This window comes from Carya illinoinensis, chromosome 4, assembly GCF_018687715.1.
Source record: "Carya illinoinensis cultivar Pawnee chromosome 4, C.illinoinensisPawnee_v1, whole genome shotgun sequence".
Taxonomy (NCBI): Eukaryota; Viridiplantae; Streptophyta; class Magnoliopsida; order Fagales; family Juglandaceae; genus Carya; species Carya illinoinensis.
Genome location: NC_056755.1, coordinates 37,899,320 through 37,971,408, shown reverse-complemented (window position 1 = coordinate 37,971,408; position 72,089 = coordinate 37,899,320). Strand labels below are relative to the sequence as shown.

General features: G+C 34.5%; 5 protein-coding genes and 1 long non-coding RNA gene across 10 annotated transcripts in view; 1 reads left to right on the top strand and 5 right to left on the bottom strand.

Moving 5' to 3' along the window:
* The window catches only part of LOC122307949, a 1,404-nt gene extending 469 nt beyond the window's left edge, over positions 1-935 (top strand). Inside the window, exon 2 of the long non-coding RNA XR_006241866.1 lies at positions 1-935. This exon is cut by the window's left edge and continues 92 nt beyond it. This is a non-coding gene — a long non-coding RNA (uncharacterized LOC122307949).
* Positions 936-18,496: 17,561 nt separating this feature from the next.
* On the bottom strand, positions 18,497-19,197 carry LOC122306752 (60S ribosomal protein L32-1-like). Its single transcript, XM_043119266.1, has 2 exons — positions 18,862-19,197; positions 18,497-18,777 (listed from the first exon to the last, which is right to left on the bottom strand). Exons 1-2 carry the CDS (start codon positions 19,131-19,133, stop codon positions 18,660-18,662), a joined length of 390 nt encoding a protein of 129 aa, XP_042975200.1. The 5' UTR covers positions 19,134-19,197; the 3' UTR covers positions 18,497-18,659.
* A 424-nt stretch (positions 19,198-19,621) lies between these two features.
* Positions 19,622-27,817, bottom strand: LOC122306750 (protein RNA-directed DNA methylation 3-like). 4 transcript variants are annotated; one of them, XM_043119264.1, is made up of 8 exons: positions 27,611-27,817; positions 27,024-27,105; positions 25,982-26,125; positions 23,171-23,265; positions 22,883-22,991; positions 21,089-21,148; positions 20,211-20,278; positions 19,622-20,124 (listed from the first exon to the last, which is right to left on the bottom strand). In XM_043119264.1, exons 4-8 carry the CDS (start codon positions 23,197-23,199, stop codon positions 19,974-19,976), a joined length of 417 nt encoding a protein of 138 aa, XP_042975198.1. In that variant the 5' UTR covers positions 23,200-23,265; positions 25,982-26,125; positions 27,024-27,105; positions 27,611-27,817; the 3' UTR covers positions 19,622-19,973. The 4 variants fall into 4 exon arrangements, with proteins under 4 accessions (XP_042975198.1, XP_042975196.1, XP_042975197.1 ...); XM_043119262.1 differs by having other exon boundaries at positions 25,982-26,113; XM_043119263.1 differs by having other exon boundaries at positions 23,171-23,257; positions 25,982-26,113.
* A 2,564-nt stretch (positions 27,818-30,381) lies between these two features.
* LOC122308264 (peroxiredoxin-2) lies at positions 30,382-33,294 on the bottom strand. Its single transcript, XM_043121496.1, has 3 exons — positions 33,048-33,294; positions 32,681-32,760; positions 30,382-30,811 (listed from the first exon to the last, which is right to left on the bottom strand). Exons 1-3 carry the CDS (start codon positions 33,200-33,202, stop codon positions 30,558-30,560), a joined length of 489 nt encoding a protein of 162 aa, XP_042977430.1. The 5' UTR covers positions 33,203-33,294; the 3' UTR covers positions 30,382-30,557.
* A 9,425-nt stretch (positions 33,295-42,719) lies between these two features.
* LOC122308263 (bark storage protein A-like) lies at positions 42,720-46,085 on the bottom strand. The gene is made up of 5 exons (XM_043121495.1): positions 45,739-46,085; positions 44,681-44,748; positions 44,210-44,365; positions 43,460-43,711; positions 42,720-43,208 (listed from the first exon to the last, which is right to left on the bottom strand). The coding sequence occupies exons 1-5, from the start codon at positions 45,986-45,988 to the stop codon at positions 42,870-42,872; spliced, it is 1,065 nt and encodes a 354-aa protein (XP_042977429.1). The 5' UTR covers positions 45,989-46,085; the 3' UTR covers positions 42,720-42,869.
* A 10,924-nt stretch (positions 46,086-57,009) lies between these two features.
* Positions 57,010-60,883, bottom strand: LOC122308262 (transcription factor bHLH68-like). 2 transcript variants are annotated; one of them, XM_043121493.1, is made up of 9 exons: positions 60,438-60,882; positions 59,779-60,109; positions 59,259-59,333; positions 58,859-58,924; positions 58,413-58,478; positions 58,190-58,246; positions 57,943-57,987; positions 57,589-57,639; positions 57,010-57,410 (listed from the first exon to the last, which is right to left on the bottom strand). In XM_043121493.1, exons 1-9 carry the CDS (start codon positions 60,668-60,670, stop codon positions 57,276-57,278), a joined length of 1,059 nt encoding a protein of 352 aa, XP_042977427.1. In that variant the 5' UTR covers positions 60,671-60,882; the 3' UTR covers positions 57,010-57,275. The 2 variants fall into 2 exon arrangements, with proteins under 2 accessions (XP_042977427.1, XP_042977428.1); XM_043121494.1 differs by lacking the exon at positions 59,259-59,333 and having other exon boundaries at positions 60,438-60,883.
* Between the last annotated feature and the right edge of the window lie 11,206 nt (positions 60,884-72,089).

Here is a 72,089-nt window from a genome sequence, read left to right as displayed (position 1 = left end):
ATAAAGAAATCAAAGGATAAGTGGAAGAAGCTTTCATATGTAGATTTGGAGAGAGAAGATGAGTGTGGGATCTGTTTGGAGCCATGCACCAAAATAGTTTTGCCAAACTGCTGTCATGCCATGTGAATCAATTGCTACCATGACTAGTATTCCCCCATCTCATTTTCCTCCTTTGTTTGCCATTATATTTCACAATCAATTTGTAATGATGGTGAGTAGCTGTGATTCTTAAGTTAGAGTCTTTCTTTGCTTTTGTAATTCAAAGGAACGCAAGCTCAGAATCTTGCCCATTTTGCCAAGGAGCTTTAAAGAGAGTGAATTCGGCATACATATGGGAATTACCATGGAAATCCGGGGAGTTTTGGGGGAGGGGGAGTGATAAGAGATGATGTTGGTACTGTGCAGGGAGCTTTCTCAGTTCATTTTGGTCAGGGTAATAATATTGGAGCTGAGTTAAGGGCTATCACAAAGGGGATTGTTTTGTGTAAAGGGCTAATTCTTTTTAATGTGATTATTGAAAGTGACTCTAAGGTGGTAGTGGATTGGCTTCGTGTGGGAAGGTGTACTTTATGGTATTTATGGGACTATTGGGATAATTTACTTACTGCTCTCGAAGGGATTCATTTTATGGTAGTGCATCAATTTCAGGAAGGTAATCAAGCAACGGATTTTCCAGCACGGCAAGGCTAGTTGGGACAAAATTTTACTTACGAAGGACATCAGAATTTGTCATGGATTTTGAGAGGTATTCTTCATCTTGATAAATTGGGATTTCCTAGCCTCAGGATTTAATTTGTTGGGCTTTCGCTATATTGGTTTTGGTTTAAAAAAGTAGACATGTTTAGGTTGGTTTTTATTGCTTTATTTATTTAGTTTATTGTATATATTGTTTTTATTTTACTGGTATTTGATGCCTGTCATGGTTTTTTTTTTAATTTTTGTAAATTCCAAGTGTAATGCTTGTTTCCGTGGTATTCCTATCTAAGTTTTAAATACCGTACTGGTCAAATTTATCAAGCAACAATTAAAAATTTTTGTTTTCCTAATAAAAGCATGACCATTAAGCTTGTAACGCCCTTGGTCCCAAATGGGTCGGAGAGTTACAACTGGTGAATTAAACTCACATTTCAACAATATATATTATAGACTCCAAATTCTCAATGACATAAAAAAAATTATTGTTTCAAACCAACTACCTCAATATAATCAACCTCCCAAAATACCAAGTCATTAGATCATGACAAAATTACTGAATAAAATTCTCCAATAATCATAGAAATCCCTTATGCTTAATCGACAATGATTATATCATCTCACTCATGCTCTCTATTCTTGATCCTCAACTGAAATACTCAAATTATCTAAAAAATATTGTGGAGATAAGGGGTGAGCTATCAACAACTTAGTAAGCAAACAGCATATAATAGTATGTAAATATAAGCATTTGCAGAGTTCAAAATGCAGAACAAAACATTTACTTCCAGAATTCAAAATCAAAATATGTTATTAAAATATCAGAGCGAAACTTTCAGAAATATCCTTGTTCAAAAGTCCTTAACATATCATAATCTGAGACATCATATTCATATCATATTAGAGCATCACATCAGAATATAAGTTATGTTTAACCCCCATGGTAAGGTTGTATACTACCATTATACTCGTGGCAAGGTCGTATACGACTATTATACTCGTGATAAGATCGTATATCACTAATATATCCGTGGCAGGGCTATATACCACTATTATACCTTTGTCAAGGCCAAAACGGAGGAAATTAGAAACTGAATCAAAACTATAACAGAATCAGAAAGTCATGCCAAAAGTTTTCAGATGTCACATCATATCAAAACAAAGTACTGAACAGATTCAAATCATTTTACATATTCAAAAACATATTCAGAACATTTTTACATTACCTGCACAAATTTCCAAATTTCATATTTGTTCTTTTTGCTCAGTTCAGAAACATAATGCCAAAAATTTGGTCATGTCTACACCAGTCATGACAAAAATATTTTTATCTTTCATACAGATTTCATGAGTAATGCTAAATAAATAACTGAGGTTGTTTCAAATTTCTTTTCATAACAAAACATGCACATATTTTCCTATAAAAAAAAAAACATGTACATTTTTCAAAATTAATTTCAGTTCATTTATTTTATGTAAAGTCTAGTATAGGAACTCCGCTTACATAAATGTTTTAATTTCTTTGGATTTTTTTACAGCAATGCCAAGGAAATATCAATCATCACCTATTAAATAATTACGTAAATTGCGTAAATTTTCAATTGAACACACATTTTGTAATTAAAACCTGAAATATAAAATTTATATTTTCCTTAATGTTTGAAAATGCTCGAAATCCTAAAATATCGACTCTCCCCAAAATACTTTGATATTCACATAATTTCTCCAAACAAATACACTGTTAAGTCTATAGATCATATTACTCCATAAATTGGTTTTATAATATTGTCTATGCAAACACAATCTTGACATCAAAATATATACAGTAAACCCATTATATCTAGCAGTGGCCCATAAATTTGTGCATCCCATAATGCAACATAACCCATAAAAACTATCTGCAAGCTCATGGCCCATTTCGATGAGCATGGCCCCATATTCAAAATACATACAAGCCTGTACGTGACAAATATGGAGAAAAGGCGGCCGGGGGGGGGGGGGGGAGAGAGTATGTCTCGAGTAGAGAGAGAAAGAACCTTACCTTGGTAGCTTGCATCATGCGACACGGAGGAACAATGACATTAGTTGGGCGAATGTGGATGAGCCTTACTTTCCAGAGAGTAATAGTGGCCCGAGGCAATGGTGGCAATGGCTGCATGGTGCAATCATCATGGTGGTTGGACAGCTTGCAGAGGAGCCTTACACAGTGAAGGTACTTGCTCTGTTTTCATGTGGTGAAACAAAGGCTCTCGATGGTTTATAGAGGGTGGGTAGTGGTTGTGCATGCAAGGTTGTGGCTAGGTGGTGCAGGGTGGTAGCTGTTGAATAGAGTGAGAGAGAATGATATTTTCTCGTTGTATTGAATGATAACTGCAAAGTCTATATATATATAGACCTTTACAAAGAATAAAAATCAATTGTGTGCCTAACGATTTACAGCAGAGAGTAACAAACTACAGCAGAGAATAACTATAGTACATTCTATAAGGAGAACAAATAAATCTAGTGTTATGAGGCATTGTGCATCTGCTATGAGGATGATCTGAAATCCATAATATTATCATTAAGGATACACCCCCGCGAATCCAATGGGGTATCAACCACATTGAGAGTCATTTTGAAGTGTAGAAATTTGTTTGCAACCAAGGGCTTTGTGAGAATGTCTGTAACTAATCCTTCAAACTGATGAATGATACACGAAATTGTTTAGCAGCAACACAATCTCGAACAAAGTGATAATCTATGTTCATATGTTTGGTCTTTGAATGATAGACGGGTAGGCCTGCACATTGGCCCGCCCAAGCACATTTTTGGCCCGACTTGACTTGGCCCGCACTTAAGGACAAAGAAAGATGACCCGACCTGACCCGTTAAGTTCGGATCGGGTAAAACTATCGGTTTCTTCTTCTTCTTCACGTGAGTACTGCACTTTTTATCATTTTGAAAGCCTTTATGCAGGAAGTACTTTTTTTTCTTTTTGCTGCATAAAGGAATACACATCTAAATTTCTAACATCAACCAGAAAAGTGAAGACTCAGCCTCGCTTCTTTTTTTTACACCAAAAATTGCTATTTAATGGTCTAAATGAAAGATAAATTGAACAGGCTGCATAACATAAAATGCATAAAAGCTTTGAACTTTCTCTCTCTAATCGAGAAATTCCAGAGAAGATACAACGGCAAAATCTCTGAAATAAGAACTGTGTACGCCAAAATTGGAGCAACCAAACCATTATTTGGGGAAGTAAACTACTTCAATCTTCTTCCTCGATGACCTTGGTTCCAAATCCCTGAAATCCTCTGGAGGAGCCTTTGTAACAGTGAATAGTGAATAAAATTCTTCCTTTGCATCTTCTTCGTCATTTCTCTTCCGAGCAACGTGAACACAAACTCTCCTTGGCACACTTCGAATCTCGCAGCTCGAGATATACTTGTTAAGCTTAACATCCACCCTAACATCCGTAGTCCCCATGGTCTTTTGGGAAAACTTTCTGATTTCCTAGGGCCTTCAGAGCCTTCTTTTTAAAAGTGCATCCAAACATACCAATAACTATAAAACTCGTTCATCCAAAAAAAGGAGGAAAGAACAAAAAATATTTGAATGACTTAAACTTCATTAACCCATAAATGGATGCTCTGTTTTTGGGGACGAAATGCATAATGCAATCCTCTTCTGGGTTGGTGATCTGCAGGGCGACCACGCTATCGCTGCCGAGTGCCTTCTGTGAGAGAGAGAGAGAGAGAGAGAGAGAGAGAGAGAGAGAGAGAGAGAAAGACTAGGTTTTTTCTTTTGCTGAATAAGGGAGCGGGTCATCGGGTTGATGAAGTTTTCGCCCGCTAAACAGAATGCATTGACCCGCTTCTGATTTTAACCCAACTTTATCGGGTTGTTCTGATCGGGTCAATCAAATGGGTCGGGTTTTGACATTTCCTGCACAGGCCTATAGACGAGATTAGCTAAAAGGTATGTTGTCCCAAGATTGTCACACCAAAGAATTGGAGATTGGGTAAGAGAAAGACCAAGCTCTTGGATAAGTGTTTGTATCCAGATAATTTCAGCAACAGTGGCAGCAACTGCTTTGTATTCTGCTTCTGTTGAGGATCTAGCCACAGTCTTTTGCTTCTTTGAGCTCCATGAAAGTAAATGCTTGCCAAGATATATGCAGTAGCCTCCTGTTGATCTACGATTGTCTGGACATCCACCCCAATCAGCATCAGAGTATGCTTGAGGGTGAAGATGGACTGAGGTTGAAAGAGTAAGTTGTGGTTGATAGTAGCTTTAAGGTATCGAAGGATTCTCTTGACCGCACTCTAGTGTGCGGCTTTTGGAACATTAAGGAACTGACATACCTTGTTGACAGAGAAAGATATGTCAGGTCGAGTTAATGACAAATACTGTAAAGCACCAACCAAACTTCTATATAATGTGATATCTTCAAAACCAGGAGCATCAAATTTTGATAACTTTAGGGAAGCAGCCATAGGTGACATCATTGGCTTGGCACAAAGCATGTTGCTTTGAGTTAGAACGCTCTTAATGTACTTGCGTTTATCAGCAAAAGTCCTTGCTTAGTGTAATCAACCTCAAGTCCCAGAAAAAATGATAATTTGCCAAGATCATGAATTAGAGTAGTTATAGTTAATGGATGAGAAGCAGTGATAACTATATCATCGACGTAGACCAATAGAAAAATGGTAGTATGACCAATATAAAGAATGCTAAGAACTAATTGATCTGTGTGTCGCTATGAGAGATAGGCAGGATTAGGCTTAGGTGCAGAATTAGTTTCAGTGAGAAACTTAAGAGGTGAGGGAGAGGTGCCATCAACGTAGGAATATAAGTCTTGGCCTCTTAGGTAGGTAGAGGTTTGAACCTTCTACAAAAGGTAATTTTCTCTGGTTAATTTGGTAGAGATAAGATGAGAGACAGAGGATGAAGAAGGGTTGGGTGAAGAAGACGTGGCCATGGATCAATGTGGACACTTTGTCAAATAGCTCTGGATACCATGTTGAACAGAGTGTGAGAGAGAATGATATTTTCTCATTGTATTGAATGATAACTATAGAGTCTATATATATAGACCTTTACAAAGAATAAAAATCAATTGTGTGCCTAACGATTTACAGCAAAAAGTAACAAACTATAGTAGAGAATAACTACAGTACATTCTAGAAGGAGAACAAATAAATCTAGCGTTATGAGGCATCGTGCATCTAATGTGAGGATGTTCTGAAATCCATGATATTATCATTAAGGGTAATAGTGGCGCACGGCTGTGCTTTGGTAAAACTTGAGTAGGCTGAGCAGTGGTTTCTACGGTGGCTTGAGGCAGTGTTTTTGAGTTGGTTTGCTTGAACGTGTAGGGCTTACTAGGCCTGGGGTGCAGGAGTCTGGCAGATGGTGACGTGAAGGGGAGAGGTGGTGATCAGCGTTATCTGCGGCTAAGGAATGAGATGTGGAGGAGCTGCTGGACGTGGGTTGCTCGTTTTTGGTGGTGTAAAAGTAGGGGTATTTTTGTTGACCATTTACGGTGGTTGGAGACGGTGGTTCAAATGGCTAGCGGTTGAGGAAAGTAGAAGAGGAGGAGCAATGGTTGGTGCAGCAACTAAACTCACTGGGATGTGGGCTCCTTTGGCTGTGACACAGTGAGGCTCAACCATGGTGGCTCACAGTTGTATGGATTTTCGTGGGATGAGGTAGTGGCACGAGGAGGAGCATGCAAAACTACGGTGGCTACAGTGTGATGTTCCCCCTGGCTGCAGACACTAGTCTCTATTAGCTCCACAGTGGTGATAAAGAAATAGCCTCGGTGTGGGGGAGCATGCAGTGGATCAGCGTGGATTGTGGCCCTGCGATTGGTGGTGGAGAACAGGGAAAACTAAGTGAAACTCCATGAGACGGCAGACCCAAAACGTATAGAGTAGATACAAGAGAAACTAACAAGTGAGAGGAACTGTTGAGAGGAAGATCTAGGAGTTGGAAAAATAGATTGAAAAAGGCTGAGGAAGGTGGGATGCGCATGCATGAATTTATATAGGTAGCCGAAACCTTAGACAAGGAGAAAAAAAAAATGAAGAAATGTGCATGAGATATTGAATAGTCGTGTTGGGCTTTTAGAATAAAATCTTCAGCCACTATAAAAAAAATATCCACTTGTCTATAAATTATTAAATGGGCTTAACTCAATACGAGCTTCTGGCCCGAAATCATAGAAGTATTATAAAGATATTCATTACCATATCCAAACTCTTGGTTTCTTTGAAAAAAATACACCATTCGCTTCTGGGAATGATATAAATCCAATACCATTCACTTCAGGAAATTATGTGGAACTAGTAGGAATTGGCTAATAATTTCTTAACAAAAACTCATTATTTTACTCAGCCACTAAAAGACAAGATATAAATTTAGAATATATTGTGAACTTTCGTACTCGATATTGCTACTTTAGGAACACATTCGAGGCATTCATTTTAAATAGAGATTTTTTAGTGGCTTTTCTCTACACAATTTCAATTATGTAACTTCAAGTGCATTAATCATAATGAGCTTTTGGGAAGATCCCGATCTTTTGGTACACGTATCAATCCTTTAAACTATCTTACAATATCAATAGATCTTTTATTATAAGGTACTCAATAAAATTATTGGTTTGAGGCGATTCTTCAGGAATATTCCATTTCTATTCCAAGATGAATCTTATCATTAATAAGTTATAACAAGTATAAAAAATATATAGAACTTGTATATAAACTATGTGAATAAAAATTGACCACAAATATAACTGAAATATAAATTATGAAAATTTTAATTCACCATAGATAATATTCCTCACAGATATAACTGAAAAATAAATTATGAGAATATTAATTCACCATAGATATAACTTAAATGTAAATTATGGGAATAAACGTAGAATTTTATCAAGTAATAATAAGTAATATAATCTTTAATATTCATCTTGGGGACTGCAAATAATATATTAAAAAACTTACTTGAAGTAGAAGACCACTAGCTTCAGAATTAATAGGGTCACGTGCTGATAACTTGTTATGAAACTAAAAGAGAAATAATATTGCAAAAGAAAGCGTTGTTATTCAATAATGAAAACCTTTTACTTATACAAGTAAATAATACCCATATATATAGGAATATAAAAGCAGTTTATATATGTAACTTAAGTCATAATTGACGACTAAAGACGGTAATAATTGACAGCTAAGAGTGGTCATAATTGACGGCTAAATATGGTCTTAATTGATGGCTAATTATGATCTTAATTGATGGTTAAAGATGATCATACAAATCGATTTATAACAAGAACTATATAATTATCAGGGAATCAAAATCATACATAGCACTGTAGAAATTAATGTGTGTTGGTTAACAAAAATTAGTTAAATGTTTAATAAAAATGATTTTATTTAATATTATTGAAAGATATAAAAATATAATTAGCCCCACATTAACAAAAATAAGAAAATTTGATTTTTATGATGTTGTTTGTAGTTTTTAAAATAGATGAATAACAAGTATATTTAAATGTATTTTTAAAATTTAGAATAAAAAAAAAACCAAAAGAATGATTTTGGATTGGTACACATGCTCTCCAACTTTACAAATCCTAAAATTGAGAGTTAGTTAAAGAAGCCGCCACTTATCATTTTTATTACCTATAATTTGACTAGGGAACACTTATGAAGAGGTGAATGTAAATGCTCCTAGGTAATGCCACAACCTATATATCAAGCCTAATCTTAGACATCATTGCAACATTTTAAGTACATAAAATTTGACCTAGCATTAATCGGCAATTGCTAGCACTTTGGCTTATTTTTAACATTATTTTTGTTTTAAAATTTCAAAAAAGTAGAATTAATTTTTGTGTTTTGTTTGGAATTTTGAAAAAAAAATGTAATGATTAAATAAAAAAGTTGAAATTTAAAAATTTGAAATTAAAAAATATATATTTAAATAGTGTTTAGATATTGGAATGAATTGAGACTGTCTCAACATTCAAACGAGGGGTCTTACTATCTCTTGCAATGATAGAGCGGCAATATATATGTGACTATGTGAGCCTCAAGTAATATCAGAGCATCCTCAAGTACATTTGGATTAGCAAAAGTCTTAAAAAAATTTTAGCTAAAAATTATATTTTTTTTAAATTTTACTTATCTTTTAAAAACAGTCTACATCTCACTCCTTATTCATTCTCTATTGTATTAAAATGATCTTTCTTTATTATTATTTTTTCTCTCTCACTTCCTTTTACAATTTTAACTACTCACTCTTTTATCTTTTTCATTCATTTTAAAAATTTATACACTAGCAAATATTTTAAACAAAATTTTAAATTTTTTTTGCAAATACAATAATATTTTCAATGTTTTAAAGAATACTATAACTTTTTGTCAAAATTCTCTTTTTCCAATAGTAATATTTTGTAACAGCTAAATTTTAAAAATTAGTTAGAAACTGAAAAATATAATTAAATTTGGAATAAAAAACTAGAATTATATAATTATTACGGAATTAAAATTGTACATAGCACTGTGGAAATTAATGTGTGTTTGTTGATAAAAATTAGTTAAATTTTAATAAAAAATGATTTTATTTAATATTATTGAAAGATATAAAAATATAATCTACCCCACATTAACAAAAATAAGAAATTTTGATTTTTATGATATTGTTTGTAGTTTTGAAAAAAGAGGAATAACAAATATATTTAAATATATTTTTAACTTTGGAATAAAAAGCTCAAAAGAATGATTTTGGATTGGTAAAATTGCTCTCCAACGGTACAAATCCCAAAATTGAGAATTAGTTTTTTTTCTTTTTTTTTTTTATGGTAAATGGCTTTACTATATTGCATCAAGGATTACAAGAAACCTTATCCACCCAGATAACATGGGCGATAGGTTCTGGTACAGATTCCCCCCATACAACCAAGTCATCCACATTCCAAGCCATTCTAGCTAGCTTATGAGCAGCCCTGTTGCCTACACGACTCACATGTTTACATAGACAAACTTCAAAATGAGACATTAATCTTTTGACTTCAGAGGTTAAGTTTCCTAACTGTGAGGCATCCTGTTGAGATTCTTGTTGCAGTATTTCCACTAGCAGCTTACAGTCTGACTCCACCACCAGCTTTGATATACCTGATTGTATGCATAATTGAAGCCCCCTTAAGATTGCCACTAGCTCAATAGTTTCTGGTTCTTCTATGAAGCATTCCATCTTACTAGCTGCAAGTATTACTTCACCCCTTCCATCCCTAAGCACTGCCCCAATTCCTGCTTTCTTTTGATCAAAAAATAGAGCACCATCGATATTGAGCTTCAAAAACCCCTCAGGAGGGGGAGTCCAGAGACCATTTAGTTTGATATGGTCAGGGTTTCTCTGTTGGGAGCAGGAGACAAAGCTAGACTGGACTGAGAGGGCATGGTCCACAACTTGTTTAATAGGTAGAACAACCAAATCGTGTATCTTCCGATTTCTCCTATACCAGAAGCTCCATGCTATCAGACAGAAAAACTGCAACTCCTCAGTAGTACCTTTATTATGCACATGGTTGATTAGATCAATAAAAAGAAGAGGTCTCTGTATATCAAACAGTTTTGGAAGCTGATCTTTCCAAAACTCTATCAGCTGGGGACAGTAAACAATTGCATGGCCCAAATCCTCATTCTGTTCAGCACATAAACAACACTTAGGATCTATATCAACATGTCTCTTAATTAAGTTCAAACTTGTTGGTAAGCAGTCCTTGCATAATTTCCATGCAAAAATCCTTATTTTCAAAGGCAACTTCATCTTCCAAATTGCTTTCCAAAGACTATTCAAGTTACTGCTGTTTGAACTCTGCCCTCCTGCATCATACAAGCCTTTTTGTAACAGCTTATAAGCACTACGAACACTAAACTCCCCACTTCTCTCTTCAGACCACATCCATCTGTCTTCATAGCCCTCTGGACATATTACTATTTTTAGTATCTTCTCTGCTATAATTGGATTGAATAGAGCTCGAACTTTTGAAATATCCCACCATCTGGTTTCCCCATTGATAAGAGTATCCACTGTCTCATTTTTCCTGTCCTGGCTCTCTCCTTCTGAGTAATCATGTAGCAAATTTCTGTGTCCTGGGATCCAGTAATCATGCCAAATCCTGATATTTTTTCCATCCCCTACCCTCCTTTGACAACCCTGCTTTAAGAAGACTCTAGTTTCCCAAATCCCTCTCCATGCATAGGAAGGGTTATGCCCCAGCTTTGAGTCTAAGAACTCCCCTCTTGAGAAATATTTTGCTTTAAACACTTGGTATAACAAGGATTCAGATTGTGTGACCAACCTCCAACCTTGCTTAGCCAGAAGGGCTGTGTTAAACAGCTTTAGTTCTTTAAAACCCAGCCCCCCTTGATACTTGGATTTGCACAAATTCTTCCAACTCACCCAATGAATTCTTTTGTTGTTTTCTGTTCTACCCCACCAGAATCTGGCCATCAAGCTTTCAAGTTCTCTAAACAGGCAATCTGGCAATTTGAAACAACTCATAGCATAGGTAGGAATAGCCAAAGCTACTGCCTTCAGTAGTATTTCCTTTCCTCCTTGAGAAAGTTGTTTTTCTTTCCAACATTGCAACTTCTTCCATACTCTTGACTTGATGTCCGAGAAAGCATTAGCCTTCTTCCTACCTATCATTGGAGGCAAACCCAAGTATTTTTCATACTGTTGAATAGCACTTCCCCCCCACAAGTTCCTTATTTCCTCTTGCATAGGAACACTCACATTGCTGCTGAAAACCATACTGGTCTTATCCATATTCAATTTCTGCCCAGATGCCAGTTCATACCTCTTAAGGATTCTTTGTAGCTCAAGATTTGTTTGGATGTCAGCTTTACAAAAGATAACACTGTCATCAGCAAAGAGTAAGTGGTTAATGGCTGGAGCCCCTCTGCAGATTCGGATACCAGGTATCATTGAGTTCAAGGCTGCTTGCTTCAACATACTGACTAAGCCCTCAGTACATAGGAGAAAGAGGTAAGGGGACAAAGGGTCCCCTTGTCTCAACCCACGAGTAGGTTTAATACAACCTGTTGGTACACCATTCAACATGACAGAGAAAGAAACTGAGGACACACAGTACATAATTAAATTAATCCACCTGGTCTCAAACCCCATATGAACCATAATTCTTTCCAAAAAATCCCACTCAACTCGATCGTATGCTTTGCTCATGTCTAACTTGATGGACATATAGCCTTTCTTTCCCCCTCTTTTGTGTCTTAGAAAATGAACAATTTCATAGGCCACTAACACATTATCAGTAATTAATCTACCTGGTACAAATGCTGACTGAGAGGCAGATATTAACATAGGGAGTAAAGCTTTCAACCTATTCGCTATAGCTTTTGACAAGAGCTTATAAAGAACATTACATAAGCTAATAGGTCTAAAATCAGCTACTTTAGTGGGATTCTGTTTTTTAGGAATTAAACAAATGAAAGAATGGTTTAACTCTTTAGGGAACACACCAGTATTTAAAGACTCTAGCACTGCCTCAGTCACTAAAGAGCCTATTGTACTCCAGTATTTTTGATAAAAGAGAGGGGGCATACCATCAGGTCCAGGGGCCTTTGTTGGATGCATTTGAGAAAGGGCCAAGTTGACTTCTGCTGCAGTAAATGGTTTCTTCAATTCTTCATTCATATGAGATGTGACTTTTCTCTCCACCTTAGCAACAGATTCAGTATGGTCCCTCTCCTCTGAGCTACTGAACAGCTGTTGAAAGTAGTTTACCACTAACTCTTCCATATCTCTTCCTTCTTTCCACTGATTTTGCTCATCTTGTATCCTCTTTATGGTGTTCTTCTTTTTCCTATGTGAGGCTTTAGAGTGAAAGTATCTTGAGTTTTGGTCCGCTGCCTGGATCCACAAAGCCTTAGATCTCTGATGCCACATTTCCTCCTCCCTTCCTAACCATTTATTCACTTCTTCTCTGGCACTCATTTTTTCTTGAGAGTTCAAGCCTACAAGATCCTTTTTTTGTGACTGACATAGATTTTCTTTTGCCTCTGCAAGTTTGACTTTTACATTACCAAAGCTTTTTTTGTTCCACACTTTCAGTTTCTCCCCCACCTTTTGGGTCCATTGCATCAAAGTCTTTATCCCATCTCCTTCGCTCCTTACCCTCCATGCTTCCTTGATTAGTTTAGAACAGCCATCCTCTCCTACCCACATTGATTCGAATCTGAAAGGTCTGTGTCCCCTCCTACTTGTTTGATATCCAGTCGTATCCACCCACAAGGGAGTATGGTCAGAGTAGGCTACTGAACCATGTATCACACTTGCCAAAGGATTGTTTAAGCACCAAACTTCATTAGCTAGGGCCCTGTCAAGTCGAGCACTTATGCACTCGGATTCCTCTCTTCTATTGGACCACGTGTATGGGCAGCCTTGGTACCCCAAGTCCTTGATACCACAATCATCTATAGCATCTCTGAAGTTCTTCATTTGCCATTCTGGTCTGTCCACTCCCCCCCATTTCTCAGCTTGGTGTATAATTTCATTAAAGTCACCAATTAATGACCACCCCAAGTTGTCAACATTTTTCAGTGATCGCATAAGGGCCCATGTCAAGTGTCTGCTAGCCACCTCAGGGAAGCCATAGATGCCTGTTAAAAACCACCTTCTACTCTCTTGTTCTTCTTCAGCAATTATAGCATGTATATGGTTTTCCGAGTATTGTAAAATGGTTAGGTCCACTTCTAACTTCCAGAATAAAGCCAGTCCCCCCCTTCTTCCCTCACAACTCACTGCTAGACAGTTTTCAAAACCCAAACTACGCTTACACCTGTCCATTTCAGAAACTCTTAGTCTAGTTTCCTGAATGAACAAGATGTCGGGATCTTCCTTCCTGACCAGGTCATGAAGGTTTCGAATTCCACGTGGGTTCCCTAGCCCACGGGAATTCCAGCTCAGTGTTTTCATAACACTTGGTGGGACTGACTAGCAGCCTCCACCAATTTTTGTGATATAGCCGTGTTTTCTTGTATGTCACCATTTACTGTTTTCCTAGCTTTAATCAGGAAACATGTGTTTTCTTCACTCACCTCCCCCTTTCTTTTGTTGCTAGATGATCTTCTTGTAACAGGGAAGTCTCCATGCATGGCCCGAGGTCTATGTTTCCACCTACCTCCCACCCCCTTTTCCTTCAGACACAAGGAAAGTGTTGGGGCCTCCACCACTTCTACCTCATGCATGCCTACAAAAGAGCCGGGTATTTGCACACCTAAAGGCCTCTCATCGGTTTCATTCCTCTGTCCTTCCAATCCATCATCTATCAGTCTCTCGGATGCACCAGGCCCACCTTCAGATTCATGTCTTTGTTCTTCAGGTTCTCCAGGCCCATTTGCTGTGGTTTCCCCGTCATGCTTTTGTTTCTGTTGCATCTGTAGAGGGGTCTCCATCACACACTCCTGGTCCCCACTGTCAGATTCCCCCGCGTGGCATTCCTTTTGTTCCGTTAGTACCTTTCCCACTCCCTCTGCTATATCCATTATCTTTTCTGGTGCAGCCTCAAAATCAGTTACAGAGGGTGCACATTGCCTGTACTGCCCTTTGACAGAACCTTGTCCCTGCCACCTACGTGTCCTGTTGCTTCCAGAGGCCTCTGCCTCTCTATCCCCGTCGTCACTTCCCATCTCAGGGCTCTTCTTCCACTCTCCTTTGTCGGAATAACCATTGCTCAACGAGGACCATCGCCGCAGACCAGAGTTCTCAGCTCGAAGCCATGACCCAAACTGCATGCTTTTGGGACCTTCACTCGCGTTATCATCCTTTTTTGCCGCGCATCCATCCTCCCCATGTGTAATCCATCCACATGTGAAGCATATCTTTGGTAACTTCTCATAACAAAAGTTAATCCAAAGTTTCTCCCCCTAGACATTAATGAACCTCCCTCTTGCAATGGCTTTGCACAGCGGCATAGCTACCTTCACTCTCAGGCATTTCCCCCACCCTACTCCGTCACTCTCCACGTCAACTTCCATGCATCTCCCTACTGAGTCACCAATCCGTTTCCCCCATTCCATCGACATACAACCTAGAGGTAGGTTGTGAATCTGTATCCAAAACGTTTCATAGTCGAAAGCAATCCTTCCTGGTTGCATGACCCCATCATAAGGGACTAGAATAAACAATACATTGTCAAACAGCCACGGTTTGCCCTCGAGGACTCTTTCCTTATCAGCGTGTGTGGCAAAGGTTACCACGAATGTGTTTCTCTCAACTTCTTGAAATACAGCCCTTTTACTGATCCTCCAAATCCTAGCCATAGTATTTCCAATAATCTCTTTCCCCACATAACGCTCAGAACATACCTTTCCGATCAGACTCCTCTCACCCTTCCGTTGGATCTCTATTTCGCTACCGTTATCAACCTCAAGTATCACTTCCTCTTCCTCCGTGAGGCTAAGGTGCCCCCACATGTCCTCTAAACCTTCCATTCTCAGCCCTCTGTTCCTTTCCGATCGGCCTTAGGTGGTCTCAACAAGAGACTCACTTTCTTCACCACCTCTGGGTTCGACTAGAGTCTAGACCAAAGAGGAGACTCAAAATAAGTTTTTATTAAAATTGAGAATTAGTTTAAGAAGCCACCACTTGCCATATTTATTCACTATATTTTGACTAAGGAACACTTACGAAGAGGCGAATATAAATGCTCTTAGGCAATGCCACAATCTATATACCAAGCCTGATTTTAGGCATCATTGCAACATTTTAAGTACATAAAAATTTGACTTAGCATTAAACGGCAATTGCTAGAACTTTGGCTTATTTTTTACATTATTTTTGTTTTAGAATTTTAAAAAAGTTGAATTATTTTTTGTGTTTTGCGTGAAAGTTTGAAAACTTTTTAATAATTAGATGAAAAAATTAAAATTTAAAAATTTAAAATTTAAAAATATTTATATTTAAATGGTGTTTAAATATTGAGAGGATGTGAGACCGTCTTTACATCCAAACGAAGGGCCTTACTTTCCCTTGGAATGACAATCGACAATATATTATATATATATGTGTGTGTGTGTGACTATGTGAGCCTTAAGTAATATTAGAGTATAATCAAGTTCATTCAGATTAGCAAAAGTTTTCCTAAACTTTTTACTCATCTTTTAAAAATAACTTACATCCCACTCCTTATTCTTTCTCTATTATACTAAAATGATATTTCTTTATTATTATTTTTTCTCTTACTTCACTTTACAATATTAACTATTCACTCTTTTATCGTTTAGATTTTTTTTAAAAAAATTTACGCTAGCAAATATTTTAAACAAAATTTTAAATTATTTTTTACGGATATGATAATATTTTCAATTCTTTTAAGAATAGTATAACTTTTTGTCAAAATTCTTTTTTCCCAATGGTAATATTTTGTAACAGTTAAATTTTAAAAATTAGTAAGAAACTGAAATATATAATTAAATTTGGAATAAAAAAACTAGAATTATATAATTATTAGGGAATAAAAATTGTACATAGCATTGTTGAAATTAATGTATATTTGTTAATAAAAATTAGTTAAATGTTTAATAAAAATGATTTAGTTAATATTATTGAAAGATATAAAAATATAATCTGCCCCACATTAACAGAAATAAGAAAATTTGATTTTTTTTGTTATTGTTTGTAGTTTTGAAAAATGAGGAAAAACAAATATATTTAAATACATTTATTAATTTAGAATAAAAAACCCAAAAGAATGATTTAGGATTGGTACACTTACTCTCCAACTGTACAAATCCCAAAATTGAGAGTTAGTTTAAGAAGCCGCCACTTATCATATTTGTTTCCCTATAATTTGAGTAAGGAATATTTATGAAGAGGCGAATGTAAATGCTCTTAGACAATGCCACAACCTATATATCAAGTCTAATCTTAGACATCATTGCAAGATTTTAAGTACATAGTATTTCAAAAAGTTGAATTATTATTATTATTTTTGTTTTAAATTTAAAAAAATTTTAATGATTGAATGAAAAATTGAAATATAAAAATTTAAAATTAAAAAATATTTATATTTAAATAATTTTAGATATTGATAAGAGTTGAGACCGTTTCAACATCCAAACAATGGGCCTTACGGTCCATTGGAAGGATAGAGAGGCAATATATATGTGACTATATGAGCCTCAAGTAATATTAGAGCATCATCAAGTACATTTAGATTAGCGAAAGTTTTCCTAAATTTTAGCTAAAATTCATATTTTCCTAAATTTTTTACTCATCTTTCAAAAACAACCTACATCACACTCCTTATTTTTTCTCTACTTAATTAAAATGAACTTTCTTGTAAAAGGAAAGAATGACATATGTAGAGATCATAGTGCTAATTATTTGTAAAATTTTTACATGTAGTCACTTTTACGTACTTATTTCTCACTCCACTAATGTCATTTGTTGCTTCATTTTTTTAATATCAAATAATTGATTTGACTACTCACATCAGTGACTGTATGTAACATTAGTGACTAATCAAAAGTACACAAAAGTAATTGTATGTAACATATTTCATATATATATATATATATATATATATGTATACTAGCAATAGTTCAATGTGCATATGTGCAAGGCACATTTCTCTAGTTGAAAGAATATAAAATTTGTGAAAATAATGTGTCCTAACAGTAAACAAATTGTGACTCCTTGCATGTGGCACAACATTGTGTAATTCAGTTAGTTGTTAGTTCACAATCAACAAGGACTTGAAATTGTACATAATTAAGATCTATTAGTAAATAGCCCAATGAACAGGGGCTTGAAACATAATATCAGCAAGCATTATGAAAATTGCTCAAATTGTAAACCAAAACAAACAAGATCATACAGTTCAAAGTTATAATTATTATTATTATTATATAGAAGTAAACAAAATATATAAATTAAAGAATAAGCAAAGCCATGTTCAGTACAGAAAATGCCCTAACTACGGAGCAATGATACAAGGAAATCATGAAAATCTTAGATATTAAAATTAACGGCAATGGCCCAAGTACAAAGAGCTATAAAAAAGAAAGCTTTTAGTTTCTCCATTGATCTCTCTTTGTCATCGAACGTCGTTCATTGCCCTCCTGCCACACACACCACAAGATGCAAATAGGAATCATTTTCCATATAGTATTGATCTGTTGATTGCCTCTTAAATCTGTCTAACTAGCTAGGACCGTCACTACAGTCTCAGACATAATCCAACCCAAGTCTAATCTACTAAATACCCCGTTCCATAACCCTCGAGTTATCTCACAATGTAGTAGAAGATGGTCCATAGATTCACCCCCCTTCTTACACATGCAATACCAATTTGAGATGATCACCCCTCGTCTCCTCAAATTATTCATTTTGAGGATTTTACCCAACGAAGCAGTCTACACAAAAAACACTATTTTGAGAAGAGCCTTGTGTTTCCAAAGCCTTTTCCATGGAAACTAAATAGGAAGCCCTTGTGATATAGACTTATAAAACTAGCGAACCAAAAATAAGCTTTTACCTATAGGTATCCACCACAATAAATTAACATGCTAGTTACTCGATTTGGTTGAGTACAAAAGGATGAAAAAAGCTTCGAAACGGTCCATTTGCCAATCTTGTGCCACCCGACTAAAATTGATGTTCCACTAGATTTGTTCCCTCGCTATCGCCATGACTTCTGCCACAAAAATTTTTTTGGCACTTGCAACCCTAAAAAGTGTAGGAAATAAATCCTTCTTTTTTTTTTTTTTAATAGAATAGATTGGGAAAAATCTTGTCAGTATGAAACACAAATGAATAAGTCAGCTAGCATGGATTGAACAAGAAGTGTCGACCCACTTGAGGCTCATAATGAAAACCATGTCTAAATACAGACTATTAAGGATCACTACAAAAACACAAGGGTTTCAAACTCATTCATCTTCCTAGCTGCGCAACCTAGCAAGCTTGTTGGTCACAACAACATCAAGTTGGGCGGCTCTCTCCACAATTTCTTTCCTCTTCCTTGTGGAGACATTGTGTGCAATCTCAGCACAATACGTCCTGAAGAAGTGTGAAAACACAAAAACTAAGCACAAACGCACAAAAACTGAGCAAGTTGCAGTAAGGGCTGCAGCTTTCATCTACCTGTTGTGCATCATCAGCAGCTCTAGCTCCTTGACATTGTGCACAACAAATTTCTTGAAGCCGTTGGGTAGATAATGACAAGTCTTCTTGTCTGAACCATAGCCAACATTGGGCATCAGTGTGCATCCTTTAAACTTTCTTCTCACGCGAGAATCAATACCCTTTGGCCTGTGCCAGTTTGTCTTGACAGAGATCTTGCGGTCGCTCTGGGGCCTCTTAAACTTCTTGACCCGCTTCTTCACGATCTTCTTTGTAAGCAACGGCACCGCCATTTTCTCCTACTTTAGAGAATAGGCTTTGCTTGGCGGCCTGTAGGAAATAAATCCTTCAGAACACAATTACCACACCAAATATTATACCACAATTTGATCCTGGCCTCCTCTCCTAGACGAAATCTTGTATGACGAGAAAAGACCCCCATCCTCTTCTTATATGTTTCCACAACCCCACTCCATAAACTCCTCTCACTTCATTGGTACACCATCCCCCCATAATCCACCATATTTACTCTCAATCACCAACTTCCATAGGGCTTTTGGTTCTTTATGGTAACTCCACAACCATTTTCCAGGTAACGCCCTATTAAAATTTCTCAAATTTCTAATGCCTAAACCACCTTTTGAAAGAGGACTGCAAACCTTCTCCCACTTGACTTTGTGGAATTTGAACTCCTCGCCTATTCCACCCCACAAGACATATCGCTGTAGTTTCTCAATACGAAGTGCCACACTTGCTAGAATAGGAAACATAGACAAAAAAATAGGTCGGTAGATTAGATAATGTATTCTTTATTAGGGTAATCCTACCACCTTTTAACAGGTACATTATCTTCCAACCTACCAATCGACGCTCTACTTTCTCAATCACTGTATCCCATAGAGAAGCTGCTCTTGAGACGGCCCCCAACGGGAGGCCAAGATATGTCATAGGGAGTGAGGTAATCTTACACCCCAAAGTGTTAGCCAAAGTTGTTCACATCACTAGTCTTGTTTCCCACTCTCTTTATCACTTTTTATTATCCGCTTTTTCTTTTGTTCACCACAAAGCTGTGAAAGCCACTCCAAATTATCAGATGTGGTATTTACAGTAGGTTTAAACTTTAGGAGCTCCTCTTATGATGGTTCAACTTCCCAGCAACTTCTAGAATTTGTTGGTATTTTCTTGAACAAATATCCTGCACCCTTGAACATCAGACCATCAAGAACTTTGAAAATGGCGTCAACCTCACAATCACGTTTGAATTTAATAAGAGGCCGAAACTCCCTACAAAGTTTGAATACAATCATTTATTTAGGAGAAGTTGAGAATTCGAAAAGACGAATTAAAAAAGAAAAGATTATGCATATTACTCAAGTTCACTTATGCTCATCAATCTTGGTTCTGGTATGGAATTTTCCTTGAGCTTAACTCCCCCACCCTGCAAGAATGATATGCTAAATACATGATTAACAGTACACGTACCAAGTTCATTAATCCCGAAGGAAAAAAAAAAAAAAAAAAAAAGGAACAATGTTCTAACTGCAGTGAAGAAACCACATAAACTTCACAAAAATTAAAATAATAAACCCAATTCCTTTCTCCTGTAAGTAACCCTTTTTCCTTTTAAAAAGTTACAAAAGCAACATGTCTTTTATCTAGAGAACTCAATTTCCTTTGTTGCCTTTTCAATTCTTTTCCAATCCAACGACAGTCCAAACCTCCATATCTCTTCATGGTTTTCTTCTTTTCTCTTCCATGAAAGTTGCAAGTCAAAGAAGCCACACAAAATCACACAAACAACAGGCAACAAAAAACCAAAACAAACTGCACAGAAAAGTAGAAAATTGAAACAGACAACAACAAAAATTGTAATAGACAGCAGCAAGTTCTTTTCTCTCTCAGGTACTTCAAGTTTTCAACCTTTTCCCCTTGATTTCTTAATGAATTATAGCTATAAAACATCCAGAAATGATTGCTAATGGATGCAGCAACACCATGTAATTGGGAGTGTTGGAGTACTATTGTTACTTCAAACCTAATAAATCAATTATAGTCAAGCAGGTCTTTAAAAGAGAAAAGAACAAAATAAAGTATTGCCTGAACAATTCACAAGCAAAAAAGAGTTTATATATTATTATCCATGTATGCATTTCACCCATTTCTAGGGGACAGAAAGTTAAATCCATGCCAGTTACATGACTTGAATATAGATATTGATGAAGACAATTCAGCATAATAAAGCACCAACCTGCATATATCCTATTTGATCCAAAACATCACGGGACACATCTCTGTAAAGAACACCATTCTGAAATACAAGAAAAAAAATAGAGAAAATAAATTATAATAAATATACAGCAACAAACAAGAAAATGGGAAAAGTAAACAATATCTAGACATTAGACCTCATGCAGATGGTTCATTGAGAGGGGTGTGAAGTATGGAAGCCAAAGGGCAAGCAAGGCATGTATTTAGAAGTATGCCAACATGAACTTGATTGGCACGAGTACACAGAACCTGAGTTACACAAGTTGAAGGCCTCAAAACTCTTCATGAGGTTTTTCTCTTTTAAGACTTGTGCTTCCTTTCCAAGACCTTTGACCTTTTGGTTTGAAAATCTTGTCAAACTAAGCAGATTTTCTAATTGCCAATTGGAATTATACAAAATCATTTCATCATTGCACAAAGCAATTCATTAAACATATGTATCCTCCTATGATCACCATATCACATTTTTATTCTACCATGGGGATGATTTTCTAGTGTGGGGAAGAAATGTTTATTCATGAATTCATGTCATATCAATTTCGTGCATACCACCATAAAGAATAATGTATCCACCTTTAGTAATATTATAAACTTGAGAGAGAGAGAGAGAGAGAGAGAGAGAGTGGACTGTTAGTATGATCAATTGTTGGGCAGTACCACCATTGAGTTTATATACTCTCTTAATACTCAAAAAAGTATATCAAATTTCATATTAATTGGATATCATTTACTATTGCACCCACAAAGTTCATTCTTTTGGGTTATATCTTTAATACAAATTAAAAAACTCTAAGGAAAAATTGGATGAAAGACTCAGTTTAATAAACCCAAAGAATGCAGGGCAGAATGGAGGGTTCCTGCCCAATTGTGGTCTAATATGTTGATGAGCCTGAAGCAAACAGGCCCCATACGCAAGTATATGTGGGAATTGAATTGGTTGTATTGAAAGACTGACCATATGTGAACAAACTTATTTTAATTTTAATTTATTGTCTTGTACAAAAATCCTTTTTTAAGATATACTAGTATTATATAACACAAAAAGTGAAGTTCTTAATAAAAACTCCCTTTTTACTGCTCTCGACAAATGTTCAAATTTATCGATAACTTGGGTAGTTAAGCCAATAGCAGAGATTATTCTCACTGCAGCCATTCAGCAGAAGCAATAGGAATACATAACTCCTTGATGTCTATGAATATAATAACATTGTTCTAATTAGCTGGTTTGGTACTATAAGCACATTTCGGTCGGTTGATCATATAGACTTTGGGAATACTGGGAATGTTTGGGCCATTCCCCAAACATTCAGGAGCAATGAGAACTTGGGTGAAAAACAGATCCCCCAACCAGCAGAAGCAATGGGAATTTGGGGATGACTTATATTGGAAATGTCTTCCAACATTTAAACCAGAAAAGATTTTACGCTTCAACATTCTGAGAGAACATTCCCCAACCCACCCCAAAGAGAAGAAACCAACCCCCACAAATAGGAAAAAAAAAAAAAAGAAGTCTTTTTCTGAAGTCCTAGTAATAACCAACAGATAATATTATTCGAGAATTGTCTATACATCAAAGAATGTCCTATATTTTCAATGTATTATAACCAGAATTCTCCTTGTCATTCTAGTAGGGAAACATCTCACCTTGCAATGAAAAATTATGACATATAGCATAAATTTTTAGTTTGTCGTCAAATCAAAATCAGCTTAAATGTGTGTGATTTAGAAATAAGAAATCCAAAAATTCTCCCAATTTGGAAGAATCATTGCTAACCAATAATTTCATTGCTTCATTAGCTGAGGCATTTGGTGGTAGTGGTCTTGAGTAGTCTAAGATATATACTAATGACCATATGAAGGCAAAATGGGAAACCACTGCGTCCCTACATAGAAGCCAAGAAATCAGAATATTATTAAAATATCCCCATTAAAACCTATTAAAAAATCCTAATTAAATTTATGCAAAACCAGCCATTCTTTAAATAGTGTCAAACATAAGCATAAATATTGTCTTTTTTATGAATCACCATCTAAGTAGTTTCTCCGGAATCAGTGATTCTACCTCACTATTCTGCTGCACATAGTCACCATTTGGCTTTTACCTCGATGGTATTCAGGGTGATAGCCTGTGAGTTTTAGATCTTACTTCCTGCATCTCTAGACAGATTGAGCTGGTTAACAATGTTCACTATTTAATATGATATCCTTGCTATTTATAAAAAAATAAAAAAAATAAATTACTAACATTATTGCAGAAGACAACTTTGTAAAATTGAAGCATAGACTAATAACGAAATAAGACAATGCTGATATCTCAACATAATGGCAACAGTTTCTGTAGCCAGAGAAATTACCAACAAAGAGGACATATATTGCAGCTTCTCCAAACTAAAAGGTGTCTTATTAATGGACAAAGAGGTCATATATGACGAGACCCCTATACATAGGTTCCACCATCCAAACAAAGAGGAAATATATCTGCAGTTTCTCTCAACATAAAAGATCCTGATGATAATTTACAATCTGATGTTGAGAGAAGCAAGGAACTTGGAGACATGGTACCTTTTTTTGTCCAAAAGATGGAATTCAATTGGAGGCTGAGTTATTTCTCTTAAAAGGGTCAATGGACTTGTACGTACTCTCAAAGTAATGCAGATGCATGTCAATGGGGGCAAAAGGGACAAAAAGATTGGAACGATGAGGAGACAATTGAGGAAGGTGTGTGCAGCAAAGCATCTTGAAGAGAAAAAAGAAGAGAGAGAAGATTGGTCTGAGGTTAAAGCTATCTCCCACATTCCAAAAAGGAAAGATAAAATATGTAGAAAACCAAAAACCAAAACAATATCTCCATTGACATTTTAATAGTGAATGCTTTGGAAATTGAGCCTTTCTTACTTTCCCATATGTCCTGTCTCTGATATCATAATTTGCAATCTTCAAAAGCAGTTTTTTTGGCCCCTGTTTTATAAACTGATACCATACTGCTATAAGTTTCACATTATAATTTACTGCAGTAACTTAATCATCTGGCAGCAAAACTGCAGCAAATTTCCTATGAACCGATACCTATTATACGTTTTATAACTTACTACTAACTTACTCCCAGAGGATGGACAACTCAAAGAATATTGAAAGCTTGCATGGTTATCATTCATAGTTTAGCTTTTCATTGTGATCTATGATTTGTCTTAGGCGATAAACTTAGAGTCCTGAATTTAGTATCATGTGAATTTTCATTTTAAACTGCTATATATTTTTTATTTGACATGAATCACACGAAAAAAAGTAAGTTAACCATATATATATATATACATGCTATAATTATAATAATAGAAAGGGTGCCATGCATTGCCCCAAAAATAAGACCTATCAGATTAGTGTGTTAGAAAACAATTAAGAGATTTTAATTGAATCTCAGCTGCTTAAAGTACTTTTCTTCATAATGTGGCTTTAATTTGGAAGTATTTTTCTTACCCTGAAGTTAGAAATAATCAAGTTTTACTCTCTTAACAAAGGGAGAGAAGCATGTTTCAATTATTTATGCTTTTGTTCCTCCTGGTACACTGTTTAGTTTCTCTGAGCACCAGGACACTTGCTTTTACAAGAGTACAGACAATTTGTCTTGAAGGTTCAAAGTAGAGTATGCAATTGACATTTTAAATTGTAATATTTTTGTGCTTGCAGAACGTTCTCATTATGTTATAACACACATATAAACAAGTATACTAAAAAAAGGTTGTTTTTTCAAGTGCTGCACTCTTTGGTGGAGTGTAAACGTGGAAACTATTCTAAAAAGTTTCCTTGATGTTTTTTTTAGGTCATGGACATTTTGTCTATAGCGCACCTGGGCATGTGTAAACATACATGTGCTAGAGAGGTTGCATTTAACTATACACTATCCATATTTAACTAACACATTAATTAGGTATTATTTTAGATCTGTCTCTTCAGCACCTTCAATATTAATGTCCAAGAACAGTCCAGGTTCTGTGTGGTAGAAACTTGGGATACATGTGCTTTTGTAGTAGGGAAGTTGATCCATGGTTAGGTTAATTAAGAAAAAGTAAATCTCTGCTAATATCAAGCTGTTGAATTATTCCAAAAAGAGAAGCATTTTGTAATTGTTGTTTGCCAAACTAATATTCCTGTCTTTGTTGTGGGGTTAAGTATCTATCCCTAATCAAACAAATCTCTCTCTGCTGACTTTTAAGTTGTTCTCATAATTACCATAAAAAAAAATTGGCTCCATTAGAGTTTTTCTAGGAAACCAGAATCCAGAGGATGGACAACTCAAAAAATATTGAAAGCACAGAAGCACAACTAGTGTTATTGGACTTTTTTTTATCGGTAAATATGAATTTTATTAGAGAAAGGTGAAGCCAGTGTTATTGGACATTAATAACAGAACATTCTATAGTCATCACACAACTACAATATTATTGTTTTGGTTTTGTGAGAAGCAACTGAAATGGTTCCATTCTATAGTCCAATCACCTTCACATGTTCTTAACGTTGCAGTCCAGGCTCGGTAGGTATATTTTTCCCTACCGATTGTTCTGTTCTCAACATTGCAGTTGCTTTTCACAAAACTGTAGAGTTCTACAACACAAAATAGTCCAGGCACCTTCACAAAAATGGTGGAAACTCTATGACCATTCTATAGTCATCGGTTCCATAGTTTTGCTTTTCACACCATAATTTCATGCTGAAGCACAAATTCATACACGATGCAATATAGGAAATGTTTCAAGCATTTTATTTACTCCACAAACTTTTCAAGTCATAATGACCTCTATGTTTGCTCCTTACATTCATTTCTTTTAATTTAAAGGCATCTTCACAAACTTCTGTGATTAGATGAGTAAAACAATACCTGCAATATCCAATCCAGCAGCAGTGGCACATTTACAATAGAAGATGCTGAACTATTGGACAAAAGATCATCTCCAATAAAACCCATTAGTTGAAGAGATGCAACCACACAGTATGTTGCACCACCTGCGGCCTAAAATGAATGCTGGCAGTAAATATCATCACAAACAATTCAGACTTGAAATCAATAAAACTATAGGAAATAGCTAATTAATGTTGATGCAAACTTATTTTTCATTACTATGAAATAATAAATGAACAAAATTTCTTCACTAAGCTTATTCTTGAAATTCTCCTACATTTTTCAACATCTCTCATATTTTCACTTTCAAACATACAAAACAAAGAAAAAAATATCTCACTCAAAAACCTTTCCATGAAGTAGACACAGGCTCCATTTGGCACCTAGTTTTTTAATTACGGTTAGGAAGGGGGAAGGAAAAATCCAATTTAAAAATTGGAAGACATTATCCAATGGTGACATGAAGCATATAATCATATATTAATGTTACAATATTAAACAAGACGCCAATATTAATCGAATAATTATTGTTTGCAATAATTTAAAACATTTTTTATAAGTCGATTAATTCATATAAAAATCTTCTGTGGAAGGACTTGGAATTTACAACTGCATTCATCACTATTGATGAATAACAAGTTACATGCGATGCAACAGACAAATGATCTGATGGCTTCAATGTATTCTCTCTCCATCAGAAGTATAAGTTGGAATCTTGACATGCATATAAATTAAATAATGCATAGAATTCCTTTTTATTGACCTAAAATTCAAAGATGATAGTGACAGGTGCATGATTTCTTTTCATAAGCATAAAAAGTACACATACAGTAGATGGACATGGGTAGAAATACCTTAGACATAACAATGCATATAGCCTGTAATGATCATGCATTTTATATACAACAATATTTTTACAAGTAACATTTTATACACAACAATTATATGTAAAAAGAAAAGAATGCCAAACGGCATTTTCCAGACCCATAACATTTGTAGCCGCCAATCTCAAATTGATTACCACGAAGGTTCTCTTTTGTTAATCTGTGAAACATTCTCTATCTTCCACGTATGTTTTCCATATAACTCACAAGGTTTTGGCCCTGTATAGAAGTGAACATGACTTGTGAACAATTAATTATCCATTTGATTGAAAAAACAAACGGAAGAGGCAGAAGTAATCAAGAACTTCAATATGATGGGTCCAGAAACAATTATTTGGGAAAAGCAGGAAACTTAGCGTTTAGATAAATAGCATTGGCAATTTTATCAATTGGATTTTATGAATAATTGGAAGTTCTATTAACCTTCAGCTCAGATGGTCAAAACCAAACAAAAAGAAAATGAAGTATGAGTATATGAGAACTCTCTACAAAAAAAAAAAAAAAATTGACTAAAGTATAATGTGAATATCAAATTATTAACATAAAACTTCTACGGTATACTTAAGGCGATGGTTGATATTTAAATTTTCTAGAAGAACAAGATTTTAGAAATCATAGGAGGGATCCAGCAAATGATGTTAGAATTTTGAAAATATATCAACATGCAGGAAAAAAGAGTAAAAAAGTAAGGAATCTCGCATAAGAAAAGAGCCCAAAGGCATACCTCCATCATCATCGTCGATTCGTCATCAGAATCCCAGTAAGGAGGCAAAGTCGATGGGGTTCCGTTTTCCACCTGCTTGGAAGACCGCCATTCTACCAATGCTTCCCCATAGTGGCAGCGCTGCCAAGTTGAAATTCGCTCCACGGACCTGCCCACTCCAGACCAATGTTTTGAATACTGTACTACCGGTCAAGGCACTGGATCGAAATATTTCGATATCGGTACCGTTTCGTATACCGTTTTGAGATAGTCGATATATAAATAAATTATATATAAATATATATATAAATTATATTTCAAAATAATAATCTATATATGAATAAATTATATATGAATACATATGTATATATAAATTATAAATAGTTTAGTATGAATTGGGGTCAAAAAATAAGATTATAACTTAAAAAAATGAAAAAAAAAAAAAAAACATGAAAGCCGAATTACCGAAATACCGGCCGGTACGCAGGCCGGTACAGGCCGAAATACAAATCAGTACAGCCGGTATTTCAGCCGGTACAAAACAGGTACCTTACCTGTACCGGCCTGGTGACTGGTACGAAATGTACCGGCCATACCGGCCGATACGGTACGGTACCAAAAACATTGCTCCAGACTCCTCACTTGTAGTTCCCGCCATTGCTCACTCCAAAACTCTTTCCACCAACACACGTACTTTTCACAACATATTTTACAATCATATTTTAAAATGAGGAATAATATTATAAAATACCATATCAAAATAACACTACTTTATAAAATTATCTTGATTTTATATTATATATTGTGAAAAATATTATAAAGAGTATTGTCTTTATCATTGCTCATACACCAAAGAATTCGTTATTTATCAATAACAATTAACAAAAAGTACAAAAAACTGGCAAATTAGAAACAAGTGCAGATGTTCGTTTAAGATATCATAAGCTCGTGGATTCTATAGTCTAACAAATTAACAAACTTTAAAAGTCTTTTGTTTGGCTGCCAGGAGTTTTCATTGACATGATTTATAATTTTTTTTTTTTTTGGGGGGGGGGGGGGGGGCGGGGGAAGGGGGAATTTATCATTTTAGGATCTCTGTGTACTGTGCAGTCCAAACTCGTCGTTAGTAGCAAATTATCTTAATTTTATGCATTTCTTTCCCACTAATGCTGGAATAACTTGCATTTTTACTTTTATTTTATTTTATTTTTTATCGGCAAAAAGAATTAGAGGGGACGACTAGAGATGACTTTCCTATCAAGATGTGACTATAGTAGCACCCAACCCACTGGAGAGCCAAACAGGAAAAGTCTAGATAGTAAGAACCACAGGTGCTCCTTAGAAGTCAGATTTGAGCCATTGTCTGACCTCAATCCCACGAGGGCATCAATAGTCCATGAGCCAATGACTCACTAATAATCTTGAGCGCTTTACGTTATAGGATTCAATCCCAAAACTTACTGTCTACTATCAAACTCATGAACCACTGAAATACCACCATCAGTAGTTGCCTTTGGACTTTTTGCTCATTAAGAAAAACTCTAAAGTTGGGGCAAATTCGACGGTTAGTTGTATTAACTGTCGGTATATTACTAAAATAATATTCGCATAGCTAGATCTCCTTTACTTTAGATGTCTAAATTGAGTTCAAGTAGGTGCTGTTAGCTTAATTACCCTATTTTATTTTCTTCTTTCTTATTTCCTTGATTCTCTACTTTATTTATTACTAGCCATCCCGTTCTCTTAAAGGATTGCTCTTTTATATCTGTAGCAACTTCATTTGGCGCATGAGGGTCGTATGACTCTCTTGTTTTCCTTGACAAACCAATTTCTTCGATAAATCTTCTCATCTTTCCTCTATTTTTTGCTAATTCCCAGCAACAATATTCGAGTTAAGGCAATGCTCAATTGACATGAATTACAACTTCAATATCTCTATGTGATCCCAACTTGTCATGGCAACATGCAACATTGTATCTTGTACATACATTCATTTCCCATTCATGCAAGACGCACTTGTCTTGGACTTTTAGCTCATTAAGAAAACCTCTAAATTAGGGCAAATTTGAAAATGAACTGTATTAACTCTCATATATCACTAATATAAAATTGCATAACTAAATCCCTTTTCCTCAACCGAAATAGCCATTGTAAATCCAGAATTCGAATTCTCCAGTGTTTTTGTCCAAATTTTAGAATCTAAAGTAAGGAAGAGATAGATACATAAAATTAATATTGATCAAAATATTTATTCAAACAATTATAAACAATGTAAAATTTAATACACACACACACACACACACACACACATATATATATATTTCTCTTCGACTTTAAACTTTCCGAGCAAGAACTCTAAAAGATCTACATCCATAAATTCCAAGTGTATCAAGACTAAGCATGTTTATTTTCTTTCTGGTGCTGCAGCTCAACGAGGATATTCAAAGCCAATACATTCATTTATGAATTCATCCCACACATCACTTATTTTTGTTTTTTTATTTTATTTTTTCTAAAATAATTAAATTATTTTACTCATTATCCATACACTACATATTTAGTAACAAAATAAAAAAAATTAAAAAATTATGTGTAATATAAAAATTATGAGTAAAATTTTTCTACATTAAAAGTGGGTTTTGGTCTGGCAAAGTTCACGGGAGCTTTTTTTTTAGGATTTTACCCCCCTTGCAGTAATATTGCATTAGCTTTTAGCCATCGCCATTACTAGCATCTTCATGATTCCAAGATTTACACAACCAAATCACATGTTTAATTCCACATCCATCACGTAGGTATAATCTACTGCCACGAGTAATGATATTAAGCATAATGATCCAAAATCCACAACAAAAAGTAGTAATAAACGTCTTTATTTTTGCTCCCATCACAATCTGCTTTAGACCCAACCTAAGCGACCAGAAAGAGATCTCGGGAGCTTAACGGAGCGTGCCCTGAAAAAGGATATTCAAAGTGCCTTGAGGATATCATCGGCACTGGAGACTGTGAATTCACCCCCAGATTCGATGTTTGCAACCTTCACTTTGAGATTGTCGACCAAGAGAGCGAACCTCCTAGAACGAGTGCCAAGTCCTTTCTCTGCAAGGTCAAGCTCAAGACCAAGAGCATGAGTGTATTTTGCCGAGCCATCAGCAAGGAACCTCACATGCTTGTTCTCAGGGTAAGTTTTGGCCCATGCCTTCATCACAAAGGGGTCATTGACTGCACATGTGAAACATAACAGAAAGTCAAATATCCAATTTTGAAGGGAAATTGAGTTTAGCCAGCCTCTACATTGCATCCAGAGATTTTGTGAGTCAACAAAATTATCCAATGCTACATATCCCCTCACACCTTGAAATCATCAGTGATTTTGCCTAATCCCTCGACAAAAGGGAATAAGATGCATACAAAACTTGTTCTGCTTCAGTAACCGAGATTTAAAATCATTTCAGAAGTCTCATATTGTAGCCAAAAAACAACAGGAAAAGGTTTTGTTAATACTGATATTTATTTATTATTATTATTATTATTTTTATAGGTGTTAATACTGCTATTTCAAGAACTTCAAGATCAATTTTTAGACGTGTATATGCTCAACTTGTACAGTTTCCAAACACTGTCATGGGAATTTAAGTGCAAAATGGATTTCAAATTACATTCAACAACTAGAGCACATATGAATCGATGTCCTAAAAGGAAGAAGAAAGTCACAGGAACTTATCACAAAATCAATCAAGATATACATATAAGAAATTGCTTGCATAATAGTCGTAATATAGTCTCAAATCAGTCTAATATTTGGAGATGTTTGGTTACAAGGGAAGTATTGATATGGCAGTTATTGTCTGGCAAAAACTTTTGTTTTGATTGGCAGCAGGTGGTTAGGGAATAAACTCCCGACCAATCCTGAGCATTCACAAGCCCTCACTAGCAAGGAGTTACCTGCAAGTGCACCTTAGTAATTCAAGAGGAAATTTCCCCACTCCAATGGCCCTTAAAAATTGTTTGCACCCAAGTATTCTTACCTTCAACTTGGAGGGAGCATACCACTAAAAACAAGACTCTTACCACTTGAGCAAACCCTAGGAGTTTATTGTCTCATAAAAATCACTGAAAACAAGACAAATGAGATGGTCTAGCCTCAAGGGGAATCAAACAGTCACACACTTGTGAATATCCGAGAAGTGATATAAACACAATCAATTCACAACTATTTTACATTTCCATAATAACATAGAACAATACTAGGGTGACCACCAAATGTGCCCACTAGTACAAATGAGTTTTTTATTTTTCTTTAAGCATTTTTTTAAACATCTTAACCATTAAGAAAAAAATATATATATATAAATTCACTATTAGTCACTTCCTTAACCATTAAAAAAAATAAAAATAAATGAGTGAACACATTTGGTGGGCATATTTGGTAGTCATATTATCCTTTTTCAATAAAATAATATATTTTTAATCCAACCACATCAAAGTCAAGAAAATTTAAAAAAATTAAAAATTTATTAGGTAGCTGTTTAAGAGTTGTGTAATAGGAGGACCTTTTTCATTTTTGATATCGCAAGGAAGTGCTAAACTTGTACTATACTTGTTACTTGGTGTTAGCGAAAAATACTTGAACCAAATGCTGGAGAGGCTCAACTAAAATTATCTAAGATGTATTTCTTCGAGACGTGATAAGAATTTGAAGAAACTTCATATCAGGTAGATCAATTAAGATTAACAAATCCTGGAAGAATACACGTCCTAGTCCGCTTGAATAATGATCTCAATCAATAAAAACTTTTGGAAACACTAATGGAAGAATCTTCTCAACATGAATTTGGAAGCCACAAAAATGGGGGTGTCACCATGGCAAATAGCAACAAACCACATATGGAATTATGGTTTCCACTCTGTGCGATTACTGCCTGGTCTACCTTCCTTCCAACATTCGTTTAGAAATTCAAGTCAAAACACCTATCAAAATTTACAAAACCTATTTCCGTTTCGAGTCAACAACTGTCCACCAGAAAAATAGAATATAAACATCGAATTTGGGACCATATTTAGACTTGGATTAGAGAATATGAATAATACCGCTAAGCAAGAGAATATCTTCAACGCCCTTTGATTTCAGCTCTTCTGCTTTCTCAACGAACCCCGGCACATGCTTCAAGCTGTGTAACGTACACAGACAAAAGCAATCAACTTTGAATATTGATTAAAGCAATATTTATCACCGCTCATTATTATCCACTATCTTATTTTTTATGAATCAGTTCATAACTTGACCAATTCAGTAGCAATTTCATATGAGTTCATCATCATACTGTATCGGGCCGAAAAAATAAATCTAGTGTTATTGATTCCAGTTCATAGTACTTTTTTTTCCTTAATTCTTGATAGCCAGTTGACATTTTAACCTAAAACAAGCGTTTGAAAAACCGAAAGTGAGAATGATCACCTGCAAGTGGTGGTGAAGGCACCGGGGACGCCGAATAGGATGACCTTCTTACCAGCGGCGAGGGAGTGTACGGACACCGATTGGAGGTTGTCCTCATCGTCAAAGTAAGAGACCGTACCATCCGGTAACGAATCGCCGACGGAGATAGGAGCCATAGCCGTTAACGATCGATAGTTGTGGAGACAAGATACAGGTAGAAATCAAACAGTTTTCAGAGAGCGGTGGGGCATCGAACCACTGCGGTAGCCACATATATAGAAGGGATGCAGCCTACACTCTACAGGCCGGTCGGTTTATTAGCTGGATTTGATGAAAACTTTGGAGTCCGGTGGGGTCAGGCTCGTTGCTTATTAATTCGTGCCACGCGTGCGGTAGGTTAAAAATCTGCCACTTTAAAGTACGGAATTACCCTCCACTGTGCCACTTACTTAATATGTATTTAAGTAATCTTTTATTTTATTTTAGTAACTGATAATTTATAATTTAAAATAAAAGATATTATAATATGTTGATTTTATTTAATATTGAGTTTCACATCTTTGAAAATGATGTCTATCTTTCTTTAATTAAAATTACAGAGAATATTTGGGATATATGTGGAGAAATAAATTTTTTGTAAATTTTTTTTAAATATATTTAACATTTTCCTTATTTTATTTAGGTTACTCCATCTTTTCTAAATTGACCTTCCACTTCAAGAAAAAAAGACATATCCAAAGATTAAGGAATTCTAAAGGATTTAATTCAAATATATTTATTATGGGTATCATCACTTTTAAAAATAAATATGGTTTTAAATAACTTTCTTAAAAAATTATGGAATATTTCAATTAATGAAAAGTAAAAAGGGAAAAAAGAATAATCTGATTTGTAATCTAACCTGTTTACACACGAGAAACAATAACCATATAGAAGTTTGCCACTTTAGCCATCGAGACGAATACATTGAGGAGAGCCCAATAGTTAGTTTAATACAAAGGAGTGATCGGGCCGATGGTGGAAAAGAATTCATAAAGCCTACACACCAGAAGCCCACAACCAAACCCATCACCATATTGCAAACGACAGGAAGAAAAGAGAGGTCCTAGAGCTTGAAGAAGAATAGGGGAGATTTATCCAAATGGAAACTGATGTAGAGGAAGAAGGATGAGAAGAAAGTGGATGACCAAACAAAGATATTGGTGGAGGCTGGTTTCTAGCACTGTCGGGAGCAATAAAAACCTTAAGTTAGAATTCTCATGAGTTTAAAAACTTGCAGGGAATTCGAACACTTCAAGACATTGTCAAAGAAAAAGATCTCAATATCCTGTTTCTACAAGAAACGAAGTTAAAGGCTCGAGACATGGATAAATGTAAGTATATGTTGGATTTTATAAATTATTTAGCGGTAGATTGTGATGGGAGAAGAGGGGTTATTGCTCTATTGTGGAAGAACAATATTAATTTATCTGTGCTTAGCTAGTTTAAATTTCATATAGATGCCCTTATTAAAGATGATGACATTAGTAAGAAGGAATGGTATCTCACGGGAGTGTATGGTCATCCTGATACTACTTGTAGATATGAAACTTGGGATTTAAACCAATCTTTGTGTAGAATTGAAGAGAATGCTTGTTGGGTGTTTGGAGATTTCAACCAAATATTTGGCCAAAATGAAAAGTGGGGAGAAGAAATAACCTGAGAAGCAAATGCATGATTTCAGAGCTATGTTAAATCGATGTGCATTAAGAGATCTAGGATTTAGAGGTCCAATGTTTACATGGTATAATAGATTGAGAGAAGGAAATTTTAGGATAAGTGAGAGATTGAATAGGTTCTTAGCGAATTCATGCTGGTGCCAACTCTTTCCAAGTGTCGTTGTCACTCATGGAGTAGCCAGCCTATTCAAACCATTTACCAGTATTGTTGGATTATGGTGAAGGACATACACAAAGAAGAGGGAAGAAACTATTTAGATTTGCAGCTATGTGGGTGGTAGAGGATGGTTGGGCACATATTATTGAAGAGTCTTGGTGAAATGGGTCTTTTAGAAGTAGTATGGGAGAAGTGATAGATATGATCTTAGCATGTAGTCAGAAATTGGACTGTTGGAATCGAAAGAAATTTGGAAAGGTTCAACATCAAATACAAAAAGCAAGGCAAACTTAAACATATGTAGGAGAGGGATCCTAAATATATTGAAATTGATGAGAATCTTTATGCTAGATAGGAAATTAAAATGTGGCTAAAAAGAGAGGAGATCATGTGTAGATAGAGGTCGAAGGCTCTATGTTTGCAAGAAGGGGATCTGTATTCAAAGGTCTTTCAAACAAAAGCCTCTCAAATGAGAAGGAAGAATATGGTACAGAGGTTACAAGATGAATATGGGGAATGGCAAGTGGGAGAGAATAGAGATAAAATTGTTCTAGAATATTTTTATTCCCTCTTCACAGCTTCTAATCACAGGAGTTCTATGAATTCGTTGGAAAATTTATCAGGGAAATTTACTAATCTCATGAATCAAGAGTTGTCAAAGGCATATACTGAGCAAGAGGTGATTGTGGCATTGAAACCAATGAGTCCTACAAGAGCTCTTGGACTTGATGATATGGCCTCAATCTTCATTCAAAGGTTCTGGCATATTGTTGGCAAACTAGTCGCTACAATAATCCTGCAAGCCTTGAATACTGGTGAGCTTCCAAATTCTCTTAACCATACTTTCCTAACACTGATCCCAAAGAGAAATCCCCTATGAAAGTGGTAGATTTTTGACTTATTAGTCTTTACAATGTGGCTTATAGGCTTATATCAAAAGTGATTGCCAATAGATTAAAACAAGTTCTTGCTTGTATTATTTCAGATTTCCAAAGTGTATTTGTACCTGGGAAACTCATAATTGATAATGTACTTATTGCTTATGAGTTTATACATTACTTGAGGCAGAAAAGTGTTACGACAAAAGGTTATATGTCTCTTGTTAACGTTGTGTTTCATGCTTTTGGGTTAGGCCCTCAGCAGTTCGGGTCTTCTATCTTGGACCTACAAAACAGATAAAACACCAAGAGGTAATGGCCCGGGGAGCCTCCAATGCTTGACTCAGTAATGCTTGTAGAATGCATACAGAAGAGTAATGAGAGTAGAGAGAGTTTAGAGAGTCTAACCCTTGTCCTGATACCTAGGAGTCATTTTTATACTCGAGCTTGGGGACCAGGAGCCCATGTCCTATGGTGGGGTAGGCGTGCCCCCGTAGCTTCTTCATCCGTGCCCATGTAATGCAGCATGGCCCTCTAAGAAGGGCATTTAATGCAGAGGACATCGGATCGCCCATCCCTCTTTGCTTATTGTTAGAGAGCCATGCTGATTTTACCCCTTTGGGGTCTGGTGCACTGCGGGGGACTTGAGTGCCCCCTGTTCCTCTTTATTTGGGCTCGGAGGCCCTCCATGGGCCGAGGCTTATCCGGCTAGCTCAGGCCTCTCGTGTCTGGGCCTACGTTCCTGGGGCTCTAGGCCCTAGAGGGAAAAACCCCCTAACATCTCTGAAACTATACATGAACAAAACCTATATGATAGAGTAGAATGTAATTTTTTAGAATTTATTATGCATAAGATGGGTTTTGAGAATAAACTGATAAATCTGATTACGTAATGTGTGTAAACTATCTCTTTCTCTATCTTGATTAAAATGGCATATAGCTCCTAGTAGAGGATTGAGGTAAGGTGATCACTATCCCCTTATTTATTCAAGTTATGAATTGAGGGGCTTCTAAGTTTACTGAAAAAAGCTGAGTGTAATCATGAAGTTTCTAATATCAAGATTTGTAGAGAGGCCCCTTGAATAAATTATTTTTCATTTGCGAATTCTGGTTCCATTTTTTTGTAAAGTAGACATTAAAGCAAACAGAAAAGTGCAATTACTGTTGAAGAAATATGAAAAGACATCAGGTTAGAAAATAAACAGAAAGAAAGCCTTCATGGTATTTAGTAGGAATGTGCCAACTGAAGTACAAGAGGATATTATGCTTCTATGTGGGTGTAAGAAGTGTTCAACAATATGATAAGTTTTTAGTTTTACCTTCAATGGTAGGTAGATCAAAATTACAATCATTCTCATAAATCAAAGATAAGTTTGGCAAAAATTACAGAGCTAAAAGGAACATATATTATCTCAAGGAGGAAATGAAGTGCTTATAAAACTTATGGCTCTCTCAATTCCTATCTATTCTATCGGTTGCTTTAAACTACCTGGTAGCCTTGTTCTGAATTTGAATATATGATTGCACGATTTTGGTGGGGCCAAAAAAAGAATGAGAGGAGGATACACTGGATTAGTTGGGACAAAATGTGTGGATCCAAGTTCAGATGTGGCTTAGGTTTTTAAGTTTTGAGGACTTTTAACATGGCTCCTTTTGCCAACAGGGGTGAAGAGTCTTACAAGAGGAAGATACCATGCTGCAATAAATTTACAAAGTAAAGTATTTTCCAAAAGTGAGCTCCTTTGACTCTGATTTGGGAAATAATCCTTCATATGCATGGAATATAATTTAGGAAGCTAAAAATCTGGTAATCCAAGAATGTAGATGGAGAATAAGTGATTGCAAGTCTATTAATATTTGAAAAGATAACTAGATTTCGAGTCATCAAGCTGTACAGAGAAAGATTAGTAATGTGGGAGAGGAGGATAGTGAGAATACTGTGGACATTCTTATTGACAACAATACAAAGTGGTGGAATATTAAAAAGATTAAAACTCTATTCAATCCAAATGTAGCAGCAGATAATAGAGCAGAAAGATAAGTTGACATGGATTCAAGAAAAGAGTAGAAGCTTTAGTGTAAGAAGTGCATACAAATTTTTTAGAGAAAAGCAAAAAAGTAACCCATAAGAGAGTTCAAAGACTAGCAGTGTAATAGCCCGCTAGAATTCAATTGTGAAATTTCTATTAACTTTAGGAACCTCGTGAAGACTCCATCAGTTTTCACGAATCCATTAATTGTATAGGTTTTTGTCTAACTACATAGTTAGTGTTATTATTTACTATGGTATCAGAAGTGTGTTTTTGATTATTGGAGATAGTTAGAAGTGTCAAAATATATTATGGTTTGTGCCATTAGACTCGGAGGGTTATTTAAGGTCTTATGGCGCAATAACATTTTTTCATATTTTCAGACAAAACGTCTGTTCAAAACTGTAGATATTATTAGATAAAAATATCTTAAGCTAATTTTGTGGATATTATTGGATAAAAATATTTTAAGCTAATTTCGTGGATATTATTGTGTAAAAATATCTTGAATTGATTTTTGTAGATATTATTAGGTAAGAGAGTCCTACACTTAACTCTTACTCCAGCCTCATGTCTTCCATATCTCATCCATAAGTATCTCCAGCCACCCTTTCTCACGAAATTAGCTTCATTTATACTTTCCATCAAAAGAATATCAAACACTCTCTCTCGGACAGTTTTTAGGAGTTCTTTTGCACGCCCATTTCAAAGCTTTTGTAAGTATTTTATCATAAAGTCTCCTTCATATAAGTTGTTCTTTTTTTAGTCTAGTTTACGTGGATATCTTATTTGTCTCATTTGAAAATCATTTGGTTAGTCAAATATTATGTAAACTATAAAAAGGTCATTCTAGAAGATAAATTGGAGAATATGTTATAGTTTGGAGTTTTTGACCAAGCTAATTTTTATGGAGTATTGTTAACATGTATATATGACTATTGGTTAAGGATTTTTGCATAATTAAAAGTTTTGATGAAAGATTTTCTTAGATTTAGAAACTTAGAAACTGGAAGAGGAAAAACAGTTTCTGTTTTGAGAAAGTTTAACTCTTTGGTAGTCTAAACCTATTCCAATGACTTTGATAATTTTATTGGAGGATCATAAGCATCTTATATACATGTTATATTATTATTTTGAAGATATTTTATATTAGTTTCAAAGATATGAAATTTTATGCAAAGAGATATTCAGATAAGTCAAAGTGTGGATGTTCTTGGCTAAATTTATGTTTTGGTTAATTTTTAACCATGTGATCTTGAATTAGAAGCTTATATATATTTTAGGATATCTTTTTAAACCATGTGATGGTTTGGTTTGAAGATCACATCTTTATAAGTCATAGATCAAAAGGTTAATCAAAACAAGTTAGAAACAAAAATCAATGGAAATAGCATATGAGAATTTTGGCCCTATGGAGTTTTAATAGTTATGATTAGTTTTAAATTTTTCTAAATTGATATTTGAGTTAAGGATAAAATTTACATGAGGCATGTAAATTTTGGTGACTTTTGGAGTTAGTATACAAAATCATTAAGTTATGGGTAAAACGGTCATTTTCCTACATATAGAGAGTAAAATAGAAATTTTACTCTTTAAGTTAGTATTTTTCATATTTCAAGTTATTAGTGATTCAATGCTAACTTTTAGAATCACTAATTACAGTTCCTCGTGATCGCGCTTGAGGTTTTATAAGAAACGCGAAAATCGAGCTAAGTTAACTTTTAACTTACTAGTAGTCTACTGTGTGTGTGTGCTAAGTAAAGGAACTACAGTATATGTATGTGTGTTATAATATATGTCATGCCATGCTAAGTCATCACGTAATTGTTTGTTATACAGAATTTATTCTGTCATCAGTTTTTATCTGTTACATAATATATTCTATCATGTATTATTGTACATTACAAGTACATCATGCTAAGTATGCCATCTATTACATGTATGTCAAGTCATGTAATATTCACTGTTGCAAGTATGTCATGTTAAATATATTGTCTATTATATGTTATACCATGTTACGAAATATTTCTATCTCAAGTTGGTCATATATTTCAAGTTATGTTCAAGTCACGTTATGTTACATCAGGGCTTCAGTCCTTTCGTATTCCAGTCACGTTTCATCTTGATTACTTATATATGGGTTCACAGCAATTGTAATGTATACACTACGTGAGACACAGCAATTGTGACACGTAGAATACATGGGGCTACAACAACTGTGGAGTATGTATTTAAGCAGTTAAAGAATAAGTTTTCGTAAAATATATGGGGGCCACAACAACTGTGGAGTATATATTTACACGTAGAATACTTGGAGTCACAACAACTGTGGAGTATGTATTTTTCATGTTAAGTCAAATTTGTGTAGAATACATGGGGCTACAATAACTGTGGAGTATGCATTTACACGTAGAATACATGGGGTCACAACAACTGTGGAGTATGTATTTTTCATGTTAAGTCAAGTTTCAGAACAAGTTCATGATAAGTCAAGTTTCATATCAAGTTTATGTTAAGTCAAGTTTCAGAACAAGTTCATGATAAGTTAAGTTTCATATCATGTTCATGTTAATTCAAATTTCAGAGCAAGTTCATGCTAAGTCAAGTTTCAGATCAAGTTCATGTCAAGTCAAGTTCAATTCATGTTTCAATTTAAGTTATGTCAATTATGCTATGTTGTACGCCAAGTTATGTTTTAATTACTTATGAATTTGATTATACATTTATACTTTTACTGTCATCCATGCATCATTAGCTTGTGTGGAAGTTTTTTGTTAACTTACTGAGATTTGTAATCAAATCTCACTTTGGTAGTCTCAACTACCATTCCTCCCGAATGGTAGATCTTGTTACAGAACCTGAAGGAGAATCAGGAGCTGATAAACTAGACACAGTTGACTAAGCGACGATGCGACATCAATGTTAATATAGTAATTAACGTAAATTACTACTTGTACGATTGAGTTGCATATCTAGTACTTTTTGGATCATAACCATTTTGGACTAGTGTTGTGATCTTAGTTGTTCAATGAGTTTTTATGTATGAAGTATGTTTTAAGCATTTGAGATATTTTCAATTTGGTGCATAGTATTGCTAAAGAAAAAATTTATCCGCTGCGAATATTACATATTGTTAGATGCATGTTAGGAACATTGTATCTTATATGTCATAAACGGGGGCAGGTAATCTTGTGTTGCATGTCTCGACGCTTCAAATGTCCGTCCGATCCCAAACGGAATTTGGGGGCGTCACAAGCAGACTGCAAGCTCTTTTGAAGGTCTTGTGGAAAATGAAAATTCCTAACAAAGTCAAGGTATTTGCATTGAGAGCTTGTAAAGAATGATTGCCTACTCAATATAATCTAAGGAGGAAAAATGTGGATGTTGAAGATAGATGTTGTCTCTACCAAGAAAGATTAGGACACCTTCCATATGCACTGTCTTATTGTCCTACTATTCAAGAACATTGGAATAGACATATCTCTTTTTTGATAGAAATTGATAAGGAAAAGCATAGATTGGATATTGAACTGAGAGTAAAGGAGAAGGGTTGTATGGAAGACATGGCTAATTTTTTCTTAATAGCTTGGGATATATGGTTTAGAAGAAATAAGATGGTGAATGATAAAATTAGTGTTGAACTAAGACAAGTGATTGAACATGCCCTATCTATGCAGAAGATTCACAAAGAGCTTAAAACTCTTCCAAGCACAAAGACTAATACTTACTACTACATAAGACTAATACTAAAACTCTTCCAAGTGTATTACCTGAAACTAAATGTAGATGGAGCAATATTATTTTAGGAGCATAAGGGAGGTATTGGGGCCACTCTTAAAGATTATAAATGAGACATAGTGATGGCTGCTAGCAAAATGAAAAATGAATTCAATGATCTAGAAGGTATTGAACTTCTAGCAATGTTTAGAGGTCTACAACTCATGCTAATATGGGCCTTACTAAGCTTATGCTTGAAAGTGATTATTTGTTGATGGTCAAGGAGCTAAAAGATGTAGATGATGATTCTTCATCAATATTAGGGAACCTACCAAAAGAAAAAAAAAAAGGCCTAATGCTGCAGCACATAAGTTTGCCCGATATGATTGGAACATAGATAGTATTGAAATGTGGTGGGATTATGTCCCAGATGTTATTTCTCAAGCTATATGGCTTGATAAAAGCAATTTGTAATGTTTGTGATCAATGATATTTTGTTTCCTATAAAAACAAATATGGCTTTATAATAAGCAGTGTATTTGTACATTGACTTGTAAGTGGCAGAGCTATACTAAAATGAAATGCGTTGATTGGTATTGAGACTAATTCAATTAGAGTTTCTCAATTTTATTTTTCAGATTTTAGAGTTTATATTGCAAGAGAGACAAATATATGAAGTGGGTCCTAAGAGATTTGTTAAAAATTATTATTGTTAAAATAATAATAAATTACATTGTTCTTTTCTTGTTTATTTTGAGTGAAACCAGCTTCTCAATTCAGTGGGATGGTTAAGCTTTAATTGATCTTGAGATACACAAGATTGTCATCTTTTTCCCTTGGGGGCAACGACAGAATAACATTAAGGTTATGTTTAGTTGTTGAATCAAACTTAACTCATCTCAAACTAATTATTGATGTGATCCATTATTTTTTTTTACTTCCTATCAAAAGTTATACTCATCTCGACCTACTTCATACATTTCAACTTAAAAAGTTAAACCTATCTCAACTTATAAAAGTTAAACTCATCTTAATGGTATCTACAAAATACTGTTATTCACAACTTATCTCAATATCTAAATGTCACCTAAGGCTTACTTTATGGGTTGATTTTTTTCTCATTTGAAAATTTTAACTTAGAATAAGAACTCAAAGAGATTTTTTTTTCCACTAACATATATGCTCTCAAGAAGTTACCAAGCTAATAGGGATATATATAGTTTGGATCAAATCAATGTTTATTATATTCGAAGTTGACTACATTTCTTTGTTGTAGTCAATTATTAATGGAACATGAATGAAAGTTTTGAACGTGACATTCTCAAGAAAGAAAAGTAAAAAAACTATGAAAACAATAGGGTAACAAATTCAACTACAGCATATACTGCATTTTGAGCAGCCAATGAAGAGAAGATGTCGGCTTCATTAGACAAATCAGACCCCCCACCAGCCAAATCAGACAGAGCCCTGATTGCAATAAAAGGTGTCTTCTGTTGAATACAAACCAAAGCAATTGCAGCACTTTCCATATCAATTGCAGTTACGTTAAATTTGGTATTCAAGAAAGATCTGTAGGCACCATTATCCACAAAAACATTAGCACTAACTCCCTTTTGAACTCTCACAACCACTGGTGTTCTTGGCAGACAACTTGTGTTGACACAACTCCCCAACTTTAAGCCCTGGTTACAGAATATGAATCTAGAATTTATTGTTGTAATCCATCAACTTTTGCATGAAATACTATTTAGCTATGATATTAGAATGAGAACTAAAGATCTTATGAAATTATTTGCTTGAATTGTAAGCCGTTCGAGTAAAAATGAGTGAAGGGGAAGGCCAAGGATTGAGGGTCCCATCTCTTGGAAAAATAATTTGGTTTAGACCATATGAGCACAAAGAATTTTAAGATATGATGCTAGTGCTTTCTTACCTCAAGTTTCTTTGCAACTATGAAATAATACTTGTCCACAGGAACCCAGAAGGCATGCTGCCTAACTTCAGGAGTTCCATAAATGGGGAAGATCTCTTCTGGTTGATACCAAACATTGTTAAGAAAATTCTCTATAGGTTCCCCATTTTCAGTTGCATTGTTGTAATCAGAAAATCTGAGGTAACCAATATTTCTTGTGTAATCTCCACTAGATTCCAAGGCTAAGTCATCATTTGCGCCATCTCCATTCCTCTGATTACATTTCAAGAGGGGAAAAAAAAAAGAACAAACAGCAGAAGATGAAAAGTTGTTAATTTAATTTACTCTCAAGGCATAAATTGTAACCAAAAAAATTAGAAGCTAGAATATGTTGCTTGGAGGGAGGTGAAGAGCCCACCCCTTGCATTTAGCATCTTTTTCTTTAATGCTTTGGATTGACTTTAGATGGAGACTTTGTTCTTTAATAAAAATTTGATGTAGGGTCAATAGTATGATTTACACTCTTGATTGATATTATCCTAATCAAGTGTTTCGATTATGATAAGAGTAATATTAGATACAATTATGGAGTGCACAAACGTTGCACAATCTTGTTGATTCTCCATTACTACCAATATTTTGTTCAAATTGACAAGAAGATGGTGAAATCAATATTGAAAAGAATTTTCTTAGCCAATTCCTTGATTTCCACAACAAACCCAGTATGTATAGAAAATGAAACATAAGTACTAATATTATTCAACTAAGTACCTGCCAATTCCAGAGACCTGTATGAGCCCAATATTGGGGGATAGTCACATCTCCAATTTGGAGATCAGGGTTTGCATTTCCAGCAATTCCATAATGCACAATACCCTTCACATTGAATAGACTTAGCAATAATTGTGTGGTTATTCCTGCATTAAGCTACACAAAGAAGAAATGCATGTAGCGCCAATTAATTATCCATAAATTATCTATCGATAGATGGTTAACATAAATATTAGAGTAAGGTTAAATATAAATATTAGAATGTGAAAGTTCTGTATGGTCGATTTGAAAAAATAAAAGAAAGTGAGCTCTATTATGAAATATTAGATTTTTTTAGGTGCGTCTTAAGTATGCTCGACTTTTTTTTTTTTCAAATGAACTATGCAGATGTTACACATCATAAGACTGTTCAAATTATTTTTCAAAATATTACAATGAAATGAAAAGATGGAGTACTTCACATTTACATACCATGCCCAATCCTGTCATAGCAACTATGATCTTTTGATTTCCCAGCACTCCAAATCGAAACCTCCTTCCTTTAAACAAATCATGCATAAAGAATCAATCAATTTAAATCCAAGTTAAGGGTCATATTTTTTTGTAGTCAATTGTTCTTTCCTTCTTCTTTTTTTCTCAGTAGGGAAATTGTCAATTCCACCGCATGAGACTTAGGGCTTATTTGAGAATACAAACTATCTTATCTCATCTCATAATTTCATTCTCAAATATCCCTCAAATATAAATACTTTTAAATTTTCAAAATTTTCATCTACTCATTATAATTTTTCTAAACTCTCAAACAAAACACAAAAACTATACAACTTTTTCATAGTAAAAAACAAAAATTATATTAAAAATTATATTCAAACAATATTTTGATTTTATAATATTTCTATTTAATCTTTCTCTCTCATTTCACAAAATTCAATAAAATATTTTATGAGACTCAAGCCATTTTATTACTATTCACTAACCAATTCGCTACCATTCACAAATTTTTCAACTAATTACCTCATTTCCCAATCACTCCCTTAATTCCTTGTTCATCAGTTTTTATCCATCGATCATCTCTTTAAATAGAATTCTTGTATTTACTTCCCTAGGTTTCCTCAACAAAAACACATAAAAGTCAAAACTTACTATCACAAAAAAATAAATACAACTCACGAAATGTTTTTGCAACTTTTTCTCATGAACAGATCCCGGCCATCATCTTCACAAAAAAATGATAAAAATTTATCTGGAGTTTCAAACATATTTTCCACGATTCCCGGCCATCAGTACTCGGCTTGAAAACATCAATTGAACACATATAAAGGCTAAATTCTCAGTGATTAAAGAGATAGCAAGCATACCCCCATTTTATTTGATCCAGACCCCATTGACACCCATATAATACATATATACCGACAAATTAAGTGCTTTGAAACATGAAATTAATATGAAACTTCATCGGCAGGTAATAGTTAAGACGTACGTACGTACACATACTGAAATGATACATATTACATATAAATATTATTTACCTGAAAAATCCAAGAAGGGAAACTCGCCATCGGCCACAAAGCTGGAAGAGTTGAGAAGAGGGTTCATCTCGTAGGAGTTGGGCACCACAATACCCAAGTATGGACCCCTCTTGTTTATTCTTTCAATCTTTTTCCCTATATCATTGCTAATTGCTCCATTGGTTTTGCTCATGCTTGTAATCCCCACAGCCACAACCATTAATACAAAAACAAAACTAGGCAACTTCATTATCCTAAAGGGACTCACCATCTTCAATTCCCACAAACTTCACCAAAGCTGATAGATCTCAACCTTTCAATATTGCTACACAGAGAGAGAGAGAGAGAGAGAGAGAGAGAGAGAGAGAGAGGTGAAAAATAAACCCCTTTATAAAGAAGTAGAGATGTGAAAAAAAAAAAAGATAAAAAAAAAAGCCCTTTATAGTCAAAACTGGGATAATATCATGTATAAAAGTCAAAACCTAAGAAAAGCCGCCAAAAGTTGGCATAATATTCTTAATATCGATAGAATTCATGAAGGAAGAAGATTGAATAGTAGACGTTCATTTGATTGGGAGATAAGACATATGACGCGTATATAAATTATTGGAGCCTCGCATCGTGCATGGAAGCTGATTGGATCATGATTCATGCACGCATGCTAGCTAGCTGCATTAATTAATTATTGGAAGCTAGTTAACAGGATGTATATATATATATTTATATATATACTATTCCTTGTTTGATAAATCATGTTGACCGGATGGGAAAAAAGATCATCAGTCTTTAATTTTGTTCAAAACTATGGTACTGATGCATGCGTAAGAAATTTAAACTCTTAAGGACTTGCGCATGCATTTTCTTCGGTTTGGCACTTCTGCTGACTTTTTGCCCAATAAGGTACTACTCGTTATGCCGGAGTAGACACGCACATAAAACCTATGTACATAAAGTCATGGTTTGGCATTGGAGGATATTAATAAAAACAATAAATGATCCATTTATTGTGAAATTCGCTGACCCAAAGAAAGCAAAACGAGAAAAAAGGTCTATTAATAGATTCATATATTTTCCATACATCTCGATTCAAGATAACATTATAATTAAGCAACAACTTAATTATTTTTCTCTTTCTTGAAGGATTAAGGGAATAAATAACATGGCATACCCCAAGTTAAGTCATATTAATTGTAATATGACTTATTATCTACTATATTTAGTTTGTTATATAAATGATCAATTAATATCAATTATAATCGTTGATTAATTGTATTTTCATTTTTTCTCTAGCCTCATTTACTTATACTAGTAGTTGGCTGGCAACGTTTGAGAGACGTTCGCCTAGTGTATAGAAATATTATTTTTATGAATTAATATTATTTTTATTAAGAAAAAAATTTGATTAATAATGTAATGCTTTTAGAAAAAATATATATATAATTTCTAACATCAAATAGTATAGACTTAAATCGGTTTTAAAACATTTAGAATTAAAATCTTATTATTTACTACTACATGTGCTCCTAGGTACAACTGAAAATAACAAATACGTGAAAAAAAAAAAAAAAAACCTTGAACTAAAATTGTGCAGTGCAGGAGAATATAGAATATATATATATATATATAATATACCTCCTAAATAAATAGTCATCAATACATGCACTACAACAAAAATGTTTTTTTGGGACGAAATTACTTTGGGATGAATTTAAAATCGTCCCAAAAAGTGGGATTTAGGAACGAAATTTGAATTTCGTTCCAAAATGACGCCAGACCGTTCGAACGCGTTCGAACGGTATTCTTAGGGACGAATATTTTTGTCCCAAATAAGTTAACCGTTCGACCGTTAATGATTAACCGTTCGAACGTTTAATTTTCACCGTTCGAACGTAATATTGGCGCGATAGGCAAAATTATTTTGGAGGTAAATTGATAAACCGTTCGAACGGTTAATATTAACCGTTCGAATGATGCATATTCAACGTTCAAACGTTATTTGAATCGGTCGAACAGTGACAGAGTTTTAATTTTTTAAGTTTTTTGCCAAATTATATTTAGATTAACTAGTAATTATAAAAAATTGGTTAATTAAATAATATGAATAATCTAAATTAAGAATTAGTTTAGAAAATATAAAACAATACTATTGCATATAACTTAAATACTGAATTTACAAAACACAAAATATTGTCCATACAAAAAACAGGAAATAAATAAATAAAATTTATCATAAAGTAATTAAGACCCCAAGTCTTTGCACACTTCCTCGACTGCAGCTATACGTTCCTCTATTTGTGTCAGTCGAGTACTGATGGTGACCTGAATCGCAGACATGGCAGCAAACTCTGTACGAAGCTCAGACACAGCAGAATGGATCTCCATACGCACTGCATCGATCACTGCTGATGTCTGCTCGCTGATCGCTGCACGCACTATGTCAGCCATCTCCTCACGAGTAACACTGTGGACTGATGCCTCGGCCCGTGTAGATGTCTCTGCAGCTGCAGCTGAGACTCCATGATCTCCCGGCTGTGCATCTCTGTGAGGATCAACTGGTTCTGGAACATGTGCACGAAAACGCAGTCTCGAGTGTCCCGTGCTGCGTGAGAGGGTGGTGCTGTTTATCGGTCCCATCGGCTCCCGTTTACGCTCAGCAACATCTGGCACAACACCAGCACATAGTAGATATCGGGTGATCAGGATTCCAAATGGTAGTATATCCATCGAAATGTACCGAGATTCTGATCGAATCCTATCGAATATATACCCCACCAAGTCGATAGGAATGCCACGAGCGACCCGTATCATAAATTTCGTCCGATCAATGCCAACTTCTGTCTTGTGCTGCCGAGGGTCAATATTATTGGCAATTATCAAATTTAATATCTTAAAGAAAGAAGATAAATCTGCTTGTTTGATGCTCTTCGTCCCGTCATACGGTGGAGCATCTGGACTGACAACCAAATCCCTCACCTCGTGATCAGCAAGGGTATCGACCTCATCAGTATAAACTGATGCCTCCTCCTCAGCTGTCTCCGCCTCAACTGAAGGATCAGACTCTCTAGGCACCACATTCGGATATGCATCTGGCAGCCTAGGAATACCGAGATGCTCAGCAAGTCCATCTAGTGAAAATACAACGGGTACTCCTCGGACAGTGATACTGTAGGCCCCAGAATCATCTGCGCTGGCACTGCCGAGTTCTCTATAGAACTCAGCAACAATGTCAATGTAGGAGACTGACTCCCATGCTTCCTCCCGTTCATCCAAGATAGGTCCCCAACCACGATCACTGAATATTGAGGGCAATGAATGACCCTCCCAGAGAAGACTCTGGAAATCAGAAATCTTCACTGGTCGCTCCCGAACTGGACCACTACTACTCTCACCAAGATTGCGTCGCTTACGTGCCGGTCTAGAAGTAGACATTATAATCAATCTGAAATTTATAATTACAAACTAGATATATAACATTAACAAGAAAAATACAATAAAGAACTATTTACAGTAGTTTGAAACAAACAGCAATTTAATAATATTTGATATTCTGAACAACATTATCAACAATAAATATGTCACTCAATATCAATATTAATAATATAAATATAATATTTAAAACCGTTCGAACGTTTACTGTAACGGTCGAACGGTTATAGACAAACCGTTCGACCGTTAAGTTATATCGTTCGAACATTTACTGTAACAGTCGAACGGTTACAGACAAACCGTTCGACCGTTAAGTTATATCGTTCGAACGTATACTGTAACGGTCGAACGGTTACAGACAAACCGTTCGACCGTTAAGTTATATCGTTCGAACGCTACGGTAACAGTCGAACGGTTACAGACAGACCGTTCGACCGTTAAGTTATATCGTTCGAACGCTACGCATAGCGTTCGAACGATATTCGTGCCGATCGGGATTCCAGGCCGAGTCGACTCGGCCATTGAAATCCATGGAATCCTTCGATTCCCTGGATTTTACACCAAAATAAATGCAATAGAAACCTAAATAAACGTTCCTAACATGGATTTATGCAAATCTACCGATTATTTTGATGTATAAATCGGTTTACCCTAAGTTAAACAATTAATCTATCAAAAACCTAAATCTAAACGGTAAAATGCTTTAAAAATGAAAAATACCTGTTGTTAGAGGTAGGGGTTTCGAGTGGGCACTGTTGACGGTGGCGAAGACGGCGTTCAACGGCGGAGATCGACGGTTTGGAGGCTTTTTCACGGAGGAAATGCGTGAAAATGACGTCGGGATGGGCTTATATATGCAGTATTCGCTCATTTACTTTCGCAAAATTCTAATAATATAAAATACATGTGGTAATCATCAATTTCAGTGATCATATTAACATGCTCAAGGAACTAGGAGTAAATGATATAGACCGGAAACATGAAGAGGAGTTTCCGAGATGGTTTGAACAACGGGTAATGACATTACATATGCGACACTTCATTCAATACAAATAGAAAATATTGATTGTTTTTTTTATTGATATAATAGACGTTTTACTTAATATGTAGGTTGTACAAATGCATGCCAATAATCCAAACGATATATCAGATGAATTGTATGCATTAGCGCGTGGCCCATCGAGACGGGCTACAAGATATTCTGCATGTATTTCTCGTGGTAGTAGGTATCACACAATAGATCGAGATCATTATAGGAAAACACAAAATAGTGGTGTCCTAGTTGAGGGAAGTCATGATGGAGAAAATATTGATTTCTATGGAGTGATTGTTGATATAATTGGAATGAAATATTTGGGGGAGCTTGCAGTGTATCTGTTTAAGTGTGATTGGTGGGATTTAAGCAATCCTCGAACTGGAGTCCGTGATGATGAATATTTCTTGAGTATTAATACATCAAGAAAATGGTACGAGGATGATCCATTTATTTTAGCTTCTCAAGCATCTCAAGTATTCTACTTAGATGACTCGAAGTTGGGAACTCAATGGCGAGTAGTACAAAAATATGCTCCAAGAAATATATATGATGTTATCCCTCAGGCAGAAGGGCGAGATGAAGAAGAAGATGATGCCTCTACTCAAGAAGCATACCAAGAGAGTCAGCCCGTCTTTAATTTGTTTGTGGATTTGAGCCAGTATGAGATGATTCCATTGAATAGAGAAGATATTGAGGCTGAAATTGTTGATGCGACACTTGAGCAAAGTGTTGATTCATCTGAACTATCTACAGAAGATGAGACTGAATTGTCAAATGATACTGATACAGATAGTGATTGACGAATTATATTTTCACATTACGTGATGATGAGCACTATTTTACTTAATGAATATTGTATCAGTTTTTTGAAATTATGCCTCCGAAGAGAAAGGAAGTGCGCAACCCATCTCCACCTGTTCCTAGCTCTCCTTCAGACTCACCATTAGAGATTGACTCTACAGAACAAGGTAAAATTCTAATAGTCATAAAAGTTATTAATTAAGATTATAATAGAAAATTGATTATAATGTTATATATCATGATGACTTCACAGTACAATCTCGTCAAGGTCGAGGCACTACGAGAGGCGTGACGTTGGAAAAATATCGTAAGGTGGGTAAGATCAAAGTTAACATTCTTGATGAACATACCGGAGGCGAAGGACAACCAGCAGCTTGGCTTGCATCGCATGTGGGTGCTCTTACACGAACTTATGCACTTTTGGCAACAAGTTCATGGAAGAAAGTCCCCCAAGATGTTAAGGACCTTATCAAGAAGCGTTGTTTGGTAATGTTTAATAAATGAAATTTAATTGGACTTATAATTTTATTTTACTTTAAAGTTAGAATATTATAAATGATAATATTTTTGTCCAAACTTTTTTCTGTAAGGATGATTTCGAATTAAATTTTGGTCGGAAAGAGGAGCGTAAAACTGTGGAAGAGCTTATGAGTAATGCATTCCGCAAGTATAAGGCGAGGTGTCATGAGCATTATAATAAGTTTGAGAATAGTGAAGAAGCACGCCAACATCCTTTTCAAGATGTGCAACCTTCTGATTGGGAAAAACTTTGTGACATGTTTTAGGATTCATCATATAAGGTATAATTAATTTAATTATTTTAGTCCTATTTTTAATTTCGCTTTCTAATATTTTCAATTCTTATGTAGGAGCGAAGTTCTATAAACAAAACAAATAGATCAAAATTGATGATTACTCATCATGCAGGCTCAAGATCTTTCCACCGCCTCTCTAAAAAATTGGTATTGTTATTCTTTCATTTGTATATAGTTAACTGAATATATCAATCATAATGACTTTATATCTTAACAAATCTTTATTATAGCAAGATTCAGATGCCAATTATGATCTGACAAAATTATATGCTGCATCACATACTAATCCTAATGGAGAGTGGAGTCATCCTGATGCCCGTGAAAATTATGTAAGTATTATAATTTGTTTTAAATAAATATATTTGAATATTTATGATGATATTAACTCTTTATCTTATGTGTAGGATAAAATGATTGCCCTGCGTGCTGAATCTGCGTCAGATCAAAATTCCTCAAATACAGATCTTGAGATTTTTACACAAGTTCTGGGTGAACGTTCAGGATATTTGAGGGGTTTGGGTCGCTGTGTAAAACCTTCTCCCTCTTCCTCTTCTTCCGGGTCTGCCTCTATAACTCAAGAGAATGCGAATCGTAGAATTGAAGAATTGATTGCAAAACAACAAGAGTTAGAGGCTCAATTGGCGAGACAAGGAGACATGGAGATGCGCCTCAAACAACATGAAGAAGAACAAGCAGAGTTCAGGAGAGATATGCAACTCCAAATGCAACAGCTTATGCAACAGTACAGGCCTCCAACCAACTGATGGTTTTTTACGTCTAGCTTATGACATTATCTAATTATGTATGAACAATGCTAGTTTTATGATTATTTATTTCTTCGCACTTATTATAAAACTTTTGTGAGTAATTAAACAGTTCTTAATTTATATTTTTCAAATAATATGGATGTCTATTTAGTTTTTTTATAATTATTGGTTTTAATAAAAATAATATCCGTTCGAACGACCGAGTCACGTTCGAACATTAATGGGCATGCCGTTCAAACGATAATGTAACGTTCAAACGTCAACTCGCAAACCGTTCGAACGATACCAGATGCTCAAAAAACCGTTCGAACGCATGACATTACCATATCGTTCGAACGTTGATCATCACCGTTCGATCTCTTATACCGTTCGATCGTCTCATTTAACGTTCGAACGTATTTCTACTGATCGTTTGAACGTATCTTGATAACCGTTCAAAAGAAACATAAACGTTCGAACGGTATATGAGAAGCATTCGAACGCAATTCTGGGACGAATTTTAACCGTGACAAAAAAATCTATCGTTCGAACGGTCACTTTCAAAATCGTTCCAAAAGATATATTTTGGGACGAAATTGTGATTTTCGTCCCAATATATCTTCTGGGACAGTGATGTTGGGACGACCTTGGGACGAAATTTTTTCGTCCCAAAAAATCTTTCGGAACGAAATCGATATATTTTGAGATGAAAATTTTCGTTCCAAAATATGTTTTTTGTTGTAGTGATGGGTTTTAGAATCGATACATGTTACATGAACTTTGATAACTATAAATTTATTCATAAATGATTGGGTAGAGAGATTAAAAGAATAAGAACTTTTAAGAAAAAAGAGAGAGCCACTTTAATTTATTCATGCAACTAATGACGTTAATTTTAATAGTAAAACAATAAAAACCGTTAAACCAATAAAATTTTGTTAAATAGCCACTTTATATATGTAAAGATATAGGAACAGATCATGTTATGTATTGAATAACACTTGATAATAACAATTAAGATGTAGCCTCTCTCCCTTCTTCTATCTTCTACATCTCCTAATTTTCTATTTTATTTTATTGTCTAACATCAATAATTCACATAAAAATAATAAATAAATAAAAATTTATTTATAAGCACTTTTTTTCACACCCAATACTGCTGATTTGAAAACATTTCACATTAATAGTTTAAAAAATTTATTGGTTATTCAATTTTTTTTTTAAAGTTTGAATATGTCCCATAACAAGTGTTCATGTGTTAATATACTGATCACTTATGTGTAGTAAAACACTTGTAAATATTATATTAATAACAAAGTCATAAAAATATTAATTCTAAAACCTTGTTTAATTTTTTTATTTATTTTTTTTTTCATTTTTCGTCTCTTTAATTTTTCATTTGAAAGAACAGGGTGGAGGCATCATCACTTGTACGACAAAAGGTTCTGCTATAGACTCAGTATACCAAACATGACCGAATTTATATCTTTTCTTTTTTCTTTTTTTTCTCACTTTTTTTTTATCATTTTATAACAAATTTTTATTAAAATATAATCTAAAAAATGAAAAAATAAAAGTCATATTCAGTCAACTTTGATAGGCCGTTTTCCTACAATAAAACACAGCACCTTAATTGGGCCGGATTAGGTTTTACGTTCCCTCTCTACCTAAGACTATAGTACGTGCCGCGCTTTATTTAAAGTCATGCGGCAGTGGTACCATTTTCAGGCCCACAGTCAGCCTTGTGTTGCTTTATAATTACCAGCTTTATGTAATTGCAAACTCGAACTCAGGGAAATATGTGTTCCACCAATTAGCTAGCAAGTCAAAGAATTAAGAAAGAGGTATGAGAATCAGATATATTAGAGGTTCAAATCCTGTAAATCATTTTATAGAAACAAGAAGAAAAGCTTTCAAATTTGTGTATTGTAATGGATAGGGGGTTTGAGAAACTTGATTTAACCATCAAATATTAATTGGGGGATTGGTCGAGACTTTGTTTTCGGACTCCCTGTCCCAATCAATATATATATATATATATATAGAGATAGAGAGAGATGTTATTAATATCATCATTTTAACTAGCGTCCTTTTATCATGAGCTCTTGATGTAGTATCAAATGATTAAAAGACTATTTATTATTTTCATTTACCTATTAGTTATGTAATGTCACACTAGAGATTATAGTAGAAAAGATGATAAATAGCATTTTTCATAGGTACAATAGGCTACGCTCACAATTGGCAAGAGATCTATGTTCTCATGCCTCTCAAATTCCACATATTATATTCACATCAAGTTTGCTATATATACTGTATCTATAATTGTACTTGTTAATGCTAAAAAACCACATAACAGATTGAAATGGGATAAAGAGTCATTCTCGGCCTGTTATGATGATTGGAACTTCGATCAGTTTAGTTTGGAGCTCCCGGTAGTGGTTCAGTGCGGCGGTACGTTGTTCGTGCACACATCCATTACAGTGAAAGCAAAATATATGTAGGGAAAATAAAAGGTTGAGAGACAGATTTACATAATTCTGTATAATGCCTACATCCATGCGTATTTGGGGAGGGCAAGTCTACTATAACATGAATATTTTACAATCTTTCATAGTCTCTCTTTTCTTCCTGTATAATAGAAATCAGAGATATATTTGCTGAAGGAGATATCCTCGCTAGAGCTCTTATCGTGAAGTTGAAGAGCTAAAAAAGTCGAAGTCCCTTCTTGCCTAGTCTAAACCCTTTTTATCCCTTGCCTTGGGCGTGGTGAGGAATGATAACATTTTCTCTTGTGTGTCTAACCAATTCTCTTTTATTAACTTTCTCATTTTCTTTTTTTGTGGTCATCACCTTCCATTCTTTTTAACACTTTCTTTTCCCTTGTCTTTCTCTTTGTCCATTCCTTCTCTCTCTTCATTTAATTTGTCTTCTAATGAGGGTCCTTTGATGGGATGGGTATGATTTATCTTGGTCTGGTATATTTTATACTCATTCATTTTTAAGTTTATAAGCCCTTATTCTTTCATTCAAAATATAGGTTAAAAAGCACGTACACTATCAAATTACTTGTTGTAATTCTATTATCACTACCTTCAGTATCAGACAGAATTGTTATGCCAAACTTGTCAAGAAATTCACAGAAAATTAAAGAACAAGAAAAGAAACAAATAAACAATACACAAGAGATTATGTAGTTCGATCCTAATTATCTACATCCACGGCAAGAACAACTAGAGCTTTCTTTAAGGCAAAATATGATTTACAGCTTTGAGTTTACAAGATAACTACTCAGTGAACACTTCCCATTTACAATGAAAGTCCCTCTCCGCTCGTGTTTTCTCTCTATTTCTATCCTGTATTTCTTGCAGAAATAATATTCCACTCTCTTGTAAATGAGTTACACACAGTCCCTTATATATAATAGCATTACACTAAAATGACCCTACACTCCTTTTCCTCTGCTTACTCGAGTCTGTTATGTGTTGCAGTCTTTATATCATGTGTTGGGATCTAATTGGTTCCCACCTCATTTAACACTTGACAATACTTGAAGTATAATATTGGAAATCAGTTCTTCAATTTGATTCGTTTCTTTCTTAGTACGTACTTAGCATGTGATAATTAAAGCTGACAACATACGCTAACGAATAATTGTCCTTTTATAAGAAAACGTGAATATTATGGAGATGGCCAGTAAGTACGTACAGAAGACAACACAGAAAACTTCAAGTAGAGTACTACTGCCTGTATGATGTGCCAACCCCGGTCACGTGGGATTATTGGTCCGGCCTGACTCCGGCCTCAAGCACGTTTGCAAAGAATTAAGAATTAATGATACATATGTTCTTTATGATCTGATGGGAATGGAACGACATGATTGGGGTCGCATGTAATGGATGTTTGTTTGGTTTGCAGTTGGTTTCTGTACCTTGAAATGATTCTCGAAATGCCTGTTGGGAAAAACATGCTAGTAGTCCTTTAATTCTCGCGTCGTTTTGTTTCAGAGAATCTTCTTATGTTAGATTAAACAAAAGATTTCTCTGTATTTTTCCTAGGAGATGATCAAGTACTAATGACAAGTAGGAAAATATAAGGAAGACATGAGAAGAAATTCAGAAAATTAATGATCTAGTTCAGAGTAGGAAAGATTGAGCGAGCAAGGGATGCATGCAGGCATATAATTCTCATAAGACTTTGAGGGCTTGATATATATTGCGGGAGTAATCGATCTCATAATGAGCTTGATCTGTCATAATCATGCATGTTAATTATAAATTAAGTTGCATGGACGAAATTTGAGTACTCGGCCTATTCCAGTTTAATAGGTTGATTATTAAAAGAAAAAGGATTCATTTATTTATCTTAAAAAACATTGACCGGCCTGTTATAATCATGAAGATGGAAGTTTCTAACTTCTTGAAATCTAGAATGATCATTCAACTCATGATACTACTAACACTGCATATACAAAGGAAACCATTAATGTAGCGAGGAATATATATATATATATATATAAAGAGTGATTGGCATAAATTGATTAAGGACTTACAAATCCTAACCACATAATTTACAGCACATTTGTACGAATAGAGTCGAAGATTGTATAGCATCATGAGCAATCAGCCTTAGATTTTAGCAGAGTGACTGCTAATGATGTTATATCGTTTCTGTGAAGTAGTGATCGATCTTTGTGTGCTGCAAATTAACTTGAAAATCCACGATGATGATGATCTACTGGAAGCCCCCGCCGAGAGCGGGAGCCCAATAATCTGCTCCATTGTCGCTCCCAACTTGCAGCGTACATGACACTGGAATCAGACACAACCCTCTACTCCTCAGGTCTTTATTTGGCTCTTTATGACGATCCTAACGATTTCAAATGAAAACAATAAAGAAACAGCAAAAGAAAAAAAAATGCATATTAATTCCATTTCATTTATTAGGCCCAGAAAAAGAAGAAAAAAAGCTTTCCATTGAAATAAAGATCACAGGAGATCTTCCTTTTAAGAAGAAAGAATTATATTCCTATATAGTCAAGAACTACCTGCAGCTCATGAGGTGCCTCTTTCCCCTTGATACAGTTGTCATTCAGCAGCTAGTGATCATCAAGAAGGGGAAAAACCATTTCAAAAGCATTATCAATTTGAAGTGGTTGGTGAAACTTTAAATTTGAAATATGATCGGTAATTGTCTATAGTCATTCTTTTTGTCGGATTTACAGGAATTGAAATTTCCGAGATAAAATATATGGATTGAAAAGTCTGTAAAGCTGATGACTTCGTTCTTTAAGCACTTGGTTTTCTAGTTTAGCAAACACAGTAAATTAAGTATTAGTTTTTCCAAATCCAAGTTCCCAACACCCCCTTAAGGCCGAGGGAATGGATCCAACAAAGCATACCTGACCAGGGTCTTCAGGAAATATACAATTCCTCTCTCCTTGAACCTAACAAGATTATAGCAGAAGAAAATAATAAGCATTAATTAATCGTGCCCCATTGTTGACCATAAAAACACCCGTGCACATGCCGGAGAGAGAGAGAGAGAGAGAGAGAGAGAGAGAGAGAGAGAGAGAGAGAGAGAGAGAGAGAGAGAGAGAGAATTCTTGTTTTGGGAAGTGAGAAATGGTTCATATAGTAGTATCTTACAGAATTTTGCTGCCTCATGTTTCCTGATCCACCACCAAAGTAAGGTAAGCTGAGGGCCTGCATCCAGGGTGAGGAAATTAAAGAAATTAAAGCGTATATTTAAGAACTTCAATGAGTACTAAAGAAAATGGGAAGAACATTGAGAAATGAAACTTTTGCAGTTTCCCATCACTGCTCGTGGTTGTCTACAAAAAATAAATGATAAATGACGAAGAAACATCACCTCAATTTGACTCTGAAGGAATCTGATGTACCCAAGAGATTCTAACAACACAGAGGCTGTGTCAGTCTGCGAAAGGTGAAAAAAGTAGAACACACCACAACAGTCCAAAGTCATATTTTCATGTCTTTTTTTATACAGAATATAATAATATTGCTCAAATAGGTAAAAAATGTGATCATATTAATTCATTAAACACCCAAAACATATACTTTGATGTTAATTAAGAACAATCCACTTACCCATAAATAAATAAGCAGAGAAAAGTAAAACCCTAGTCTAATGATTTGAGAAAAAGATGGAGGAAGGAAGATAATATATACCGAAAGAATGTCTCTTTAGTCTTTATGTGCTTCCCCGTGAGATCGTGAATTGTTCGATTTTTTTTTTTTTTTTTTGCCAAATTTAATCTTTGAGGCTCTTAATTATATAGCTAGTTTAGGGCTTACCTTTCCGAATGGAGATACTAGCTGGTGGAGAGCTGTTATTCTGTCACCTAATTTCTCCTTCCTCACCTGATAAATATAAGACAGAAGAGAAGATGTGCGCATGAGGCATGGCTGCGATTTATTTATTTATTTAGTTGAAAGATTGATTTTTCCTTTTGATGGATAAGTTGGAGAGAAACAGATATATACAGAATCATCACTATTGAAAAGTGACAATGGAGAAAGACAATATGATGAGTTGCCACCCACAGATGTTTGTGTGTGCTTGTTGTGCATGCATGTGTTGGGTATGGTGTGGCTCTGTGGGGCTGTATCATGCGTTGGCTGGTGGGGGAGAGAGAGAGAGATCAGCGACAGGAGGAGGGGGGGTGGTGTTGGTATTTTGAGTTGTATACATTACCTTGAAGGTAGTTTGGGTTGAAGAAGGTTGAATCCTAGCTTTCTTGAGTGCCCCACCAGTTGCAGTGCTGTTACCCTTTGAAGGAAAGAAGAAAGAAACCTCATTAATTGGTTTCAATGGTTTGCAATGGTGAACATATGTAGCTGGTAAATCATTTGGAGGATTAGGGCAGGAAATTTAAAAATAAAAGGATGCAAAAACTTTCACCCAAAAAAAAAAAATTTGTAAGAAATTCTGTAGGACAAGAATTTTGGTTGTTGGGGTGGGGGGTTGGGGGGAGGTAAACCAATTGTCAATATTTGCACTGTTCTGTGGATAATTTATTCAAATAAAAAAATTAATATAAATGAATGGCCTATATGGAAGTTTAAGGAATCTCTCCCCACAAAGAACATTAATCAAGAATATTTTAACAACCATCGTTTCAAAAATGTTAACGATCTTGGAACCCTAGGGACAAAAAAAAAAAAAACTCAAAAATTGAAAGACTGATCATCTCAGTCTCTATCTCTTCTCTTACCTCAGAAGATCGATCGGGTGGTGGGAGCCTCCCATCTTTCGATCTGTTGTTGCTAGAAAAATCCAGCATATTTTTACTGCTGAAACTTGTCAGACAAGACTTTGGAGATGAAGCTGCAGGCATTAATTGAGACCAGTTAGGTTTTGCTTCTTCAAACTCCTCATGAGTTCCATTTCCATACATATAGCTGCTTGCGGGATGTTCTTTCTTAATATTCACAGCAGAAGCCTTTGAAGCTTGACATAGAACTGGGTCCTCCCAATTCTCCATTAACCTCTTAGGTTGAAACTGGCTCATGCTAAGCTTATCATCTTCACCAACTAATCCCCCCCTAAAAGAAAAACCACATGCATCACGATCCCAATTAATTAATTAAATTAATCATATTCCATATTATGTTGGGGAGAGAGAGAGAGAGAGAGAGAGAGAGAGAGAGAGAGAGAGAGAGAGAGAGAGAGAGAGAGAGAGAGAGAGAGAGAGAGAGAAATCAAACCCATGTATAACCATAATTCGTATAAGCTCAAATGTTTAATAGAAATAGGAGGATGATTAATAATCGATGCGCATATTATGCACAGAGAAAGAGGTAAATTGCAAGATATTTAATCATGCAGCCATGGATGTACGTATGATGAGAGAGACAGTTATGAGAAGATTACAAGAGTAGTTGGCTCCAAGACTCTGGAAGCTCCTGGCTATCATGCCAAGAATGAATGGGAAGTGAAGAAGAAGAAGAAGTGGGTGTATATTGGGGTAAACAATTTGCAGGAGTAGGCAAGAAAGGAGAAGACGGCTGTGGCGGTGGGCGCATGCCATTGATATTCCACAAGTTAGGGTTTCCGGCCATCATTTGTTGCACCGGTGAGCTCTGCAAAACACGGCCTCTATTCATGCCTTCAGAGAAAATTTCCCTTTCGATCTCTTTCCTTTCTCTTCTTATTTGAAGCTCCCAAACAAGTCGTCGTAGAAGCTTTGAGAGGCCCTCTTACTTAGGATTAAGTAGATCGAGAAACCCCAAATCTTGTGCAAGAGAGATCAGTTTGAATAATAATGGAGTTTGAGAACCTTTTGTCTTTGCTACCTTTCTTTTCCTTGTTTGTTTATTGCTTTGCCTTTTTCTTTCCTCCTTTATTAATTTTAAGTTTTTTTCTTTTCTTTCTTGCTTTTTCCCTGCTTTTGCTTTATCTCAAAGTGGGACAGAAAAGATGGTAGCAATTCCCATTAATTAAGAAACAAAATTATGGGTCTTACTAAAGTGACTGTGAGTGTACAAATTTTCCTTTATACCAAGTGCACGTACTAGCTAGGTCTGAATCCATTGATGCAACATATAATACAGCTGAAAACATGAACAAAGACAAAGAAATTTGTAACTTAACCAATCCATGCATGTTATATGTTGATTTACTTAATTAATGCATTCTTTTTTCTTTTTTGAGTCATAAACTCATAACGATTATATATATATATATATAAGTAATTGATATTTTATGATTGAGCATTAATATGGTGAGCACATCAAAGCTGGTTTCATCATAGAGATCATTGAGTATTATCAAGAAATCTTTTTAATTTTCTCTATAAAATTGTAGTTGGAAACGCAAATCCCATTCTGTTTACTTTTCACACTATGGATAAGGTTCAATTCAGAGCATGATCTCGTTCCATAGATATATAGTTCACTAGATCTCACTCATGCACATTAATTGTGTATTCGATCTAGCAAGTCAAGTCATGATCTTCTGGCTAGAGACTTGTAATCGCCACCAGCATACGGCCATATATGTCAAATTAAGGTATATGTAAATGTGTATATATATATATATATAGAGAGAGAGAGAGAGAGAGAGAGAGAGAGAGAGAGATGTTTGTAAAGGTAGGAGAGGCCAAGGGCTTAGATGAGATCTTTTCTTGATGTCTCAAGGATGAGTACATGAATAGGCTGATCTTTCGAGTTTCCACTCAACTAACTGAACACTTTTAGCAATTCATCAAAATGCAGGTAGTGTTTCAACATACTTTTCATCCTTTGCCTGCCAGAATTTTCATGTGAATCCATGCGTTAAAATCGATCATAAATGTAGTACTGAAAGCAATTAGCCAAGGAGGGTCCCCACGGTTTTAGAGAAAGATAGTCTTCCTTCTCTCTAGAAAACTTCATTTCAATGAGAGCCATTGCCAGAGCGGAGGGTGGAGCTGTGGCTTTCACCCTCCTCTCATTCTCCTTTCTATTTCTGCATTGTGTATTCACTTTCAAGCTGGATGTGTTTTTTTCTCATCCTTCCAACGGTTCGGTTTTAGTTAGATCTGCTACTCTCTGACCGCCATCCTCCTACATGCATTGTACCATCTCATCCTATAGCTACCAATCTATTGGGATGGAGCGAAGCCATGCCAAAATGTTTGACATGTTGTCTTCAAGTAAGACTTGTTGCTGCGTGTGGCTTTCATGCGCCGCCAAACTCCAACGCCTCTTACGGCTACACACGCCATACCAAAAGCTTCGTCTTGTCAAGATATGCTAGATCTGGGCCACCCCATCTCCTTCCCACCGGCACGTGGCTGCCTCGCGCCATTACAAAATCGCAAGAATGCAAATGATCACTGGCCACAAATCAGTCTACTTGATGCCGTGTTTTCTACAATGTTATTGTTTTTCCTAACCAGTAATCTCGAAAAAGGGACTGCGGATCTCTTCAAAAATCATCTTAAGACAACAAATAACAGTACACTGGTCACTCTCACCTCTTTCAACGGAGGTTCCACCACCACCAGCGGTGGTTCTTTTGTTCATAATTTTTTACGAACAACTTATTACCATCTTTTAAGGCGGCATCTTATTGGTAGGACATGGGTGAAAATTAAGAAATTAATCGCAAAAATCCTTTTTTTTCCCTTTTATTCACCTCTTTGTACTGTTATTATTGTTTTGAAGTGTTAGTTGGGAAACTCCACCCTCTCTTTATGTATTATCTTTTCTATTTTTTAATAAAATCTACTCGATTGCTGAGAGAGAGAGAGAGAGAAGCAATTAGTCAAGATTTTGACTGGATATGGTGAATTAATCATCACTAGATTTTTTACGTGCAGCAAGGTCATGATAGAAATTAATCGATAGCGAGCTCTAATCTCTCCCTAGCTATATATATATATATATCATTATAAGAAAAATAATTTTTTACATTATATAAATTAGATGTAAAAAATATAAAATGATTGTCAAAATTTTTTTTTTATCTAATTTAAATGACGTAAAAAATAATTTTTTTTTAGTGTATAGTGCTGAAAGCATGCAGTCGGCACTTGCAAAATACTAGCAAATTAATGAGATTTCATAATTAATTTGGTAGAATACATTTGGAAAATCTTAATAAGTGATGATCATCAATAAATTATAAGAGCTAATGTAAAATATTTCACTGATATGATTGGCTGTATTAATTTTTTTTAATATCTAACCAATCATATTATTAGAATGTACAAAAAAGTGCATAAAAAAAAACTGCACATACAATTTTTGTTTTAACAAATGGCACTACTTTTAATGGTGTCAGCTGTAGCATGGCCACGAGTGGTACGGTGGACATCGCATCATCGATGAAATTACGAGTGGTGGTAAATGCATGTAGGGATCGTGACCCGGCCCGTGAGATTAGCTAGGGATATTAGAAATAGGGTACCCTACAATGGAATGATTACAGTTTCCAAGAATTATATGTATAAAAATAGCTTTGTATCGTATATGAATTGTGGGCACCCTTCAATATTTATCGATCATATATATAGCTAGAGCGCCCCCATCAAAAATATTTTTGGAAGTCTAATGTTTTGGCTTCTTGTGAATTTGATTTGATTTTATTTTTTTCCATACAAGTATTAGAGATCACTCAATTCCATTAACGCATAAATCAGGCAATTAACTCACCCACTCGATCGAGGATGAACAATCTTAAAAGCTATTCCCTCATAATTAAGGATCGAAACCTGAAATTAATTAATACAAACTCTAGTACTTAGTCTAGGTCACATGAAATTCCCGGCCATTTGAAGAGAAGAAAATATTCACATCCATAAGATTAGGAGAATTTAACATATATAAACTCAAAATATAACAAAAGTGGAAATTCAAGAAACTAGACTAACACTATAGACTCGACATGATCTACTTGATCAACACCTAGCTAACCTCCAATATATATGGCACATTAATAAGCACCATCAAGAGGCCAGCGAGTGTAACCGTAATGATGCAATCCGAATATTGATGCGAATTTGCTCTCTGTTTTCTTTCCTTTCTCTTTTAACCAATTAATAGATCAACAGTATCTGAATTTATCAAAAGTTCTCACTTATGACAGAAGAATATGTAATTATAGTCAAACATCTTGGAGTAACAAAATTATCCAAAAACTCCAAACCAATAATGTACTAAAAATGAAAATCTGTCTTTCGTAAATAGAAAATATATTAAAAAAAAAAAACTTTGGGTACGTGCAAAGTAATCAATCTCAAAAATACTAATTTCAGTGTTCTAAATTATTGGTCTAGATTAAACACACAATGAACTTTTTTTAATTATGCAGAGGTTAGCCTCTTGAATGCCCTAGCATTTTGATAATTAAATTTCCTTTATTTATTTATCTCTTCGATCCCATATATGATTCAAAAGGAAGGTAATACATGCAGATCGCAACACGCCTTAGCTAGACAGAGATAACTCATGGCCAATAGTATTTACACAAGCTGCATTTGACGCTAGCTAGCTAGGAGTAGTACTACTGCTCATTGCAACATATATAAACAAAAACATTCTCCTGCTATAATTTATTATTTCAAACAAACAAACAACCCTAAAATCTCGTGCTAGCCTGATGATCAGTAGTATATATATAGTTACTGAGAAACATAACCGTATATATATATATATGTTTTGGGGGATATAATTAATTAATAATTAGGGGAATTACAAGAGAATAGCATATAATATATATGCCAGCTTGTCCGTCCTGCCAAAATCTTTGTCGGGGAGGATATGTCGTTTCTAGCATATACCCCACCTTTAATTATCCTTCCTTTTAAATTAATAGTTCTTCCTCTTTGGCTTCATGATCCCATGTCCTCCTATACAAACACATCCCTCTTGTCCTCACCTTCTTTCGCTTATATTCTTCTCTACTGTCTCGATCTCCACATATTTTTTAGTATCTACTTGTCACGTATTGAATTATTCTACGGAATGCATATGGGACGTTTACACCATAAGTCTCGAAAACTCCAAGCCATATAATATATGGACCCACTATATATTAGTTGTAAGGGCAAAACAATCTGTCAATGTTATCTTAGCAAAATATAACAGCTCATTCTTCTTCTTCTTCTTCTTTTTCATTTTCTTTCTTTCTTTCTTTTTTCTTTTTTGATAAGGCAGCCTAGCTTGCACGTGATGGTTGCTGTAAGTTCTAAAATTTCTAAATTAAGGTTAAGCATATATATATATATATAAGTTGAATATTGCGGATGAAATTAATAAAGGATCGATCGATCTTAAATAGTTATTTGTTATTCTCATTATATATCTTCCAATCATTTGATGCAAAGGTATAGAAATGTTAGAGAGAGATTGTTTAAAGGATTATATATGGACATAGTATTTTTTTTTTCCCCCGTAAAGATTGGATAAAAAATAATAATGGTAAAAAAATTATCGAAAATTTTATTGAAATAATACTAGATATAGTTATAAGATGTTACAGCTTCCCGTATTGTCTTTGAAAAAAGTGAAGACTAGCTTGAAAAAGATTAATTTTCACTTAGGTCCTAAATTTCTAATACTTTTTTTAAAGAGAGTGTGATCAAATACTTGCATATTCTAAAACTATATAAATCATTTCTCATTTTAATAATATCATTTCTGCTGACTATATATATGTATGTATGTATGCATAGCGGCACTAAAACATAAATAAGTTGCCATATATGTCATTTTTCTTCAAAATTTTTGTGAAAACTTAGAATACCTCTAGCGCTACTTGAGAGTTTAATTCCTTCGTATATATGATCAGATCTCAAGATTAAACATGTTTTGCGTTTTTTGGTCCAAACAGAACTAGTATAAAGACATGAGATTTATGAACACGCACGGGATATATAGCATTCATCATTAACAGTGATTCACTGTTCATGTCAACATCAAAAACACTATTCATGAGTCTACGACGAATCGATCCCATGCACATATATAGACCCTCATGTGTCTGATGAGACATGATCCTTGTCCGAATACTCGATATTCACCAAATGAGTGACCTTTCGCAAAATAGAAGCTAGGCTAGCTCAATTATAAACCTAGCTTGAGTCTAGTCATTTGATTTTGTCTTTTGTTATAAACAAAATTCCGAAAAGAATGATATGCCGACATGGCCGGCGGGGTCGATCGATCGGTATATATAATAGACTAGCTATATATAGCTAGTATCATGTTTTCAGTATGCATGAAAAGCACCATTAATATTGAACCCACCATCAACTTATTTAAGTACTATTTCTAGTGAAACCGACATTTTTAAAATTCAATACGATCCATGTCGTTTCTTATGAATTTATACCCAATAATTAAATAATGTCACAACATTTTTCATGTTTGATCATTAGCTAGATTCCTCATCATCACATGCTAATAAAGTCATTAATTATCTGCTTTGAATGTTATTTTTTGTCCAACATTTACCTCTACGTACGAGTACGTACGTGTACGATCGATCGATCATCAAAAGTGGGTTTATATCTAAATGCCTAATTTTTAAGTAAAATGTGTTGCATTGGGTGAGAACAAGTTGTTTCAAGAGGTTGGTCAATTTCCATGAAAGTTAAGAGGTTTGTATAGATTGGATAAATTGGGTTTGGCTTTTATTTGTAGTGGTTAAAGTGTTGTGAGTTCGTTGTCATGGGTTTATTTATTGGATGGAATTCTTTGTTTAATTGAAGGTTTCCTTTACCACAAGTGATGGTTAATAAAAATTAGGAGGCGTCGTCCTCTTTTTCAAAATATATATATATATATATATATCTTAAATGTTTAATTAATCTATGAATATATATATATAACCGTAATTTGTATGTATAAACGTACCACCTGATATTAGCCCTAATCCTTGTTTCTTAAATAATTGATTTAGTTTAGATGGACAAATTAACCATGAAAAAAAATAAAATAAAATAAAATTTTGGTTTGTGACCAGTAGGTTAAGGAAAATTCTATATACCATATCACCATCTCACTTTCATCTCACTTTTATCTCACTATATAAGATGTGACATATTTATTACTATTGAATGATGTTTTAGTAAATTATTTTTTTATTATATAAATGTGTCACATCTTATTTAATAAAATAAAAATAAAATAATAATATAGTGATAGTATTATTCATAATTTTAAATATCGTACATCATGTACATCTTCTATGGGGAGAAAAAAGGATGAGCACATGAATATTATTATCAACTTTAAAAAAAAAATATTATTATCAAGAACTTTATATGATGAGTTTTCAGTAGCTTGCTTTTTGTTTTGTTGTTTAATTTTATACAAATTTATTAAATCCACCGGCCACTACAGCTTGCCTCATCCACTTTCACGATCGATTTTTATTAGCTAGCCATTGATCATGAGAACTACATATAGATAGGGTAGGCGGCATAAATTATATATATGAGCACATTGCATTGTATAAATTCTATCCTTAAGACGTTCTTAATTTGTGTTTGATGTGATGCGTTCAAAAAAGACAAGAAAACTAAAAACTTTTTGTTGAACATCATTGTCTTGGCTGATGTTCAGTGTTGTGTACGCAACAGAATATGATGTTACACTTTGATGAGAGTATATATATATAACATACAGATCATAAAAAACAATAATTGTAACATACGTGTATATATATATGCTACATATATATATATATATATATATATATATTATAAGTTCAATGTCAATTATCAAGCATGACGGCCTAGAAATTAGAGTTATTAAATATGTAACATGGTAAGAGCTAGCTAGCTAGCTTCCAGTAGTACGTGCCATGGCTAACCCAGTACCGCACGTACGTGTCATGCCTTGAATCGAGCTATATATATATACGAATTGATCAATAAATTATGCTGTTTGCGAGATGCAATATGATTGATCTTTATAATCAGCATAAATTGATCTACACTCGTTGCCAATTATATCACGACAATATTAACTTTTGTCATATGATCTTTGCTAGTTTGTTGTCATGACTGATCATATCATATTAATTTGTAATACTAATGTATAAATATTAACATATAATAAGATATAATACTAATATATAATAATATTAATTTGTACAATGATTTATTTTTTCAAATTTTGTTATATTTTAATAAAATTGAAATTGAAAAAATATTTTTCTTTTAAAAAAAATTGAAATAAGGAAGTCCAAATCTAACTCCACTCTGACAAGTCGGAGTCGGATAGGAGGCTATGCGAATCAGAATCTTTAACATTGTCGGTGCTCAGCTTTATTTGTAATCGTGGAGTGCGTAAGTATTGCATAATTTAAAAAAAAATAAATAAATACAAGACCCACATGAAAAAGAACTAATTTTTTAATAGTAAATCTCACTTTTTAAAAAAAATAATTATAATATTTACACACTTTATAACTATATCTAACATTACTATTAATTATGTTAAGCATTGAAACATTAGAGTACTGACAGATCGATTGTATTATATATATATATATATATAGATATATAGAATTGTTGGACCGAAGTTTGCCTCATGCTGGCAAGGAATTTGCATTCATAAGATAATGTTATGACCTCTACACGTAAGTTGTAATTCTTGGCTTTTTTTTTTTCTTTTTATAATAAAATATCAAATTCCATTCATGAAAAGAAGATATATAAAATTGATTTGAAAACAAATCAGCTACAAACGTTAATAACTTTTCAACATATTTTCATGACTAACCTAATATAGTCCAGACAGCAAAAGACCTAAGTCAATCGACGACAGAGTTAACAATAACTTGACTAAGTAGAGTAAGGTGAACTAATCCCACCATAAGCACCACCTAAGCGGAGGAGGGATCACTCCATTAGGACTAAGATCCGAATGTATTATTTTTAAAATTTTTATTTTTCTAAATAATAAAGAGAGCCAAAGGTATTATTTTTATTTTTATTTTTAAATAATAAAGACAAGATACGAAATAAAATATAATAAAAAATATTAAAAACATCTAAAAAACAGTATTCTAAGGGACTGCTGTGCCGCGTGCAGTACATGCACAACTTTGGAAGGAAAACGGACGGTCAATCATGTTGGTTTCAGCGTCTTACAGCACCGCCTATGCTGTAAACCAACATATACATCATATATATCATACTTAATTCTTGGCTTTTGCATGGAAGCATTTCAAAGCATCAAATCAATCTTATCGAAATATGGTTGTAACTTTTTTTAACGATGATGACGATCCAACCTGTCCTAAATTTTACCATTCGATCTTCTTTCCTTTACATATCTAATTATTACATTCAAATTACGCATTATTTCTTCATTTTTTTGCACCCTTCTTAATTACCTCGAAAAGTTTTATATTTACAGTCTAATATTCTAGCAAAATCATTTAAACATTTGCACCAATGGGTGCTTTTTTTTATTTTATATTTTTTGTTTTTTTAACTGTAAAGAAATGTATTAAATTATTTTCTATTTTTATTTTTATTTCTTAAAAATTAAAAAATATTTTTCTCAATATTTTTTTAAAAAAAGTATTTAATATAATCGGTCAGTTGTATATCTCCGTAGAACTGCTAGAAAATATTGAAAGACGTTCAAGCTAGCAAGAAAAATCCCTCAATCATTCTCTCATTGAATTAATAAACAGTAGTGATCATGAGGTTGCCCTTTTTCTTTAACAACTAAATTAGCTTTAATACAGATCCCAATGACCCTCACATCATACCTTTTTTTTTTTTTAATAAAATTATTAGTTTTTTTTTTTTTTTTAGATCTTATATATCATAATGTAAAGAAATAATTCCCACTTTTTCGCTGTTCCCCCGCTCATACAATAAACTGTTATATTTACGATCGACTTTATTGAAAACTAAATAAAGGTTGAATATTAATTTCTACACTCTCATCGTTGTCTTCTCTCACACGCAACCAGACCAGAACCAAAGCCACACACTAACCTTAGTTTATGTGGACTTTTCTGTTTTTCTTCTTTTCCCTTTGAAAGGGGAAAATTCAGTTTTAATTTGTAAATCCTTTCTTTTACTTTTCCCTCATACGATGCATGGAAAGTGAATTATTTATTACCTCTAGAGAATCTTCAATTGTAACATTGAAAATGTTTTTATCCAAACTTAAGCGAGTGATCAATTGAAAAATAGATAAATACATGAAGTGAGTTTTTTTTTTTTTTTTTCAAGAACAAATGATCTTAGAGTGGTTAATCTAGTTTGCTGATGTGGCTCTATTTCATTGGTTGTATTGAGTTTTAATCAGTTTTTTTTTTTTCCCCTATAAATTACATTGATGTAAATCAAAACATTCCATTTGAAGCAATGAATTGAATGTGTTCGCAGCACATGTTGATGTTAACAATTAATTCATATCAATTATACTATCTTCCAGGACTTCTAATTTATTTTTATACACACAAATGATCACTAACCTCAAGTATTTGTCAATCTCAGCACAGTTATTCAATACATATCATGAATTGTTGGATTCCACGATCAGTGCTAAGTTGACTCAGTTGTGGATATTCATGGCTGAGCTCATCAAATGGCTTCAGATCTGTTCAAACAAGAATTTGCCAAACAGCCATTTGTAAGTTCGAACAGACTAAACACATTTGAACAACTTAAGATTTTTTCAAACGATAATTTTCCAAACAATAATTTGTTCATTCAAACATGAACTAACACATTCGAACTTAACTGATTGAGTTGACTAGCCATTCAAATAAGGTGTGAGCTCTGATTGTACGGAATGTTGTCACTATTCGATGTTTGTATGATTATTTTATTCGAACGGTATGTTTATTCATTTGAATGTGTACAATTTGTTCGCACAGTGGCTCTGTTTTGTTCGAATGAACATAAATCGTTCAAATAGTGATCGATAATGTTCGAACAGTATTATTTGTAGTTCGAATAGTCTACCTGCTTGTTCAAACAATGGTCAGAAAAAATATAATTGTCATTTTACAACTTGTCATTTTATTTATATTCATTCTGTTGTCTGTCGTAAATAGTAAATTAATGGCCAATGTTGGAAGAAAACATATGAGGAAAGGCCAACCTAGCAGTTAAGTTAGTGATCATCCGAGGAGGCCGATCTTGGTTGAGTGGGAGATCATTATAGAAGACTTCCGTGATTTTGTTTGAGATTGAATGTGCAACAGCTCGCTAGAAATTTAATGGTAAATTTTTATTGGTTTTAGGAATCTCGTGAAAACCCCATAAGTTTTCACGAATCTATTAATTGTATAGGTTTTAGTCTAACCACATAGTTAATGTTATTACTCACTATGGTATCAGAAATATTTTTTGATTATTGGAGATAGTTAGAAAAATTTTAATTGGACACATGGAAAGATCTTAGCCACCTCACTCTTCCAACTCTACACTCTACCTTTAAAAAATATCTTGAACTGATTTTTGTGGATATTATTGGGTAAGAAAGGCCAAAACTCAACCCTCACTTCAGCCTCATCCTCTTTCATATCTTGTGCATAAATATCTCCAGCCCACTCCTCATGAAATCATCTTCCTTTACACTTTTCATTGAAAGAATACCAAACACTCTCTCAGACAGCTTTTAGATATTCTTTTACACGCCCATTTCGAAACTTTTGTAAGTGTTTTATCATAAACTTTCTTTCATACAAGTTATTTCCTTTTTAGTCTAGTTTACGTGGATAGCTTATTTGTTCTATTTGAAGATCATTTGACCAGTCAAATATTGTTTAAACTCTAAAAAAGTCATTCTGGAAGATAAACTGGAGAATATGTTGTATTTTGAAGTTTTTGACCAAGCTAATTGATAGATCTTAGCTCGAAATTTTTATGAAGTATTGTTAAATTGTGTATATGATTATTTTTTTGAGGATTTATTGCATGATTAAAGGTTTTAATGAAAGATTTTCTTAGATCTAGAAACTTAGAAACTGGAAGAGGAAAAACAGTTTCTGTTTTGAGAAAGTTTAAATATTTGGTGGTTTAAACCTATTCCAATGGCTTTAATAATTTTATTAGAA

Coding starts and splice junctions, on each gene's coding strand:
- LOC122306752 (XM_043119266.1), bottom strand. CDS start 19,133: ATGGCGGTGCCGTTGCTTACAAAGAAGATCGTGAAGAAGCGGGTCAAG. Junction 18,778..18,861: donor CTGCTGATGATGCACAACAG/GTAGATGAAAGC, acceptor ACACTTCTTCAG/GACGTATTGTGCTGAGATTG.
- LOC122306750 (XM_043119264.1), bottom strand. CDS start 23,199: ATGGTGACTATGTGCAGCAGAATAGTGAG. Junction 21,149..22,882: donor ATGAAGCAATGAAATTATTG/GTTAGCAATGAT, acceptor CTTGTATTTCAG/AATGGTGTTCTTTACAGAGA. Junction 20,279..21,088: donor ATCAAATAGGATATATGCAG/GTTGGTGCTTTA, acceptor TCATTCTTGCAG/GGTGGGGGAGTTAAGCTCAA.
- LOC122308264 (XM_043121496.1), bottom strand. CDS start 33,202: ATGGCTCCTATCTCCGTCGGCGATTCGTTACCGGATGGTACGGTCTCT. Junction 32,761..33,047: donor GCCTTCACCACCACTTGCAG/GTGATCATTCTC, acceptor TACGTTACACAG/CTTGAAGCATGTGCCGGGGT. Junction 30,812..32,680: donor AGATATTCTCTTGCTTAGCG/GTATTATTCATA, acceptor TCACATGTGCAG/TCAATGACCCCTTTGTGATG.
- LOC122308262 (XM_043121493.1), bottom strand. CDS start 60,670: ATGAATAGAGGCCGTGTTTTGCAGAGCTCACCGGTGCAACAAATGATG. Junction 59,334..59,778: donor CACCCGATCGATCTTCTGAG/GTAAGAGAAGAG, acceptor TTTCCTTCAAAG/GGTAACAGCACTGCAACTGG. Junction 57,640..57,942: donor TTCCTGAAGACCCTGGTCAG/GTATGCTTTGTT, acceptor GATGATCACTAG/CTGCTGAATGACAACTGTAT.
- LOC122308263 (XM_043121495.1), bottom strand. CDS start 45,988: ATGGTGAGTCCCTTTAGGATAATGAAGTTGCCTAGTTTTGTTTTTGTA. Junction 44,749..45,738: donor TCCCTTCTTGGATTTTTCAG/GTAAATAATATT, acceptor ATTTGTTTAAAG/GAAGGAGGTTTCGATTTGGA. Junction 43,209..43,459: donor TAGTTGCAAAGAAACTTGAG/GTAAGAAAGCAC, acceptor TTCTGTAACCAG/GGCTTAAAGTTGGGGAGTTG.